The 72089-nt window shown below is 37.8% G+C and overlaps 1 protein-coding gene across 1 annotated transcript; it reads left to right on the forward strand.

The window, feature by feature from the left end:
- The first annotated feature begins 3164 nt into the window (after positions 1-3164).
- lrrc4cb (leucine rich repeat containing 4C, genome duplicate b) lies at positions 3165-38113 on the forward strand. The gene is made up of 2 exons (XM_067495638.1): positions 3165-4200; positions 33272-38113. The coding sequence occupies exon 2, from the start codon at positions 33299-33301 to the stop codon at positions 35192-35194; it is 1896 nt and encodes a 631-aa protein (XP_067351739.1). The 5' UTR covers positions 3165-4200; positions 33272-33298; the 3' UTR covers positions 35195-38113.
- Positions 38114-72089: the final 33976 nt, after the last annotated feature.

Here is a 72089-nt window from a genome sequence, read left to right on the forward strand (position 1 = left end):
TGGGCTGGAAATATTTGTCATTGATGCTGAGAATTTCTGTTCAAACAAGTTTTAAGATATCCAGTGTATTTATATTGTACTTGTATGAAAAATATTACATTGTTGAAGCAGCGTGTGGTTGACATTGATTTGATTGTGCAGATCTGCTGAGGCTTTCATTTACAGAAACACTGCAGGCCCATCCCTCCCCTTGTTCCCTGCACTTTTATTTTTAATTTTTCTGCTCAGATCTCGAGGAATTAAAATTCATATTTTATCAAAGCACAAATAAAATGCTGACAGCAGAAAATATATCAAATGTATCTCTAGTGTTTGAAGGGGAAAATGTGAAAGCATTACAGTTATGCAACAGTTACTACATTACTATTAGAGCAAAGTGTGCAAATTTATATGAAAGTAAAGCTCAACTGTGCTTTGGTATGTGAAAACCACAAAGGTCCAGTTTTATACATCTGGACTTGACTTTATATGAGGTAATCAAAAACATCTCTCGGGTGAGATTTCTGAGGTTTGAGCTCAAGACTCAATTGCACCACTTAGAGACAATGAGGAAGAGTCAAAAAACTCCTCTTTATTAAGGGCTAATCTGTGCCATAGCAGCTGTCAGGTTGCAGGTGGAAGCTACCTATATAAACTACTATACATATGGTGAGCGGAGAAAAGATGTACGGGTAAGCATTGAGGAACAACTTGACATGAAAGGAGGGGAAGGTGACAGGGTGGGTCTGAAGTGATGACAGACTTAGTGAATCATCACAAAACATAAACGAGAAATAATGAATACGAGAATGAACAGTGACAGTGTTAGATTTTACATTGTACAGCAAGTTAAGACCTTATTACTCATTTTGCCATGTCAAGGCAAATCAAGAGGCGCATTTTCCACTGTATGTTGATGTCTGTCTACTTAAAAGCATGTTTTGTAGGAGAGTTTTAATAGTGATTAACACAAGTACAAGGGCCGACTGTAGTTAGGCTTTAGTTATAAGTTTGAGTCCCCAACTGTGGCTCAGTCAGGAATAATCTTTGGAGTTTATTCATTATGAGGATCTTCCCACACACGCTTTTTCATCTCAGCAGTGTAAAGGAATCTGTGAAATACAATGGTCGTCATTATACTGAGGATAAATACATTTCATGACTGCACCAGCTTAAAAAAGAAATATTTGGCTGCATTGTGGTTTTTTTGCACATCATTTGTTGTGATTAACTTTATCTAACCTTCTAGAAATTGTTTTTCAACTAAACTGCAACATTAGTGGGAGTGCTTTTGTTGCTTAAGTCTGCCATCGTACAGGGCTGTTGGTCTCTGGTGTGACAGTCATGTGCTTTGTACACCCACCATCATCCCCAGCCACCTCCTGGCATCTGCCACCATTAGCAAATGTAGCACTTCATTCATTCTAAAAAACATCCCCTCTGAAAATCATCTAGCCGGTCATTGTGTTTCCTACAAAATGCATTTCCTTTTGCTGTTTAGTGGTGTGCTGTTTATTTCTAGAACACAGGGTTGATGTAACCGAACGAAAAAGATATGTTTATGGATGACTAATTAAAGAAAGGTTGAGTGGGTCAACATAAAGTGGCCACACTAGTTCACTATTTGTCCACCATTTGGATCCACAATAAATTGTTTCAACAACTATTAGAGGAATAGTCTGCATTCAGGTTATTACAAACATCAGGGTTCCACAGATGATGAGTCCTTTACTGATTTTGATGATCCCCGTTTTATCCTTCAGGTCAAATGTATTTATTTATTTGAAATGTAACATTTTGTGCTCTTTGGTTTATCTAAGGTTTATCTTTCACTACAAAGGCCCTTGCAGCCTGGCAGAGCCTCTATAGTGAAGCTCTACACTCTTCTGTCTTGTTCATGCAGCTAAAAAAATCCTCCCATTTTTTTCTTAACATCTGTTTAGTTTTTTTTTTTAGCTCTGTGGCACAAAAACAAGAACTTTAGAAGTAACCTTTGTTTCACTGCTTTCTGGCATTCTGCATACAAAAAAAAAGATAATAAATGCCAAGTTAATTAAAGTTAAGTCTAATCATTAATTGCAACCCAACTTCCCTGAGTTGCTATTTGCTAACTGTTGGACATGTTGAGCTAAAATCCCTCACTGGTGTTTATCTTTTGATGCAGTGATAGTGAAACGACCATAGTGTACTGTATGATCCAGACCTTCTTTGTTTGGAAGCATCTGCAAATGTTTCACTAACATTATTTTTTTTTCTGCAACTGGTCTATAGATAATGTTTAATTACATACAGCATTTCATTTGGCTCTTACTCAGCTCATGTTGGATTTTTGTGTGAGATCAACACCACATATAATCATTTCCATTGTCCTGCCTCATTTACATTCATCCTGATTCTCCCTCTCTCTGTCTTGCTCAGTCTCACAGAGCAGTGTGGCCTCATGGTGACCAGAAGGCTGAGTTGATGTCCATTATACCGTCTAATGAGACAGGCTGTTCATCTCAGATCAAATGAATGAACACTTGCGTGTCTGTCAGATTCTAATCCCAAAGTACTAACCTTTCTGCCATACTGGTCTTTATGGTGGATGTAGTTTTCATTCTGCATGTTTCAGCCATGCAGAGGTTGACAGCATTTTTCAAATAATAAATTAGTGGCACTTAAGCAGGCTCATTGAAAATAGTAGGCAGGAAAAATATGTTCCACTGAGCCGATTGGACTAATTATGATTTAATGAACCGTTTTTAGGTAGTGGACATTTATTTTATCTGTGCTTTTACTGTGGAGGAGAACTGATAAGACCTTTACATGTTGAATGTGAATGTATTTGTTGGTGCAGACGGTGGAAATGGTCCGTTTCGGATGACTGGATAGAGACTAACGCCTGTAGGTGGCAACCATACCTCATCAACAACTGAATCACACGTGTACGCGCACCCACGCACACACAAACACACACACAGTCGGAGACACCAGATCTGGGCTTTTTGCGTTAATGTTATTGATTGCTGATAATTAACGACCACTGGGTGATTTAAGTGGGCAGCTGGACTCGGAGGCAAAGTGGTCTAAGTTAAAGTGGTCCCTGGGCAGTACAGGAACACGCTTACGCCAACACACGCGCTCACCTACCTACACACACACACACACACACACACACACACACACACACGTGACTCACACACACGCGCGCACCGGATCCGTGCCTGGAGACCGTGATTTCAACGTGCTCGCTATTCAAGTCTTGGACTGCAGCGAGCGGGGGGACCATAAGAGCCGGTGGCAAAAACCTGCTTTATTTGCAGCACACGGATGATGCTGCTGCCACCAAACCAGCGGGATCGGACACACTCTCCCTGACAAGCGGAATTATTGGGCGACTAATAGCTGCGGTTATGTAACGAATCCACCGGGCTGCTCTGGGGGAAATATACCACCTCGTGGATTCTTCCCATTTTACTTAACAGAAAATATTGTGTGGCATATGCTCTACGATTTTTAGATCAGCCTATGGCAACCCATTTGTCCTGATGCGACGCGTGTGATGGTTGCAGTGGGACGGGTATCCTTAATTTTATCCAATAGGCGTTATCAGGGGGTTTTTGGAGGACGCTTCGGAACCCCTTTCTGGGCTGACCTTATCATCAGTGCTGTAAATAGGTAACTGTTACTGGTCATGCATCTGCTGGTTTTGTTCATTTGTTTTGAAAAAATGATCTGCGCCAAAACACAGCCAGAGTGCCAGATCCCAACGAATCAATCCACTTTGGTTTGTTTTATGGATCGAATTTGATTTGGTGATTTTTTTAAGAGAAAACCCCCACTGGGAATTAATTTCGGACTGTGACTGGTTTGGGGGGAAAGGGCCTATATACAGATTTGACTCCCCATCAAAAACTCTGCAGGATTTCTTCCTCCTCAGTCCAGAGGAATATCTTCAAGTCCAGCGGACCACTGCTGGTCCACTGAGGGTTTTCTTCCCGCATATTACATCCGAGGGAATGGATGGCCACACCGCAGATCCACGCAACTCTTTCTGAATGTTTGGCATTTGTCGAAGACGAGCATCTTGACTTGTGATCGAGAGAGACGCGGACTGCAGCAGCCTCCAATCCCTTTCACATGGAGATCTGTGCCTCGGCCGTACTGCAAATCTTGGAAACGGGGACCGGGGCCCTGCTGTTTTTCCTCAACCTCCTTTTCATTAATTCGAGAAAATGCGTAAGTATTCTGTTGAATTCAGCTCAATTGAGCCCATTCAGCGTGATATGCTGTTGTATGTTCCCGTGTAGATCGAGAATGAATCCCATTTTAACCAGTGAACTATGGCTGCTTTATGTCATAAATGCGACGAAAGATACTTTTCTTAATGTTTTTCTATGTTTTTTTCATCTTTAGAATCTCTAGGTAGATAGTGATAGCTGTCGCATCATCTTCGTGTGTGAGCCATTATGTGCGTCTCTGAATGTGTGGGTGAGATTTATTTATATATTTATGTATAAAAAGATAGAGAGGGAGATAAATTAAGACAGGTGGGGACAGAAAGGGGGTTGAGGAGGGTATGTGTGTGTGTATGTGTGTGTGTGTGTGTGTGTGTGTGTGGGGGGGGGGGGGGGGGGTAGCTGGTGCAACAAATTGTGTGTTTGAGCGCTTGCTAGAGACTGTATGGATCTGTGGTAGTCCCTGTTGCCAGCAGGACATTACTGCTTGAAAAAGGCCTACGTCATATGGTAATTCATATTCAGTTCAGGTATTCTCAGCATTCACGTTTGCAGCAAAAAGAGCGTCTTATTGGCCAGGTGGACAGGCTGGCCCCCAAGAAGGACACTTCGAGCCAGAATGTGGCAAAGGAAAAGCTTTGAGGTCAAGTTATATTTTACAGAATCTGCTCTTGCACACATCTCCTGCACATTTCATCTCTCTATCTCTATGTGCCTCTGCATGTTGACCTAGTATGTCTGCAAAACCCCAGCAAAGCCAACCGGGGGTGATACATCTCAAACAGAAAAAAGGCTGTCATCTTTCCCTACCACATCCTGAGCAGGTTAACCAGAGGTAAAGTGTGCATCTTAAGACATCAGTTGTTAGGTCCTGGTAATGTTGCTTTGCCAATCCAGGCCTTTCAAAATGTGAATAGGAGCTGTCCATCAGTGGGAGGTGCTGAAAATGCCCTGATGCCGAAAATACTTGTATGTTAGTTAAAATGGGTAGAGGGAGCTGCATTCAGAGCAGACATCACTTCTGAAATTGCTATTACCGCTGCAGCCAAAAACATTCCAGTTTGTCCTCAAGTGTGCACTTTCATATTCACATCTGGTGATTTAACAACATGCTATAAAATCAAGGACACAGTCTGAGCATTTAAGAATGGCTGTGTCATTTATAGTTGGGTACCACAATGTTTGCACACACATACAAGCACAGTTCACCCATTGGTGATTAAATGGGTGAGTTGAATCACTAGAAAGGGTTCAGCCAATTGTGAGGAAATTAGCTCTTGCACATGAGACAATTGTTTTCCTCAGTATCAGTGCACTCTGCCAATTCATAAAAACAACTTGAGGTACAAAATGCCTTAAATCAAGTACTTATAAAAACCACTACAATTCATGTGCACTTGTTCTTTTACAAGTGATATTGGATTTAGCATTAGCATTCCATTCAGTTCCAGGTCTGAATCTGCTGATTTTTCTGTGCCCAGAAATTCACTGCTAACTACTAAAATTAGGGCCACACACTAACAAGTGTTTCAACATGGCATTAAGGCACCGTGTGCCACCTGAAGCTGCACTAAGCTTTAAAATTCAAAAAAAAAAAAAAAAGAAACAGTGTGGTAGTATAGTGGAGAAATGTGACTATAGTTTCAGCAGCCGATTCACTATTTGAACTTTAGGAAGAATCGTTTTTCGACAGTAATTGCTTTGCTGTGCTTGGTTAAGTGATGACCATCACTGCAAACAAACATGGTAACAAACATGAAGAATTTAGGGGCCTGTGGATTTTGGTTTTGTCACCTTGTAATATTCTTTCTCCACCAAGACCGAAACACCAAAGCATGAGAAATGTGATCACCTTGACAGGCGGTGTAGCTTTTGGCATTTACCTGTCCGCTAAGGGACCAAATGGATGTAAAACTGTGCCAGGACCACTCATGAGAATAGCTCTGACAGACGCATCCACTGTGGGAAATAAGCACTTGGGCGAATAGATTTCCTTTTCATGTGTGACACCAACACATATAGTCAGCCACTGGTCGAGCACTGGGTGAACGGTGACTCATCTAAACATCCGAGGCTTTTTCCTCCACAGTAAACCCCTGCTTTTGTTCTGGCTCAACCTGCTGCGTGAAAGAGGTAATTTATGCATAATAAGGGTTTTATGCGATGCAGTTCCATCATAATATTGCTACCTAAATTTCTTCCGACAAGCTGCCTTCTAACACCACTGACAGACATTTGTAATATGTTGATTTGTGGTGCCTTATCTATTTTTTCTTTCATCTGGAAACAATGAACACACATCACAGTCAAGGAACATATGCATGTCTTCATCCCTGGTGATTTTTTTGGTTTTGTTTCGACATATTTTTATGCCATTATTAAGTCAAACAACACACATCACAGAACTTTCAGCAAAATGTACTTTTTACACACAACACTGAGCATGGTGGGTTTTAATCACAGTGTAGTTTTAAAAACTACACCTGTTTGGAATAAACTGCTTTTTCTCTTATTTTCTATGTCAAATTAGGTGTCAATCAAAGTATGATAAGATTTACAATAAATTCCCACGGTTTATGAGTGAAAAAACACAGTTCATGGTGTTGTAGCCATATTTCAAGTTGATTTCACTGTGAGATTTCCAACAGAAAATCTTGGTTTCTGCACTTCAAGTTCCAGTATGTTCAGTGCCTGGCTACAGTGCCTCTAAATTTAGCTGTAAGCATGTAGGACTCATTTAGTGCTGAAACAATTAGTCAATAAATGAGTAATGAAGAGAAATAACATTCACGTCATTTACCAAGCAAAATACCAAATGTTACGTGGTTGCAATGTCTCAGATGTGAAGATTTTCTGCTTTTCTCCATTAAATATCTTTAAACCAATAGGTATATTTAATGTTGTGGCTGATTGGTGCTTATTCACTAACCCTGAGTGTTGAAGTTGCAATATAAAGATGTCACTTTGTGTGACGCTGTGATGAGTGTTTTTGATTATTTCCTGGTATTTCCTTGACAAAAGTATTGGTTGATGAATCAAAACCATAGCAATTTCAATTAATCTTTAATGAAAATAATAGATTGCCGCAGCCCTAGACTTCTTCTTTTTATTTAATAAATGAGCGTGTAATCTGACTAGCATTAACACTTTATTGTAACAGTTCTTTGTGAGCTGAAAGTAGATTAATACCTATTTTTGAAAGCCTCCGGTTTAAAGCTGTTAACAGCAAAGCAGCAGATTCATTTTCAAATAACTATCTTCTCCATCACACTTATGCTTTTGGCGATTGATGTGGGCGGTCAGTGTTTTTGAGGGATATGCTTTACTACAGGGGCAATATTTTGGTGTTTCATCAATTTATATTGTCATCTTGGCCTTCTGCATACTTCTCTGTGTGATATGAGGATTGGTGCTGGGAGTGGTGATAATTTATAGCGGAGGTTCTGTCTGGATAAAATGAAAAACAGCACAGTCCAGCCAGGCCCTGTTTTTTTTTTTTTTGTTGTTGTTGTTGTTGTTTTTAATCTTAACTAATACAGAGAGGTTGTGTACATTTTGAAACAATTACGTGTAGTTTGTGTCTGTGTGACATAAATAAGCAAACAGAATGCAGCTTGAGATTAAACTGACTTCCAGCCAGCTCCATTTTGATAGATAGTGCTCCGTATCTTTCTAGTAGTACATCCACAAAACATGTGTTTGTGTCGAGTCAAGAGACAGGCCAATCTGAATGAGTTGGACTCCCCTTCTGTGAAAGAGTCCAATGCATGCCGGGCTGAAGAGACTTAGTAATCACTGTAGCAGCTTAAGTTATGCCTTTGTGCACCAGAAAGGGGATTATTCAGCGAATCCTGTTCCGTGTCATTCACGAGCCTGCATTTCTACATCAACAAATATTAATGTGGTGATGTATGAAGAGCCTGTATCTGTGCGTGCCACTAATCCACTACTGTTTATTAACACTAAGGGTGTCTTATGTAGAGTGACAGCGATGATATGTGCAAAAAATCATAACTTATGGCACAAATGTCATAAGTCATTATTCAGTGTTTTGACTGCAGCTGCTGGTGCCTTATTTTACCATCTGTGTCATGTGCCATGCGTCTGCTGTGGCCTGAAGCAACATCAACTCCAGTGAGAGCCTCTGATTGAAAGAGTATGTTCAGGCTACGGGTACCATGTTTCTGCCACTTCAGCAACCAGCTACTTTATTTTTTTCCAAATGCCATAATACCCTTTATAGATCCCTCTACAGATTACCAACAACCTACACGTATACAGTTTAGCAATAATGCTTGAGTCAACATTATTTTCTGTGATTATAGGTTCAGCAGTGCTGTGATGTGAGGCACAGCTGAGTACCGCCCACTGCTCTGAAGAATGCATAATCACAGCAAACAATGTCCAAAAGGCAATTATGGCTTTTATACAACACTTTCACTGCTTTTCTGTAACATTTCAAAAGTTTTCTCGAGAGCATAGAACTATGAATATAATTACAACAAATCACACTACAGTAGTTGATCAAGCTCACAGGGAAGCACAGAAAGTAGTGCGTCATGGGAATTATTCCTGGGAATGTGTTTTGATACCTATTTTCATTTTGGATTTTATCCCAACACTTTATCTGGTGAATTTCAGAATAAAACAAATCTATTGAATCTTTCGATCTCTTTTCTCCATTTTTATACTAAAAACAATTCAAACAAGTAGCTAATCATCAATTCAGCTAAATTGAATGTCTGGACATCCATGTATAGTGTAGGCTAAATGTATCGTTTTTAAATTGGCTTTGATTGTATCTTTGATTGCTTTAATTTCAATAATATTTTACTGTAAAGCCGGCATGACTGCAAGTGCAATTGTGCTCCCTAAAATACTGTGGAAATAATGGCTGTAAGTAACAAAAACAAATTTGGCCCACTTTCCACTTACAGGTATTTTTCAACCTATTTTTCAAGTCACCAAATCAACATTGACTGATCCATCTGCAGAAACTTTTGCCTTCACCCTATTGGTTTTTTCTTTTACTGTTCTTCACTTTTGTACTTGTGTCAAATTACACTACAGTGACATAGAGACATCATAATACTCATAATACCTGATACATCAGAAATAAAAGTGACACAGCCATCATATCACAAAGTTAAGTTAACATAACTACAGAATAATAGAGGGTATAAAGGACCTCTGCCTGTTAAAAGCAACAGTAACCTATGCTGTCATGGTCAGGAAGGGGATATGAAACATCTCTGAGTGATTTTTTTTTATTTAAATTATTTAAAATGTATTAAATTGCTGACAAGCCCAACATGATTTCATATGCAATTTAACAGGATTCTTAACAATAGACATTCAATACTTGATTCAGAGTGAGAAACACAAGCCCGCGCCCTATATATGTACAAATTATATGAATGGCATGGCCACAGACAGTGTTATAGGCTATAATGTCAAATGCAGACCACTGAGTGATGAAATATCATTTTAGATTACGCCACTGAGTGCTACTGTAGCTATTGTGCATTAGGTAATCTATAGCCAAATGAACCTGTGAACCACTAAACCCCCTCAGCTCTTGTTTCTCCATGGAAGACAGCAGCTTGGATGTGCAGCTGTCGCAATGAATTTGAAAACCCAGAGTTGCAGAGGGAAGAAAAAAATATAATGTTATAATGTTCTTAAAAACTTCTAAACTCCTTCTGTAAATGTCCTCCTCTGTCCATCTGTATGGCCAGTATGTTCATATTAAATTGTTGCCAAAATATGGTGTGAAGTGAGTTTAGAACAAACTGAGAATAGAAATGGACAGTGGACGAGTAGACACTACAGTAGAAGCTTTGTGAAAGATTGTGTGGTCAATTTGATACTTTGTTTTTCATTGGTCTAGTGCTCCTCACTTTTTTACTTCACCTTTGCTCTTAGTGAACACAAACAGAAGCTTTTTTATACTCAACATAATGATATGAGAAGATAATATGCACAGATGTAGAGGAAGTGTCTAATTAGGAAGTAAAGCTCTCTAACACCTTCAGAATGAGTCATGTTCATTTAGCATTCTGACAGGTGGTTGAGCATGAAGTGAGAAATAATCAGCAACTCACCAGTTTTCACTGCTATTGTGGTCTTTTTGGCTAACAAGAGTTTATACTACAGCAGCTCTGTGAGGCTTTAGCGCTCCTCCACTGGAGACCATGAATGTCTGTACAAAATGTCAGTAGTTTCTTCTATTCTAGGCAACTGTGGCTCAATCCCAGTTGGTTGGGTTTCCCGCTCCTCTAAGACGTAGACAGCTGCATTACAGCTCCCTATCGATGTATGTGTGTGTGTGACTGTGAGTGCAATGAAGAGCAGTGTGAAGCACTGATAAGGTAGAGAAGTGTTATATGAGTGGCGAGCATTTACCTTATGGAAAGGAACAAACTGAACTTTACACCACAAGGAGTTTCCTGGAGGTTCTGATGTGAGACAGTTTCCCTTTAACTTTATATGGTTTGTTAATTAGAGCTTCACAGAAAGGAGAGAACCAGTTAGTTACACTGCAAAGCCTATGCAAGGAGTGTATATATATGTTTGCACCTGTTTGTGTTGATTTAAAACTAAACTTTACAACAAAGTCAGAACCAAGGGGAGTCATATGAGTATTCTGTTGTTTGATGTGTCAAGTTCAAACCCAGTGTAGGTGAAAGCAAGCCCTTGGAAGGGCTTTGCCTCAAAGCCTGGGCAAATCTCATTGTCTGCTTATCAGCCTCAAATTTACTCCGCCTTACTGAGATATTCCCTTAGAGAATTAGGGATAATAGCTGAAGTGATGACTGTCATGATGAGTCTCTATCTCTCTCATGTTCAGTCCCCCCCATCCTCTTTCCGTCTCCCTCTCTAACTTTTCCCTGTTTATCTAATTCCCCACATATTAATATACATTTTATCTCCTGCCAGTTCATTTAGCTCAGATATCTTTGATGAGAATATCTTAACATTACTTAGAGCCATGCATGCATGAACTTTTCATGTCGCAACTCACTAGGAAAAGACAGTGATTCATGATACATGAAGAGAGTACTGATTCACAGTAAGAATGAAATTATATATTATCTAGTTCATTAATGCTTTGGCAAACAGCACAGATTCTGGTTGCTGGAATGCTCTAGATTGGCTTAATTGGCAAAGATGAAACCCCAGTAACTGGCGCCAAGTCAAACACTACTAAACCGAAAAGAGAATCTTGTAAGGCTGACAAGATTGCCTCTTTAGTGTGTGGCTTGGAGTCGCCCCTGCTGCATTTTCCCCTTTTATGACAGTGCTTTCTTCAACCACAGTGTTTTCTGGGCTTGAACCAGCCTGTTAGAACATCTTGTTCTCTTTTAGCCATACACTAATACATTATTGGTGAACCTTATTGTTTGCCACAAGAGAATTTTGTCCTTCAAAATCAAAGGCAGGAAACAGAAGTGCTTGTATGATGTCTTTGTTTGTGTCTTGTGTCCTTAATAATAAAACAAAGTCCCTGTCATTGGAATACATTAAACCATGGCTAAGCAAATGTAGCTGGAGTATTTAAACAATAGTTGCAACAAAAGTCACTCTTTTAGGTGTTTCCCACATCCTGTGTCTTACGTTAATGGAGAGAGATGTCCCAGTGCTCTTGAAATAGGGCATTCAGTCTGACAGCATGTCAGAGTTGTAGCTTACCTACATGACCTGCTGAGATGGATGTAAAACATTATGGAAATTGCAGACTAGAAATATTTCATAAATTAGACAGTCAGAAAAAACTTCCAAGACTTCCAAGACAGAAGACAAACCGCAGACAGAAATATGATGCATGTCTTCTGTTGGTAATTCAAACCAAATATAGAAAGCCCTTTACAAAATGTTGTTTTTTTCCACCATTTTTAAATCAAAAACTACAAAAGTGAAATAAAAAAATAAAAAAATAAAATGTTTGGTTGTTTCAAATTTGCCTTTCGTTATTATTTGTCATTGAACAGAGAGCATTATTATTAATTATTGATTGTTATTAGTAATTATTATTGTTATTTAGTAATGCAAATAATCATTAGGTGGTGTGTTATGTAATTATTTGTTCCACTTAAACTTCAGTTGTACCTTTTCTCATTGTCTTTTAATGCATGTCTGAGAATTGAAGATAAACCTTCTTATTATTCTAGGATGGTCAAGTCTTATGTACTTTCACTCACAGCTTGGTAATAAAAATTACTAAGAATATGGGTTAGTTAATGGGGTTAGAGACTATAACACTGCTTGACTAACCCACCTACCAGTTGTGATCCAGTTAGCAGGTCTTGCCACCTGATCAGATAAGATTGCTGAGTGGATTCAAAAAACACATATAGTATCTGTTGTAGCCTAGTTAAGGCAGTTGTAAAGGCAGTCGTCCACGGACCACAGGGTCAGTGGTTCGATCCCCAGCCCTGGCTATATGTCGAAGTGTCTCTGGGCAAGACACTGAACCCCTAACACCCCATTCCCCTCCCCAGCTGTGCAGTGCCGTTAGAAATTAGGGAGGGTCAGGAAGGGCATCCGGTGTAAAGACTGTGCCAAATCACCTTTCCTGAACTTATGGGATAAGCCAAAAGGACAAAATAAATAAATAAATAAATAAAAGTATCTGTTCTCAATCAATAAATGAATAAACATTATTTAAGATGTTCAAAAAGCTATTGCCGGCCATTAGTTTCAGCAATAATCAAATCTTATAGTAAAGGTACCAAGCATTCCTTACTTTGACCTTCATAATTATCTTTTTTTTTGTCCTTTCAGCTTCTTCCTAAAACTCAGGGTTGCCAGAGTGGATCATTAGTCCGCATGTTGGTTTGGCACAGTTTTTACACCGCATGCCCTTCCTGAGTCAACCCTCCCCAATTTTTACTGAGCTTGGTACCGGCACTGTGCGGCTGGGAATGGGGATGGGCTGTTAGGGGTTCAGTGTCTTTCACGGAGACACTTCGATAGGTGGTCGGGAAGAACGCAGCACAACTCTATCAACTGACCCACTGCCACCCGCAATACTTTGAGCTTCTTACCTGTGCTTTTATTTATCCTTCATCAAATGTGATTCAATCTTTGTGTTTTAAAATGTTAGAAATCACCTCTTTTTTCACAGTTTTCAAAATAAAAATAGATTAATTGTAACAGTAATGCAGCCCTGACAATAACTGGAATATTTCACTGAAACTATGAGTTGTGGCAGGCAACCATGTATATCTCTAGTCTTCCAGTACGCCCCAGTTTGGTTTTCTCATTCTTGGGTAGTGATGATATGCAAACTATGTATCATGAGTCATTTAAACAGCGTGGAGCAGCTAGGCTAAGGGGCATATGGCCATGTTGGAGCAGAGCCATGCAGCTTAAGGCGGGGTAAAAGGATGGGCAGAGAATGTTGGTGCATTAGCTCCTTGGAATCGCATCATATTTCAGTGCTTCTCCAGTGATCACACTGTTTATCCAACAAGGAGTAAATAAACCATTACAATTGCATCTTTACTCCATGTTAGAGAAAGTTGGTATCTCAGGGAACTGGGACAGCGACACTGTAAATGCAGTTTGTCTGTGCATAAAGATGAGACAGACAGAATGAAAAAGACAGAAGGAGAGGAAGATGACTTGTGATCCATTAAAATATCCTTGGCGATGAAAGACATTGTGCTCGAGTGTTAGTCATGGACAGTTTCTACCAACACTAAAATTCTGCTATGGCTGTGATCAGCTGCGATTGGCTAAACACACCAGAGAAAATGCGGCTGCAGAGCTAGAGAGCTCACGATGAACTGTGTGTGCCGACTGTTGATTATGGGGAGAGCCTGTGGTTCCATCTATTTCATATTCATGAGCCAAATGTTGCACGTTGTAATATTCATGAACAAATTAGACGTTCAAAACACCAGTGTGAGTGAGGCACAATACATAGGGGCTCTAGATGCAACTTTCATATAAAACTCTTTGGCCTTTTTTGTGTCCCAGCATATAATGTTTCATTTTGTTTTACTCCACCACTGATCCTGCCTCTGTGTTCACTATTGAAATGAGTGGCTGAGGCTGCATATATCCACCAGATTTTTCTTTTTTGGTGCAGAATTCTGCATTTCTGTCCTCACAGCAGTTTCCACCATCTACAAGCAATTTGTTTTTTTTTTTATAAATATCCTGTTTACTGTACGAGAGGTCGAGAGCCTACCAGCTTGTAAGAGACCAGCTTTGTTCTGCCTCTATGATCAGCTGGCTTGCTAGCATGTCAGGACGGAGCAACAGAAGTGTGTCCAATCAAGCTGAGCCCTGTTTTAAAAGGCCCTGCAGTCCTTGGGCAGAGGCCGTGTTTATGACCCAAAATCGAGGAGACGAGCCTGGCCCTCTTCCAAGCCCTCAAGCTCGTATATTCTCTTTGAGCATATCCAGAGGAAAAGTGCACCGCTGCAAGGAAGCCCCATGAGACACCTGTACATGTGTAACCGATTGTGTGTGTAAGAGAGAGGAGATAGAGTGTGTGCATGCATGTGTGTGTAAACAGTATGTCAGATGAAAGAAAACCTTGTTAACCTTCAAGCCTGCTATTTTTATTTTTATTTTTTTAGTGTTGGCATGGGTGAAGACATAACAGTGAACTCGTATCAAATGTACAAAGACAAGGTTCACAGTGTAAAGAGAACAAGAGATAAGGTCAAGAAAAAAACATGTACATCCTCCCCGCAAAACAAATCCTGCAACCAATCGAAAGTATTATAGCCACACAGCTATAATGAACAAAATTATTATTAAAGATTCAAGATTCAGAAAAAACATCTAATTGACCTGAGTCAAAAGGAAATCTTTTATAATATTTGTGATTAAAATGCAGTTGATCATTTACTATATTGGTGTGGACTTACATCATATTTTGCCCATTAGATGATTAAACTGTTTTTCACCTCAATTTTGCAGAGTTGATCCCTGAACTGAAGGCCACATTTACAATTCGTTTCAACTTTGTATGCGTCAGATCTATCTGATCAGTCCTTTGTCTGAAAAGGAGTTTAAATTGATCATGTGCTGTTGATGTTCAAAATATGAAATTCATGATAATAATGTTTGGTAATAGCGTTTGTATTAAATTCTTCTGCATTGTAAAATATGTCATCTCAGACAAAATTGTAAGAATGACTGCGTGTCAGCTGGATGCAGACTCTGGCTCAGCCACCTCCTTTGCTTTTGTGTTGTATGCTAATGGTTTATTTTTCCTCAGAGTGAATCTATGACAGTGTGGCCCACAATGTTGCCTTGTTCATGATGATCAATAGGCATTAACTTGTGTTAACAAGTGTTTTGTCAAGTAGGTTGTTCAGTGAATGATTGGCAGCTTCCTGCTTCACTAAAATATCAACACGAACCTTTGCTATACCTCACTGAGAGAACTCACTTCTCCACCTGAATTAATGAACACCGCACTCACTGAGCTGTCACTGCCCTCTGCTTATGATTTTCAAATTTAAAAATCATTGCCGCTTGAGCACTGAAATTATCCAAAATAATAACTATTTGCATCAATCTGAGTTGGGGACTAAGGCCCCATTATCACCTCAAATGTTAGCTTTGGCCCAAACTGTTTTTAATTTCTTCCCTCCAAAATACATCATACGACACCCCTGCTGTGGGCCATAAGCATGGTACTAAAACCCTAAGCTTTGAGGTGAGTTTGTATTTCGAATAGCCATTGGTCTTTAATAGTAAGTTTCTGACATTGAACAATAGGGTCAAGTTTTGATCTGTTAACACAATCTTACACACAATCTCACTGTTTGTTAACCCAATCTAAAAATGAGATTAACAGCAGAAAATATGTAATATACCCTGATAAAATACCTGTTGAAAAACTCAGCAGGGGTCTTGTAGTTACTCAACTACAAAAGTACAAGTATGCCCATAAGTAAATATTATTATTAATAATACTAAATTTGTTGCTGTTATTAACATGAATGTTAATTTAAATGCTGCAGTTTTGAGCATTTAGACCAAAAAATGAGTTTAACACTGTCTGCCCTTTGGTTCTAATGTGTGTAACGGTTTGTTAGACTCCAAAAGAGTAATCTCAGCAAACACCTGCCTCCTTGCTATTTCATCAATGGTTCATTGGGTCATACAATACGAGAGGGTAGAGACTAATAACCTCTCGAAGGACTTGTTGGTCTTTTAGTTGTTTTTACTAAATGAAAGTGTTTAGTAGTAAAATGCAAAGTGAAACTGTCTATGGAATAACTGCTCAATTACAAGTTACATGTGCATATATACAAATTTATAAAACTTGCTGATCATCATTATGTGTATCCTGTTGAACTGCACTGCACCTAATCTGGGTGAATAACATATTTGTTTGCTCATTGTCTTTATTGTTTGCTATTAAAGGTAATTAAAGCAAATCAGTCAGCATGCTACAGTCTGGATTAATTTTATTTCACACCTTTAGTGTAGTTTCAATTCCACTTTGACACCACGTCAAATAAGTCTCAAATTAATTTGCACCTGATTTTACAAATGTGCTTATGTATCATAGAAATACATGCATTGCCTGTGTAGATGCTTTTGCTGGATTTCACTCTACAAAAATGGTAACACCAGAATGTAGCAGTGGAGTTTCAGTTGTGAAACAGCAGAGATCATTTCATTCTTAAAAATTTTGGGGACTCCTTACTCTGCTTCTCCCCAGTCTGCTACTAAGGAACAAGGATGTTCATCAGAGCAGGTACAATCTTTTTTTGTTTATTTGGACACTTTGCATTGATGCATCGATGCATTGATACATTTACATTAGACACTGATTCTTCTGTGCAGACTGGTTGCTCCAATTTTTTACATACATAACTGTATGTGGCCCCTTAGCAAATGTGAAAGCCAATGCAACACATTTACTGGAGAAGTCAGTTCAAGTAAAAGGTTTGAAATGTCTCCTGGACTATATCCTGAACTAGGGCTCTTGGCTCTGAGATGTAAAAAGGTGTTTGACTCTGCACTGGAGATAGATGTAGGCCATTCCAGACACCAGCATGTTAGAGTGTCTCAGCCATTTAGAGGATTGCTTGTGTAATGCCATCTGTATGCAGGGGATCAACACCCACTTTTACACCAGGGCAGAGAGAGAGGAGCAACAGTGACTTCAGCCAACATCTGTCGGTTTCCCTCAATCTTCCACTTACTCATCCCCTAGTTACTTTCATCCACCTAATATTGTGACTGGATATGTTAATTAATGAAAGAATTATCTCTCCATAATGACTGTGAAGGGTAAAAGCATCTGTGAACATGTAACATGAACTTAAAATCGGCACAGTGCTTAGCTCTTAAAATAAATTCCTCAAAAAATACATTGTTCCTTCTCATTTAGGGAGTCAAAGATCACCACAGCGGAACGTTTTGGCATGAGTTTTTATGCTGGATGCCCTTCCTGCCACAACCCTCTCATTTTATTCGGGCTCGGGACCAGCACCAAGGTGCGCCCTTTATGGCTGGGCGGGGCCACACCTGGTGGGGTGGGATTCGATCATGCTGCCTCCTGCACCCCAACCCAATGAAGTGGCTAATAGTTACCAATTACAACAACAACAAGTTGTAATTAACAAAATATAGTAGAAGGAGATTAAATGATTTATTGGATAGGTGATGAGCAAAAGAATAATCTTTAATCCTCATTTGATAAGCAAAAAATTTACTATTTACTAACTACTAACTATAATTATTTACTAAAATCAATGTTGAATATTTCCTTATTTCAGCAACTAAAGATAAAGTTGCCATTGTAAAAATTGTTTGTTGACAAAACAAGAACACTTCTGATGGGTGTTTTTACTTCTTTTTATAGATCAAACAATTAAACAGTTCATCAAAAATGATTTTTCATTTTTGAACCTTCAAACTGCCGGTTACATTTTTAATGCTGCTTCAAAACCACTCAAGACTGCATTCCAGTTATTTGCATTTATCTGGTGTTAAGCCCAGTTTCAAACATCACGTACAGATGTTTCAAATTCTCAAAAATCAAAAGCTTTAAAAAAACAAGACATGATTCAAGAATTTGTCTACTATCCAGCAATTTCCACAAATCATCTCTTCATTTAACAAACTAGGTCCATGATTGCCAACACAAATATGTTGTAGACATAGTAAAAAAGGCTGTGTTAATAAGTCACCAAACAACGATGCTTTGTCAGTCAGATCTTTCCACCATAATAATTAGTAAAGAACAGAGTTGCCTGTTTTAGAAAGGTGTACGTGCACGCACCCAGACCAACAAAAAGCACATCAAACTCTTCTGGGCTTCAGGTAGTGTGATGATGGCAATGCCATGTGACAGCGATGACAATTGTCATCCTTGTAATAAAAAACAGTCAGTGATGCAAATCATTTATGTGCTACTGTGACAACCTTCCGCCTGTTCCTTTATAAAGAAGTTGTTTGTACAGTATGCCTGTTATTAATACTAAATGGGCAAAAAAAAAGCAGATGTACTGCAATGCTGTAAATTACAGCTTTTGTTGACAAAGCCACCACTCACTTCTTTTTAGACATTGTGTGTGTTTACATGTGATGATATTTTTTTTCTCCAATTTGGCAGCAGCTGAGAAGTGGTCATTGCTTTGTTCAAAAAAAATGAAGCTAGTCTAGTCTTTGTACATCATTGTCCCCATTCATCATTCAATGCTTTATATCTTTGGAATGCAACGCACAGTCATTTCTATGTTTAGCGGTGCATGTATGTTTTCTTTACGTTGTCTGAAGCTGTCCCCATGTTTTGCGTTTTCTTTCAGTCACTTTTCAGTCACAAGTTTATTCGAAAACAAGTTGCTGTTGCTGCTCCAAAAAGCAGAAGCAAGACCTATGTTACAATGAGAACTTCTGAAAACTGATGTCAAAGTTTTCATAACCCACGTGCTTCACAGTTGCATAGTATAAAACATCACTAGAAACAAATGACAAATAACTTTTGCTTTAGGTGCTTTATAAATTACCAATCAGAAGCAGTTTCTGACTTTTTGTGGACTACTTTTCTCTTTAAAGTGATATGAAAGTTATAGATTCACATGTGTGCACACGGTTCAAATATTTTTATTGTCTTATGAGGATTATTGCTCATCTGTATTGTTGTAGAATTGTGGATTGATTCTCCGACGCAATCAGTCTCCTTTCATAATCAATGAGCCTGAATAATATGTAATACACACACACACACACACACACACACACACACACACACACACAAGCTACCTAAAAGAATATTTGCAACTCTAGTCAACAAATAATAAATACACCTGGAGGTTATAGCCATTGATCTGAATCATCTGTCAGAGAGACAAGTAGTCTACTGGTTAGAATAAACAGGCACATCACAGACACACAAACTGTAGGATTATTTTGACTCTAACGTTTACCACTGCTGTCAGAACAAGGCCAAGACAAGCAACTTTGTTGTTCAAATATAGCTCAAACAAACCTGACAGACTGAAGAGTGGATGATCTGCACGCCCTATTTTAGTTTGCAATTAATTGACATAACATTATTTTGGTCTCACAGAATTTTCAGAATAGAATAAACATGCTTCTTTAGGGGGACATGCTATACATTTGTATATTTTTTTTCTGAGATTTTTTTTCATGAACACGCTTTGCCTAAAAATCCCATGCAATTCAAGAGTTGACATAATTCATCAAACATGTGTAAGTATCGTAACCCAGTAATGTACAATGTTGATTTTAGTTCTTAATTAGCTATTTCCTCACCTACAAACATGCACCAGTTTGGTATTTATGGGTCATTTTGCACATTTGCATATTTCTATTTTAGATTCATTGTCATGTCAGAAAAATGTCACACTGTGTAATTACTGCACGGGAGAGGTCATGACAGCATGTAGCATCCTTTAAACACATAAACATGATTTATAAAACCCTGAAGCAAGTGTACTAAAAAACAGACCTCTTAAATATTGTACACAGAAAACCAGTCTATTATAGCTCTTTCCATTTTGGAGCAGGCCCTGATTTTAATTACTATACATGGTGAATTAGCTAATGAATAATGAATGGATTCCTCACACTAAGTGCTCTGACTGCTAATGCACTTGCAATCCTCTCTCTACAACCCCCTCACTCACTGCCAATGTTGCTTTCTGATTCTATCTTTTTTTTACTCCTCTCTCCAAGTTGGATTCACACACACAATTTCTTCCCATCTCTGCTTTTCTCACTCTCACTCAGATTTGATTAGATTTTCTTCTGTACGAAATTATTTAGTGATGAGGGTCGAAAATGAGACGGAGACAGAGAAAGGCTTCTGGATTGAAGGAGTCAGATAGTGGTTCTCAGGGGAGTGAGGGGAAGAGATAGGTGTTTCGAGGAAAGACAGGGAAAAAGCTGCAGGATTAAGGTGCAGAGGAGCTGCAGACATGCAGACAGAGGCAGGGAAAACAATGTACTCAGTGTGCTGTGTGCTCAGTGCACATAACTTCCGTGGAGCTGAGATAAAAATAAAATCTAGAAAAACACATCTAAACAGTTTGGAAAATATTAGCAGGTTGTTGTGTGTTTTATTCTGATAGGTCTTAATTGAATTTACACATCTGCTGTATTTTGTTAACAATACAGATGATTTAACAGAGAGTTGCAATGTATGACATCAGCTTTCAGATTTTACTCTTCTCGTCATAGAGCCGGGCCAATCTTATTTAAAAGAGCATAAAATATATTTCTTTTTGTTTCTTTATTTTTCCAAACATGTTATCGTATATACATGTGAAATTTATGAAGTAAATATATATATACATTGCAACGTATGAACTTATACTGATGTATATCCTTTTTTAACTAAAAAATATTAGATATATTTTATATGTCTTTCTAAAAATATTAAATAATAAATGCTGATGTATCGTTGTAGGTTGACCACCTGTCAGCACAATTAGCTCCACCTTTCCCTACAGTGATCTGTGACCCTCAATTTTTTTCTTAAATTACTTTACATATTTTGACACAATTACCATAATCAGTATTTGTTAAAATACACAGTTTTCTTATTGAAGTACTTGTACCTTTGTACTTTCAGTAAAATGTAATTCATCCGCTTAGTACTGTATTTCATTGAAATATTGGAAGTGGTACTTGTAGTGGATAATTTGTAGGCTTATTCGTGTTCTTTTCCTTGAGTATTGAATTTGTGTACTTCCACCACCCCTGCACACACTGTACCACACTGTCTATGGGGCTGTACATGAATTAGAACACCAGTATTAATGACCTGGCCGATCAAAGTGTGTTTGTACTGTAAGTAACTTACATGCTTGACTACAACAAGTATGCATGGAAGAAGATAACTCCGGTGAACAGTAAGCAGCTGAACCCTTCTCCCTCATCTATAAACAGAGTCAAATGTGTAAGGTCAGCCCACAGTCGTGTTGCAGTAGGTCATGATTACAGGCTGAGGTTCACAGATTCAAGAGTAAAATGACACCTGTTCTGTAACATGTTGTTTGGATTGTACTGTATAGCACTTGTAAATGAAGAGACAAACATCAAAGTTGTGTCTTAGTTTCGTTTGGAATGATTCACACTTCACACTATTGTTATGTTCATCACTGTGCTGAGCATGTCCCTATATGACAAATCACAAAGCAAAATTATTGCGAAGGAATTCCATTTTTTAAAAGCCACAAGAAATGTCACTGCATTTTAGACACTTTAAGAGGTTTGTTCCCCCATAAAATGCTTCCTTTGTGTTTCAATAATTACCTCAGAAATTAAATTTTCATCCTCTTAGATTAAATTGACATCACTGTGTAGTTTGTGATTTACACTAGTATTTAATACATTCTTTTAGTTGATTTTTTAATCGTGATAATTTGCTTGTGAACTGCCAAATACACAAGCACACACACAAAGCAGACACAACAAACAGCAAGGACAAACAAGGACAAACCAACTGGGAAACACATTTTGGCACAACACCAATCCTTAACAGCTTATTAGCATGCCAGCTGAGACTTCTCACCATGAACAAATAATGAAAGAAAAACAAGATGGACTACCTACTGTATGCTGTCAACATTGGCTACACACAATCAATCAGCCATCAGCAGTGAGAACACAATCTCATACCTAGCACAACCACTAGTCTGTTCAGCAGCTGGCTTAGTAAATAATTAAAACACTTCATCCATATACTGTCAAAACACAGTTGAGCTTGCCAATGCTTGTGTGAACATTCATATAGAGGTCCCATGGTAAACTATCACTTGCTCTATCATGGGGTACGATGGTGGCATCTCCTGGCCCCCGTGACAGGCCACGTGATTTACAGAGCAGCGTGCTGCACGCACCAGCTCATGCACATAATACGGATATTGTACTAGGTCACAACTAGGTCTTGTTGCGTTTAGACATGCACCCCCTTCAGACATAGTCGGGAAAATGTCAGAATTACAGTGCATGTGTGAGAGGAGCTTATTTTTGCAATGTATTTACTGTGGTTGACCAAATACAATGCTGACCCAACTTGCTTGTTAGTTTATATGAGAGCCAAACCCTCCTCAGTCCAGCCACCATCAGCCTGTAATTCCACTAATGCCACCAGTAATCACTAGCAACTATTCTAAATGAAATATGGCTCTTGACCTGTAAAGTAACATATCTGTGAGTGTGAGACCGCAGGAGAGTTTACAGGTTCAACAGGTGGGCACTCATTCAAAAACTGAAGGCTTTCAGTGTTTTTCACTTCAAAGCATTTCCCCTCCTTCTCAGCACTCGCATCCTCAACACAATCTAGTTCACTTCTAAATCAACATGCCAGCTAAACCCAGCTAACTCCATGTCCAGCTACGCATCATGTTGGTATCACCAGCAGCATGTAACCACAAAGGAACCACCAACTAGTCTCCCTCAGTTACCTCATTTTAAAGTAACAAAGCATCCGATCCAATTTCCCCAACAATCCTGCAAGCTGGTAATTTGCATGCTAATTAGAGTTAATTTGTTAGATAATAAAACATAATAACATCATTCTAAGAAGAGGTACAGATGATCATACAATACAAAGTTTAAAAGGTATGTGTTGGTTGTGTTTCAGCACAACACAACGCCTGCCAAATTATGTAGCAAAAGCCAAACAATGATATTGCTCATGGTGATGATTTGTGATGCTCTTTACTAGAGACTGTACGTCTATCTTTCACAAAATTGTTGACCGCCTCTTGAATAATTGCATTTCCTCTGCTTTGATTTCTGACTGACTTTAAAATGGTCTCCCTCTAAGCATCATGCATTTGCTGCTGAACCGTCAAAGCACATTAACAGAGAGAAAAGAGGATGGAGAAGAGAAAAAAAAAAATCAAATCAAAATCACACCACTGAGAAAGTGTCTGCTCTTCAGCTTCCATTTATTGAGTCCAAATATATTTGATGGTAGTTATTATTAAACAGACCTTAATCCCCAGCTCACTCTACATCGTGAGGAAGATAATTATAGTAATCTGGTCAAACGGAATTTAATTTTCAAACTATAATTCGCTGCAGTGGGATGGACTACTTGTTTTATGGAATGAGTTTCTAGTGTCTTACAGCTGTGATGGCTCAGTGACAACATATAGAACATTGTTCAGAATCCACTTTAGGTTCGAGACACTAATTAGCACTATGGCACCAACTTGGCACATGCAATATTCTTTAAAAGAATAGTTGAGAAGTATCCATTGTTCTTTTTGTTCTATATAGTGGAGTAGGTGAATACAGTATATTGCCTTTGAAGTAGGACAACCTAATGTAGCCCTCCTAATATTCACTACAGATAGAAATATACCCTCTACTTCTAGAAGCTTTGTGTCTTGTGTTGGAAATTTCCTTTGAAGATATTCCTCCATTTTTCCACTGTAGCCACACAGGAATGGGCTTGTGATGTACACGCTGTTGTTGTCCTGCCCTTGAGCAAATCACTGATTCCCCACTGACTTGCCACCAACTCTAGGGGCATTCTCTGTGAAGATGACCCGACACTCTGACCTCCCTGGAGAGAGCAAAGTGAAAAGAGAGTTTAACTGTGGGGATCAATTGAAGTATCCCGGTTTTATTGCTTTATTTGAGTCTGTTGGGTAATTTGGGGAAAAGGATTTAGCTTGCATTTAATCATTGCCCAAAACATGCAGCTACTGTACATTATGCTTTGTCTCTGTAACAAAGCACACTGGTATATTCATTTTTCTCACTGTATTTTAGTTTTCACTGCAATAATTATTGCTTATTGTGGACACCTGGGTAAGGCAAATGTGTGCAAGCTGGCTATTTATAGTCTTACAGGTGCACGCTGCGTGCTGTTTATGGAAACATAAGTAGATGATTAGATACCGTGTGCTTTGTTGATCAATTCATATGCCGAAGCTCATATAGAAGTGGCAGTGCATTACTTTATAGCTTTTATCTTGGATTTTCTTATGACTCCACACATGAATATGAGAGCTGGAGCCTGGCCTCAGAGCGGATACAGAACTCAAAACAACGCCTCAGCCTTAGTAATCCATCACAGTTGCATCAGAAGAGTATCAGCCACTTTTACATTTTTAAAATAAGAACTGCTCACCATTAAATAATAATGCATACAGTCAGAAATAATGTGGCAGCAAAGACAAGTCAGGAGAAGCATCCTTTTTCTGTTTGCTTTGAGGATTTCTAGATTTTCTCTCTAGCACAAGCTTGGTGTCATGTTTGCAGTGATATTTGGTCAAGTTGAGTCAAAAACCAAAACCCAGATAAACCTAAACAGGCTGTTTCCACCAGCTAAAGTGTAGTTTCTGAAACTGGCATTTATAGAAAAAATATATCCAACATTTTAATAATACATCTTTTGTTATATTTGCTTGGATGGTTTCATGTAATGACAAATTTGAGGATAAACCTTTTTGTATTCACTCTTGCATGGTGCATAAGCTACTTATACATCATGGGTAAAACTTACATACATTAATAATCAAAATATTATTTATTTTACACATGTAATCAGGGATTAAAAAATTAGACTCACTATAAAAAAATCTACATAGTTAGTATTTGTACAAGAATGTGTGAGTAATACTGTATGTAGTCATAACACTGCACTTTCTAGATTAGTGTGGATGACTTGTAAAATTCTGATAGTGTATAGCAAAATCCAGAAAATGGATTTTCATTGAAAGGCAGTTGCAAGCTGGTGTGCACCTGTCTTAAACTAAAGCACAAAAGACTGCACCACACATGGTGCCATGTAGTATATTTTCAGTATTCTGTCACCGCTAACGTTAGAACAAACGCTCCAGAGAGAACTACCTTCAACTTCTCCTATTGAGTCAATTTGCAAACTAGAATGGCTGGAATTCATTGGCAAATGGCTGTGACTGAACATAGGACACTCTAGTGAACTAATCCCTTCGAGCACTCTGTATTTTGTAGGGAGCGGCAACCTGCCAAGACTGGCCATTGGCGCTTCATTGCTATTGTATCATTTTTAATAGAACACTGTTGTCTTTTTCAATACTAACAATGAATGATGGTATTTTGGCCTTTTGGAGGTAGAATACCTCTACACCTGTGATATGCCACAGCAAGGTAAAAATCTCAATAGATCCTGCAAATTAAGTTTTTATTCCCAGCCATAAAAATTTGAAATATACTTGTTATATCATTAAAACACAACTCCTGGCCCACTTGCAACAGCTTCTGAACCTGAAAGAAATCACATTTAATTCGTTATTAACACATTTGGAAAGAGCCAAGTTCCACTGATGAAGCATAAAATGTAACAAGAGCATTGTTGTGATGTGAAACAAATTTATTAAAACAATTCATCCTTCAAATACAAAGAGTGTCATGAGTTCATTCAGAATTCTTTTGTTGGCAGACCGGTTTTAGCCTTCAGCTGCATGTTCACCTGTTTCTCCAATCCCGATTCTTCTGCTTAAGTGGTGATCGGTTTAACTACTGTGAGAAGGCAGCGTCTGTGCAGCTCATTGTTCTGCCACTGCTGCTGGCTGTGTGTGCACTCCCACCTAACCTCAGGCTGCCACCTGCTTTTTGTGCACTGCATGTGGTGGGAATATGTTTCCACACTTCCCTAATTTCTAAAACCCAAATGTTTTTGCAGTGAGCATGATAGTCCATATTTGTTTTAACCAATTACCAAGTTAGCCCTCACTGTCTGAGTCATGTTAAGATACTTTAGGGCCATGTTTTCTTCCAGTCAGCCTTGAATCATGCCTCTATGCCCTTCCACCTACAGTTGGCCCATCCTACAAATCCCTTTTAGGAACACAGTCATGGCAGCAGATTGGTGAGCTAGACAAGTGACACGAATACTAAGAGCGCCCTCGCATTCAGTCAGTCTGCCACCCAGGGCATCCTGTCTTAATCCCTTTGCAAAGACCAGGCAAAGCCTTGGCAGAGAGCATTTGAACATGGAGGTCCCTACAGATTATTTAGCCCATGCAATTATCATAATGGAGGCAACATAAGGTAATAAATGAATTGTAACTGAATTATCACTTGAAAGGTGCCACTTTACCCTCTTGCCCCAATTCTTTTTTTGGATTGGCACAGGATAGGAACCGCCCTCTACTTACGTTAAATGAAGGCCCATGATGTGGCATACTGGAACTCTGTATGTTTACTATTATGACGATATTTAACACTGTAACACATATAGAAGTGATGGCGGATCAATTATTTTTAATTAAACATCCAGCATATAAGCTATATTATGTCACAAAATGAACATTTGAAATGTCACTTGCTCTTCTTGTTGTGAATTAAAGCAAATAAGCAATTTTAACTTGGCTTCATGCTTTCTTCAAACGGGCTCAAATGAATAACCAAAAGTTATTAGACATCACTATTAAAACGTTGCTTGTCCTCTCACTTAGTTGCTTTTCTCCTCTCCAAAGTACGAAATACGTGTCATGGCAGTTTCAAAGCCATTCAATTAGAAAAAGCAAACAAAACAGGGCCATCAATAGCCAAGATTGCAATCAGCGGTCTGTTGGGCAAAGTGGCTAAATGGCTGATAAAATTATTACATTTCCCATCAGACACAAGGAATTGATTAAAAATAATGTCTTTGGTACTGTTTTCAGACATTATACCATAGCATATTAGCCGATGGCAAGATAAAATATGTCTTTAGGTTTTTGTCCTCACAGTTATTGTCTGTATGACCGTGATTCCAGATGGCAGCTTGATTGCTCTCAATTTTTCCTTTCTTTTAATTTAATCCCATTCCATCACAGTCTGGACCCTGGTCATCTAAAATCGTGGTGCTTTTTAACAATATGATTGTGCCATATGGGAGCGATGCTGCCCTGAGGGGACGGCAGAGGTTAATCTCAGGTCAGAGGGTCAACTGTCCCACTTCATAGCTCATGGCTCATAATGTGATGGCCTAGAGTCTCTTTTGTTGGTGGGAGCTAACAAAGACCTCATATTCAGCAGAACAACAGATGTGAAGAAGTCTGCAGGAACCTGCACAAGATAAGTGAATGTGTAAAGTGGATTAGTTTTCTGTTTCTGATTCACAGATACTGAGCTTTGGACTTTCAGATCATAAACTTTAATGACCATAAAGCCTAATCAATATTTTTATATTAACATTACATCAAATGAAAAGAGTTTCTCAAAACACAGAGATCACTGAGCCAGTCAACTCTGCAGTTGTACACAGTCTGTTAGCCTCTTTTACCTTATGGTTTAGAATCTTATGTTCTAGATATTTGTCATATGGTTAAGTCAATGTTTCAGTCAGCTTGTGTTCATGTTTCCGTGCCCCCTAGTGCCCAGTCAATCAATCAAATCAATTATCAGAGCTTTAAAATTAAAGGAATGAATAAAGCTTTTATGTGAGCGCATTCAGAAAATCCATTTACACTGTGTATCACAATGTACTATTGAACGGTCCAAAATGACACAACTTAAGCACACTTGTCATTGTGTGTTTTAGTCGGCATGTAATACAGTAAATCTGCATTGTCGCTACATTCATAGCATCCTTTTTCCTATAAAAGAAAGAACTTGATTCTTATGATTCTTACACGGATAAAAGAAATTTTAAGATTTGTTGACACTTTTTTTTTTTCTATTACATGTGTGAATCTGTGACACTAAATAAAATGGTCATTAAACAAGTTGTTAAAGAATGTGTCACAAAATTGTACCTTCTTTGTGCTCAGGATCACGTTACTTTGAATCCGCTGAAAATGAAATAATTTGGTTTCAGACAGTTGTACTTGCCGATGTTGCTAGGATGCCTCTGTTACTTTCATTACCTTGAAAATGAAATACTGCAGCTGCCGTCAGTTGTGTGATCAGATTGAAGGCATAGATATGATTTAAATAACATTTTATTCAGAGCTGAAATAATGATTCCTCTATTCCTATTTGGGCACCTCACAGTAATTTTTCACACATGATGTAGCTAAAGAAATAAAATATGGTATGCAGTATTCCCTGTATTGTTACCATCATAGACTTATATGTGGTGCAGCACTGGCTCATAATTCTTTTCAGAGCCTAAACTGCCAGCACAATTTGTTTAAAACACTAAACGTGACATTTGCAAACACTGCTACAACTGGATCAACCAAACATGATTACAAAATGCTAACGATGTGACAATGTGAGTGCACTGTACACATTGCAACATACTAGCAGAAAGGCCTGAACTCTTAACTAACATGAACAGCAGTCCCATAGACACAGTTTAAGACTGGCTGCAGTATGGAAGCCAGTGAGAGTACTAAAACAATATTTGCTGGACACTATCCCAAGAGAATGAAAATGTTCAGGAAAATTTACTTAGTTTTTGCTGTTCTGAGACTCCTATGGTCAACGAAAGGGCCATCATTTCTGTTCATGTTAAAAGAACAGGGTTTGGCTGATAAATCTGCAGCACCCAACAGCCTCCTAGATTTATTTCCCTAACACCAGCATTCCAAGTACTGAAGCCAAGATGGGGGGAGGGGAATTGCCTTTCAGGTGGAGCATGGCTGAGTGAAGCACTCTTAGTCAGTATGACAGGAAGAGACAGCAGCCGTGGTGGCCACTAGTTATCATGGTGCAAGATTTTAAGAGTACTGTCCTGCCTCACACAAGCCAAACATATACACGCACAGCAGAAATAAAGAGACATTTTTGTTGGAAGCTTCTTCACACTTTTCAACATGATCAAAATGTTTTATTTCACATTTGCAATTTATTCAATTTATTGTTACGATATAATGTGTCACTTTTTTCTTGATCAAATCAGTTTATCTATATGGGCTCTAAAGGCAATGAAAATGTATTTTCAACATTTTCCAGAGCCAAATGTATTATAGCCAAATATCAATTTTAAAGAATTGAGCAGCCAATATTTTCCTATTTTTGTGTATATATTTTGTGAGCAAATTCTGTCATAACATCAATTTAAATAACATACAAATGTGGACTTTATTGCATAAAAAGTATTATTTTCTGTGCTACATCAGCAAATTCAAATTGCCATTTGGTTTATGTGGTATGTGGTTTTATATGGTTTCATGTTTTCTCCAACAATGTAGTAATTTGATTGAGAAATACTTTTACTGACTGTTCAGTAAGTTACTTAGCTTTCTTTAAAAAAGAAGAGAAAAGAAGCAATTTCTCTATGAAACATGTAGCTGAAGCAGGAACAAATGGGCTTTGTGTTAAGTGCAAAACATACAGTAGAACTGCATCTGTTAGAGAGTAATCATCATTTAACACACTAGCATATGCTGGTTCCTATGTTTTTATGTAGAGCCTATATAGTAATATTTGCATTAGCACTTGAAATGCATATCATATTTTCAAACACTGACACAACAAGCCTGTCATCCACCTGTATCTCTTAGGTACATTGTCTGTACACAGGTCTTGTAAGATGCAGATGCTCTGTGGAGTTACAACATCACAAAACAAGGTTAAAACAAGGCATGCACATGTTTCAGTGACGTGATGAATGAATTAGCAAGATTATATGCAGCCTTTTTAGTGGCCACAGGCTTCTTCTCCATCATGATGTGAGACTTGCCAGATTTCATATCACTTCATATTTTACCCTCTCTATCAATTTCACACTCACTGTATCAACTGCAAATGGCTTTGATTAGTAAATCCGTAATAAACAATCTGACTCAATTTATTTGGCCTTTGTTTAGATGTTTTCCTCCACCCAATTTTTACATTAAATTATAGTATTAATGAACAAATTTGGCATGTTATTTGTAGTGACATAACCAGCAAAATATTAACTGTAATGATATCAATATTAAAAGCCAGATTATTATATTAAATGCTGAACATGTGACTTTTTTGTCTAAAAGTGCAAAATGAGAAGTTTGTTTTTTGTCACTTAGCTGTAATAATGCTAATGTACACAAACAAATTTGTCAAGCAAGTTGTTTAATGATGCAACATTTCCTGTCACATTTCATTCTGACACTGTAGATTCGACACAGAGAGGAGTACAAGCACATTTATTTCTGCATTCATGTAATGAGACTATGAAACCATATTATTATTATTTTACCTGAGGTGTTGGTAGACACTCAGTTACTTTGTGGCATTGTAGGCTGCCAAGCTCGCTTCCCTCGTGTGTGGGAACGTCGGGGCTAACACATTTCGCTGGAGAAGGATGCCATCGCTTGCAGTGCACAACACTGCCACATTCTAAATACTGACACTGTAATTTAAGAACTGTCTCCTTGTGATGTGTACTCTGATTTAGACGTGTAACCTTGGCACTTTTTGACAAACTCAAATGTAACATATGAATTAGGCAAATCACTGTGGTGTCGGACATGATGCCAGTGGCTACTGGTGCAGAAGCACAAAAGTAAGGCTGGGTGTGTTTTATGTTGCTGGCAGGATTTTAGATGTAAGCAGCTACTGTTTTCAGTGGCTCTGAATACATGTTGAGCGTGCCGAGATCAAATTAAACCACGCAGTGTTGCACCAATAAAAGAAGAAAGTGATTTTTTTTTCCTTCGGCATTGTTTTATATAATAGGCGATTCTGTGCCGATAAAATGTTTTCAGAAAAATGTTTTATGAAAAAGATATGTGGCTAAAGCTATACTGTACATACAAATGGTAAATCAATATACTCATTGTAGAATTTGTTACTTTAAGCGTTCCAGGGGGAATGCAGATTGAACTGTTCTATTGACAGCTGATAATTTCTATGAGTATGTCTGTCATGTCTGACATTTTCTTCTCTTTGGTGGCAGCACAGGGTTGTTGTAATTCCAGCCATACGAAATGAGCTCCTGCCAGGGGGAGGCCTCGTTCGATTGGATTCCCCAGCAGAAGCTCGTCTCAGTCTCTCTGCCACGGCTGGTGTGGCGGCCTGGCTGGTGCAAAACCAAGCCACATGTTGACTCATTTCTACTGATTAAGTTGGCCACTCATCCTCACTAGAGTACATGTCCACATCAGTTAACAATTTTTACAGCTTAGAAAACAGCTGTCTCTATATACTCTACTTTTTGCTGGTGGGTTAACAGATAGAGGTGATTAACAGACAACTTTAGTAGAAAGGAGACAAGAAGAATATTTAAATCTGAGGACCAAGTCCCATGGTTAATGTTTCTTGCAATAGGCAAGAGTGCTTTGCTCTTGGCAAAGGCATTACCAGCACTGACAAACGATGTCTGCATAACTTAAAGGCACAGCTTAACACACTACAGTCCCATTTTGTAATATCACAGCATATGTGGTATCTTCAATATAGTGTGTATTGATTTGTGTGTAGGTGAATATCTTTGTGGGCAGAAGATAGTACAGGATAGCAACATACCAGCACTGCTGTTTGCAAGTGGGAGGTACAGGCTGTACTCGGTATATGAATAAGTTGGTCTATTTTTATCTTAAGCACACTCAGGCATATTCCTCAACACTTTGGGCTGAATGGACTAATCTAATCTAATTTAATATAATCTAATGGAGTAACGAGTTTCTTGTCACTAGAATTGGGAAATTAATTTCACCATACTGTAGTTATGCAAGGACAATGTCAAGACTCAGATGGGAAGATAAACTGAACCTTAATGAAAAGTAAACAACATTGAAATACTGCTGTGAATAAAAACAAAGGCCACTGACTTGACACAAATAGATTGAAATATTACTTTAAAAAGGTTCATTATTGAAATAAAATTATTAAATAAAACAATTCGAATAACAAAATGTTATTATGTTCCAGAGATGCTAAATGCTGACAGTTAACTGAAGCCGTTTGTTTATCTTGTGCTTGTTCTTTTGTGGTTCTGTGCACATTTTGCTATCTAAATACGCTGAGGCCTACGTGCTGTAACTACATGTACTGTATGTCTCCTTAGGATGACACCCTCATGTGACCTGCGCTGATCTGGGGCTTCCGTTCTACTTGTCAGAAATTAACACTGCACTAGATGGAATCCTGTATTTTGCCAGGAGAAACTTTAAATGACAAATATAATAATGGAAGGTTTTGATAAAATAATTACTGATTTTGTCCTTCATCTACATACCTATGTGCTCATTGCCATTTTCTCTGTCATTATCTCAGGTTCTTCCACAGTTGCAGTATCTCTTTGTTTTTTAAATTAAAAAAACGGAAGTTCACGAGAAAGAAATGCTGTTGTGAGTCAGAGATGATTAGGCCTGAGTCTGCCCCCTTTTGGCTAAACTTTTGTAAACAGCAACTACACCTGGGCCATTTGGCTGCAGTACTGTTTTCAATATTAATTAATCCACGGATGATTTCTTGATGAATCCTATAATACGTCAATAAATATGACAACTGCCTGCTATAATTTCCTGGAGCTTAAAGTTACATCTCCAAAAATTGTTTTTTATCAGACCAACACTGCAAATCCCAGATATATTTAACTTACAATAATATAAAGCATGCAAATGCAGCCAACTGAGAAGCTGAAAAAAGCAGGCACTAACAAGATCTAATACTGAGCCAATAACAATTAAGCACATGAACAATACCGATGTATCTCTTCTATCTCAAGTGATCACTATTTTTTTTTCTTTTTGTTGCAGAGAACACAAACAGCAGATGAACTATGAATGCTGAACACAATGATCTTCTCCCTCCAGCGCCAGACAATGAGAGGTCGTAGGCTGAAGGGGGCGCTATCCAACCCCCTCTTTGTGCTGCTTCTGGCCCTTCAGATCCTGGTGGTGGCTGGGCTGGTCCGTGCACAGACCTGTCCTTCTCTGTGCTCATGCAGTAACCAGTTCAGCAAAGTCATATGCACTCGCCGCAGTCTACGGGATGTCCCAGATGGCATTTCTACCAACACTCGCTACCTGAACCTCCAGGATAACCTAATCCAAGTCATCAAGGTGGACAGTTTTAAACATCTGCGCCATTTGGAGATCCTGCAGCTGAGCAAGAACCACATACGCAGCATTGAAATCGGCGCCTTCAATGGGCTGGCCAGTCTCAACACACTGGAGCTCTTTGATAATCGGCTTACGACAATCCCCAATGGAGCATTTGAGTACCTGTCCAAATTGAAGGAATTGTGGTTACGTAACAACCCAATTGAAAGTATACCATCTTATGCCTTCAACCGGGTTCCCTCGCTTCGAAGGCTGGATCTAGGTGAGCTCAAACGTCTCTCTTACATTTCTGACGGAGCCTTCAAAGACTTGAGCAACCTACGCTACCTGAACCTGGGAATGTGTAACCTCAAGGAGATCCCCAACATCTTACCTTTGGTAAGGCTCGAAGAGCTAGAAATGTCAGGAAACCAACTCTCTGTTATCAAGCCCAGTTCATTTACAGGACTCGTCAACCTGCAGAAACTGTGGATGATGCATGCCCAGATCCAGACTATAGAGAGGAATTCCTTTGATGACCTTCAGTCACTCGTGGAGCTCAACCTGGCTCACAACAATCTTACCTTTCTACCACATGACCTCTTCACACCACTGCATCGCCTGGAAAGGGTCCACCTTCACCACAATCCTTGGAACTGCAACTGTGATATCTTGTGGCTTAGTTGGTGGCTGAAGGAGACAGTGCCTGCCAATACTAGCTGCTGTGCCCGTTGCCACACTCCTGCAGTCTTTAAAGGTCGCTACATTGGAGAATTAGACCACAGTTACTTCCAGTGTGATGTTCCTGTCATTGTGGAGCCACCCACTGACTTGAACGTGACTGAAGGCATGGGTGCAGAGCTTAAATGTCGTACGAGCTCGCTGACATCCATTAGCTGGCTTACACCAAATGGCTCATTGGTGACACACGGGGCTTATAAGGTGCGTTTGTCTGTACTAAATGATGGGACTCTGAACTTTACTAGTGTCACAATGCAGGACACGGGGACTTACACCTGTATGGTTAGCAACACAGCAGGCAACATTTCTGCCTCTGCTGTGCTCAATGTCACTTCTGTGGAAAACAGTGGGGTGACCTATTTTACCACTGTCACCGTGGAGACCATTGAGACCACAGGGGATGATAGCCAAACGCCACTTCCTCCATTTGGGTGGGTGTCATCCTCAACAACAAAAGGTACTCCTGTTTCAACTAGGACCACAGAGCGGACTTACACTATTCCAGTTCTTGATCTAGATGGAGAGGGGGCGCTCAATGGCCTGGATGAGGTGATGAAAACCACCAAGATTATCATTGGCTGCTTCGTGGCTATTACACTTATGGCCGCTGTTCTGCTGGTTATCTTTTACAAGATGAGAAAGCAGCATAACCAGCAGGATCCTGATGGTCCTGCCTCCTCCATGGAGGTCATTACCGTTGAAGAAGAGCTTGCAGGTGTTGCTGCCATGGAGAGACACCTATCTCTGCCCCCTCTGGAGCACTACAACCACTACAACACCTACAAGAGCACTTACCACCACCCTCCTATGCTCAGTACCATACACAGCTCAGCCACACAGGAACCTTTATTGATTCAAGCCTGCTCAAAAGACAATGTACAAGAGACCCAAATCTGATCTTGGATTTGACTTAATATCAGTATCACCATTTTCATATTTGGAGTACAATGGACCAAAACATGAAGACAAAAGAAATCAAAATGACATTGACTTGGTTGAGTTGATGTCAAAAATGATGATAAATCGACATTTGGCAAAGGGACGACATATGATACTTTAACAAGTGTCGTTACAAAAACAAAGATTATTTATTAAAAGTATGTCTAGTGGCTAAATGAAGAAAAACAATTTTGTGATAGCTTTTTAGCTCATTTTATTTCTATCTCTGTGTGTGTAATACTGCACAAGGGAAAGAATGGTTTACTAAAAGTGAATATGGGATGCATCAAATGCAGCTTAGCATAGTTTTATGCTAAATGTATTGTAATGTATTGATTTTCCTGATAATAATATATTTTGTAGAACAATATTGCTTTAGTATTTACAAGCATTTATTTGCTAGTAGCTCATCATACTTATTCCAATTTGGCGAGGTTTATGAGACACAAAACATAACACGGGGCTATTTTCATCGCCATCATATTCTAGCTGTCACTCAACACAAAATGAGATCTTTTAATGACCCAGCTCTGGATGATATCACAGTGAAGCCAGCATGCCTGAGGAGCAAAGCAGTCAAATGAGTAAATGTGCATTTCCCCTGTGGCTCCTAAACAACAACCATACGTCCTTCACTTTAATTAAGATTAAGTTCTCGCTCTGCTCCTCCTGCACTTCTATGCTCACTACTTCTTTCCTTTGTCTCCTGCTTGCTCATCTCTCTAAATTTTCCATCTTCCCTGTCTGGCCGCTGTCTGCTTTCCTCCTAGTCTCTTTTCCTCTGTGTCCTCTTCCTTCTTTGATTGTCTCTCTGTCACTTAGCTCAGGCACGTTCCTCACCCCTTGCCACGTGTCATTTGTCTTGCTTTATCCTCCGGCATGTGCCGCACGATGGCAGAATATTGGTTGGGAAAATGAAGGGGACCATAAGGCTGTGGTCTGTAGCCTCTCTGTTAACCCAGTAATGATCTACGTCCACTCAGTGTGGCATTACCTTACCGTCATCTCAGGGTCACAGGAGCTCGGGCGTTGATAGTCCATCTGTTAGTACAGATAAAGAGGCAAATGAGGCTGCTTTGTAATGTAGTGTGACCCTGTCAGACTAAGGCAGACGAGGCTAACATAGTCAGTGAAGCAGCTAGGAACCTGCAACAAAATAAGAGGAGATGGGTTATAGCTCATTAATCTGTATCAGCAGTTCATTTGCAGCCTAACAGAGGAAAGCTGTAACAAAACAGCATGAGACTTTTCCACTCTCCCTGTGCCCAACATCTAACAGGGGGTAGAGGCCTTTGATATTGGAGCAACCCTTGCTCAGTCTCATTTTTGTCAGAGAAAAACAAACACACATACTTTGATGTTGTATCATTTATAGAGCATCAAAACAATGTTGTTCCTGTAGTCTGTTTAGACTTTGCTTTTTCGTTTAGTCTTTCAACGAGAACGGCTTGCGGAAAGGTAAGGTATGAATAAAAGTGAAGAAGAGTGGGTGGGGAGGCAGAGAGCCAGACCCACAATGGTCATGAGAGGTCTTCAAACAGAGATATTGCAAATATGACGGGAGAGGAGTGAAATAGTAGACAAGGAATAAGGAGGCAAAACTAGCCATCAGACTGTCGTCATGGAAACAGTGACCTTGTGCAGAAAGTAAGAAGAGGTAGATATGCCTTTCGCTTTGGTCTCTGTGCAACAAGCATATTTTAATTTCTCACCGGAAATTTTACAAAAGTGACTGGTTCTCGATAAAAACGGCATAATCGCATGTATATTTACAGATGGGTTTGGTGGGATTTGACCCGCACATGATATCACCTTTACACGTTTTTAGCTATGTAAGAATAGAAAATCACTGCACTATGAGAACATTTTAACAATTTACCTTTCCAGCAGTTCTGCACACCTTATCAGTTTGCATCTCTCCGAAATATAAGCTTAATCAAACACTCACATGATTCAGATCAGTCATTTACTGCATTTATTCTTGCATTTTTCACAATTAAGATGGCATGGTAAACAAAGATGACGGAAGCTAAATGTATATTGAAAGACTGAACACATCTGTTGAGGTAGCAACAGATGAAACTGTAAATGGAGCAGGAACAAGTGAAACAGAAACTCATTCCTTTTCAACCTTTCACTGAGTATTATGGATGACTATGAATGACAATAGTGCCGTCGGCATTAATGTCAAACAGTGAGCCATTCTTTCCCTTTCTACTGTTTTCTTTTTCTCAATGCTCAATTCCTTTTCAATGCTTTTGGTGGCTTAATGATTCAATGTTGATGCTGGCTACAGTGAAAAAAAAAAGGTTGAGATTTTTTGCATATATTCAATTTAGGGATGAGGGTTAGTAAGTAACTCAGAATGAATGGAATATCTCTGTGCTGGTATTTACTTCAGCGGGATGGGTTCAAGTGAGGAGATAGTTGAATGCCAGAATGAAATTAAGACTGACATGCAGAATGTTGGACTTGAAATACCAGCAGAGTGAGCTTGATTTTTGTGCAAAACCCTAAGCCAAGGTGATCAAATTCTTGTGTGTTATTCTGCCAACTGTCTATGTATGGGGAGGGTTACTGTACATGGGAATATTCTCTCTCATTTTTGGAGAGAATAATCATCAAATGGTTAAATTTCTACAAAACAAATATTTTCAAAAACATAATGCAAAAAAATGTTCAGATCATAATTTTACATGTGCTTCAATTGTTAAAAAAAAGTCAAAAAAGCAAAACAAAAACATGAAAAAAAAAAAACAAGAGACTGTGCTTGTAAGCAGTCCAACTAATTTCTCTGAGGATGATGTTCAATTATTGATACCTGAGATTGTAGTTCATACTGTACATGAATACAAATAAAAATTGCAATTCCTTTTTTCCCAGTAGATTTCATGGAATCCATTCACATTGACATTCATGTGTCTATCATTGCTTCATCTGTGTCCCATCTGAAACATGAACACATGTACTGTATAAAAATGTTTAAACAAGAAGCATTACTAAGCAGTTCTCAGAATGCTGAACCAAGAATATTCTGTGAAGAAATGCGCTGTAGCTTATCCTGCAAGGTCAGAGGAGGGAAGTGGATCTCTCCGACAGGAAAAGGAAGTGATCTTTCAATCTCATAAATGGGAAGTCAGATTCCTTTATGTAATCCAAATCAATCTATCTGTCTGACAGAATCCTTTGATTCATGCGGGCAAATCTGAGAATTTCATAACCAATAGCACAATAGGCTTTTCCATCTCCCTCTGCTGACTCAATATGATGAACAAAGGACCTCACAGAAACTTAAAGAACATTGTCATAGCAAGAGAAAAATACAAGTTTAACACCCCACACTGCCCACACTGGCATTTTTAAATGTATTTAATATGAATCAATTAGGCTGAATCTCAGAGGGAAACAATCGGGATTTAAGTAAAAAAATTACAGCAATTCAGTAAAGAGACTTTTCACTATGACATCCCCACTATCCAAACAGCACAAAATGGCTCACAGTCAAATTGCCTTTGGGATTGTTCCATTTCATTCACAAAGTAGTTGATGGCTCTTTGGCAAAATGCTGTGAGGCACTGCAGGGTTTGTTCAGACTCGTAGTGTATTGGTATGTATGGTCATTCTCAAATTCTAAAATGTCTAATCCCAACAAAGGGATCATTAATTAATGTGCTGATCAGTTTAGTCAAGATGTGAAACACTTAGCCTAGGTGAAATGGTGTTGGATCCAATACAAAGACTAACTAATATAATCTCATTAATTTCCAGGCTGTTATAATGTTACACTGTATGTGGGAAATGGAAGGAGAAAGAAGTGATTTCACCACAAGTGAATCACATTATTTCTTTTCTGTGGGACCAGTGTAGGTCTAGAATTGGTTTTGAAGAAGTGATTTCTCATGTCTTTATTTTTTAGTACACTTGACTTAACATCATCTGACAAGAAGGGAGACAAAAATAAAAAATAAAATAAAAATAAAACAGGCTGCTTTGCTGTGTCTGTGAGGTTGTGGCACATGTGTGTGCTGGTGTGAGGCATTGTTCATCTAAGACTTAAGGTTCAGCTGCAGAACTGCACTGCATTTACACTACACTGTCGACCAACCGTGACACATAAATGCCCAACAAGTCTCAGCAATGCACACAGCAGCCTGCAGTGGACATTTCAGCAGCTTTCAGACAAAGAATAGGACAGTAAGACCACACAAAAGGCTCTGATAGGGTGACCATGTTGCTAACGAGAAGGAGTGAACAAAAAATAAAAAATAAAAATCTGAAATATGAGACAGCAAGTCTACACAATGCTCATTAAATACCAAGACACAGCACGGAGGTTTACACACAGTCTGACATCTCACCCGGACAAACCATGGTTCCACTAGGCTTTGCAACTTTATTCAATCTCAAACAGTGCTTATATAAAATCTGTCTTTCTGAAAAAGTGGAATGCGTTCCGGGCATTTACTGTATTTCTAATAAATTATAAATAAAAAATTACTAGAACTGAAAAGCTCCGCATTGATACTTACACAGTGCTTATCTTCCCAACTTCCCAAGGGTTTCAGCCCTCCCTTGCTTCACCACTTAACCAGTCTTTTCTGTTGACTTGGTGTTTTTTAAGCTGTGAAGCTTTTAAAATTTATGGAAAATGGGGCACACTAAAGGCTGATTAAAAAAACATTAAATAGGCAACAATACTATTTAGTTTAAACAGTTTAGTTTAAACAATTGCCTCTTATGTTGAAATAAAGGTAGCAGCCTACATAAAATACGCTGCCAAGCAAGGCAGGATTTGCAGGGATGAGGTTTTCTTTTGTTTAGGATTTCTTTTGTTTAGCGTCTCTAAACAATTAATCAATATTTTTACTCCTGTGCTACCTGGGAACTTGCTGTATTCGACTGGCCGACAAATTGGATGTCAGCAACATTATCAGCTGTTACAAAGTAGTAGTCTCACTGAGGGGGAGACTCAGTAGGCTCCATTGTGTTGTGGGCACATTGTTGCCCATTGATATAGTAAGACTGAAGTCATGTATGTGTAGAAGAAGAAGAAATATGCAACTTTTAAACTGAAATGTCACATTTTTTATTAATGAATGAGTACAATTATACATTTATTTTGCTGCACAGACTGTAACACTGGTTAACACTGATTATGAGAGAATTATCTGGGATTTTCGTTATTACAAAGGCCTCTTCATACACTACGTCCGAAATGTTTGACTTGGTTGGCTCAAAAAACTGTTGTTTAATGTTGGCTAAACTAGGCCCCAAATGTTTTTTCGTAGAAGGATACAACTTTAGAAAACAGGCTATAGTAAGGTATGAAACCCCTAAAAGAAGCAAACACACTGATTTTGCTTGAATTCTGTTCAAGTGCTCTAGATGTCTCACTCTAGTAAAAATCTATTTTACATTGTTTAAAACACACATAATACCCGAATCAGTTTCACAAGTGCAAGCGTCCCCTTTAAGGAACACACTGTTCAGGGAGTCTACTTCTATCAGAAGACAACCAGGTTAAACGGACCACCGGCAGGCTGCGAAACAGATGGTTTCCCACTTGACTGTCTATAACCAAGCATCTAATAACACCTGTTGTATTCACAAAAGGTGGACTGAGAAAACAAAGGAGAGGTTGTCAGACTGAAGGGTGTGGGGTAGACAAATCCTCTAAAAGGGCAACTTCTGGACTGTCTTAGTGGCTTGGTTGCTAAAAGCACAAACCGTTGACTGAATCATCTTGGTTGTAATCAGATTTGGAAGCTTTTTCGTATGCTTGGATTCCTTCTCTCTTGTAGGAATAAATTATCCAATGGAGTCCAAGTGTTGACCAAATATTGAAATACTGTATAAATACTCAGAGGACTCCTCTAAGTGTGCTTAATTGTTTTGTTTGTCCTATTTGATGGAATATTTGCAACACACCAGCCTTTCTCTGGAATTAATAGATAGTCCACCCAAAGGTATAACAGAAATGCAATGATAAATTGACTAACTACCAAAATTTAGTGTTTAGTGGATGTTTTAACTTTTATTATTTACATTTATCTGGATATTTTTATCAGAATATTCACAAAACATCTAGAGGTTGTATTCAAGCTGAAATTACAGCCATTTCAAGAATCAATAGCATGCAAATATAGGCCTGGACCTAAGCTGTATTTCCAGGTGGTGGCATCTCCCAAAGATTTGGCAGCTTTTACGCCCAAAGTAGCTACAGACATGTATCTCTACCGGCTGGATTAAACAATGAAAAAGTGTGATTGTTAGAAGAAGGAGAGAAAGCGGCTAAAAACAGCCTTAAAAACAGCAATTTTACACTGTATGTCTTTTCCCTAGTTTATGTGTGGTTCCAGGTGCCTTTTTAATTGGTTTGGTTACTGGATAAGTTCATTAACATATCCCACAAAAGCAAACACCTTAAAAAAATCCCTTTGCAAAAAAAGAAAAAAAAACTGTTTAAATTATTTTAATACCTTATGTCATAGCAGAGATTTTAGGTTGTACTGTTTAATTCTGCATATAATAGCTGTGTTTGTTCTCAGCTAAACAGGAGATATCAAAAAAACACTGCTGAATGAACTAAAAACAACTTAGAGACCCCTGTACTACAATAAGTATAACACTTGTCACTATGGAACGTTGAATTGTACGGCCCAAGAAATAGCTGCATGTCGAGTGGACAGCAGCCAATGAAGTGCCAAGTTCCACCTACTAAAAGTCAACCAGTGCTGCAACAAATGATCCAAAAGTAGATCTGTGCAAACTGGCAGCAGCAGCAGCAGAGGCATGTGTCTGTGGCCTGTAAGTGATACTCGTTCAACATGCCTGTACAACTCATGCAGGCTGAAAACCTAAAATATGTGTTGCAGCTCCAGAAATGAGCTCTCCTAGAGAGAGACAGCTTAAAAACAACATGTTGATGTCAGCCAATGTTGCCCTTTGGAGTGGAAGAAGACATCTGCTTTCCTTAATCTGAAGGGCTGTGCAGAGTATTGCAGAAAGTAAAGGGCAAAGCAGAGCTGTATCACAGCAGGGAGAGGGAGGGCTGGGCAAAGCAGAGAGGATTGATTCCAAGTCTCAAGCTAGCACTAGTTTAAGTTGTATGTTGTCTGCTAGTATATGTGGATTATACTGATAAGTATATAGAAAGGTTTAAGTACTTGTACTTATGTTACTTAAGTTTACTTGGCCTAAACTGAGTGTACACATTATTCACTTTACTTCAATCCTTTGATTGAAATATATATAATTTGTAATTAAGTACTGTTGCCTTAAGAAATACAACACAATATTATACATTGAATTTATATATTTAAAACAATTTTATTGAGGAAAAAAAATATGTTTACAAATCTTACAAAGTGCAGACAGAGCTCCTCTCCTGAGCTCAAGTTTGTCTGTTCCTTCTCTCATCTCTCTTGCCTTTATTTTACCATGGTAACAGAACTATGACAAGCCATTTAGGATATTATTTCTGAGAAAACTGAGTTGGAGAAGTCAGAATATGGAATAAAACTTTGAATACATGGAATCTGCATTTGAGAATCTTAACTGAAATTGTAATTTTTTATAAAAGTCTAAATATTATGAAATGAAAGTCTGAATATATTGAATAAAATGCTGAATATTCAGAATGAAAGTCTGATTATATTGAACAAAAGTCTGATTATATGGATGTAAGCTGACGTCCTCAGCTCGCAAGTACCATATTGTGTTTTCAATGTGTAATGTCTGCCATAAGCATCTCGTCACTACAGGCAATGACAGAATAAATGAGTCAGTGAGGAAACTAATGGCGGTGATCCTGAGTAATAGTCCTAATAGTATAGAAAAAGGTACAAGATCAATATAGGCCTGGTCTACTATACCAAACAGTACTCCAAGGGCCAAACTGTGCAAAGATGCCCCCAAGATGCTTGCGGGCTGGCCATACATGGAACGCCATAACCAAGTTACAGAAACATCTCTGCCGAGTATGGGGTAAAAATCCAAAGTCAAAATGGTATACACCACAAAGTTGATAATGACCAAGCTAAGATCCTGTGGGACCTCCAGATACAGCCCGACAAACTGGCAATGGCCCACCAACTAGACATAGTTGTGATGTACAAACAGAAGAAGGCCATAGTGGTAGATGTAGCAATCCCAAGTGATAGCAACATCAGGAAGAAGGAGCATGAAAGGCTTGGGAAATACCAAGGGCTGAAAGCAGAGTTAGAAAAGATGGGGAAGGTGAAGGTACAAGTGGTCCTTGTGGTAATAGGAACACTCGGGGCCTTGTCCCCCAAACTGGGGGATTCCAGGAACAACATCTGAGAAGATGTTGCAGACCTAGGAACAGTAAAGACACTGCGCAGGACCTTCATGCTCCCAATGGAACATAGCTTGAAGAAAGGAATAAGACTACCCCAAATGGGGGGTTATATTTTTTAACAGTAGACAAAAGATAAAAGATCCCCATCATATCAATAACAGATAGACAGATAGCCCATTTACTTGAAATTTCAGTATCCAGATGCATATATTAAGAACCTTAAAAAAATAGTTTGGGACTAAAATATAGCAATCTACTGCTAACAACACTGGCAGTAGACAATGTGCAGTTAAAGACCTTTTTTACTGTTCAATATGCCTGAACAACATCACCTTCCTTCTTCTCTTGATTCCATTAAAACTACTAAAACACGTCACTTGAAGATAAACATGTCTTTCTGGACTATTTGCTGAGAATATTCTTCTGCAAAATGTTTATAATAACAAAACAGAAAGCCGCTTGTGTTGTTTCTGTTTTAAATCAATGTGAACATAATTTTGAGTTTTGGGTTAGTCAATCAACATCAACATTAATTTGCCTCTACTGAATTGAAACATTCATGCATAAGTCTTATATTGAGGGAAACTTTAATACACTCATTGAAAAAATAGATAATAAAAAAAGGATATAGGTGTTTGATTGTGTGTGTTATGGTTTTAAGAGTAAAGAAATGTCACTGCTGCTGCAGTGGTGAGTGCTGTGAGCTCAGATGCACCTGCATTGTCTTGTGTTAAAAAGGTGGTTAACTTTGTTAGCAAATGGTGGCAGTGGCAGACACATTCACTGCCCTTTTTCTTTGCTTTGATGAGCTGGCAGCACACTACCTGATTGTTCAGCGGTTCAAATGACAGGCTGCCCGCTTCACTCTGGTGCCTCAAATATGAGCACTAATCTGGCAGCAGCTACCACCAGATCCTTTCGATTGTTTATGTCATTATGGTGGCAAAGTCAAAATGAATTATCGATCAGCACTTCTGCACTCACATACCTGATAAATTCTAGACTACAGGTTCAGTAAACTGTATTCCAATAGGTCATATGCAAGGTTAGCAACAAAATGGTAGACACACATATAGGCCTCCCTGACTATAAGATCTATAGTAGATGTTTATGGCCTAAGTGCAGCCTGTTACTTTATATTTTCTCTAAGTCTCTAATATGAATTTAAAGGATGGCATTTTAACATGAACGAATCACAGAAAGAAATACAAAATTGTGTCAAAACTAACTGCTAAAAGTGATGAAATGAAAATTAAAAATGCAGAATTACTACATGTAAAACAAAGAAAAGATACATTTGGTTCAGATGGCAAAAGATAAATCACCCACACTGTAAATGGACTTGAGAATCTCTGAACACACTTTGTCTTTTAAAGAAATTGAAACATTTGGAAAAATGTATCTGCATGGATGAAGAATCTGTAAAATCTCAAAAAAAAAATCTAATTAAAACCTAACAGACAGTGTTCAGATGTGGGATATGACAATTTCCTGTTGTGATGTGCATGCTGCACAACCTACAGCTATACAGCAGGTACAACGTACTGCAGAGGATTACAGAAGTAAAGGCAAGATTATATAAAGTTACACTGGTTGGAAATCATTGTCAAGATAACAATGATCTTTTCATTGTTCTGGGGGTATAAAAGACACATGGCTGAAACAGGTTTTAAAGTTTATCAAACATATTAAACTTTAAAGATGCAGTATATTAAAGCTAAATGACCAATGCCAAACTGTCAAATACACATTCTAAATGCTGTATTGCTGTGCCTTGGACATCTGGACACTGCAATTTCTTAATTTTTAAACTGCTCAAGCTCTGTCATGTGGTGGGCTCTAACTATGCCACTCCAGGACATTAACCTTGTTCAACCAGTTTTGTTTCGTGTTGGCTATATGCTTGGGCTTTTCTTGCTGGAAAACTAATATTCTCCAACAGCACAGTTCCTTCCTTCCTTTTAATCTCTACCTCACAAACCATCCAGGCCTGCTGCAGAGAAGCATGAAGCTTCCACTAGCATGCTTTATGGTGGTTATGGTGTGTTTCTGATGATATGAAGTGTCTAGGTTACGCCAAAGAAATGTATATTCTGATGACTAAAAGCGTTATTTTACACTGATAACAAATAACCTCTTTTCTACCACTCCAATCAAAAATTTATTTGACCTTTTTTCTCCCTCAGTAGTAAATGGTCTGCACTTATATACCTATTGTTACTCAAAGTGCTTTGCACTGCTTCTCATTCTTTCATTCCTACACACACACACACACTCACAATGGGGGAGCTGCTATGCAGCTGGCCAACAGTCACCAGGAGCAACTGAGTTGGGTTTCAGTTTCTTGTTCAAGGACACTTTGAGCCGGGATTGAACCAGCAACTGCAGGACTGGTGGACGACTGCTCTATGTCCTGCACCACAGTCGCAGAAGTGGCCTTGCATGGTCATTAGTATTTGAGAATGGCCTGCTCTAGGAAAATGTACACCCCTGCCAGGTTCCTTCCATTTCTTAATGATGAATTTAAGAATATTTGAGAAATATTTGAAATTTGAGTGAGTTGAAAATTTTCTTGCATCTATCCCCTAACTTCTGCTTTTCAATAAGCTTTTTACAGATTTGCTTTCAGTGTAACAAATATCTATTATTTAATTTATTTATTAACCTTTATTTAACCAGGAAAAAACCCACTAAGATTAAAAACCTGTTTTACAAGGCCAAGATAGGCAGCAGCAAGTACAAAGCACAGCTACAAAATTACACGGTTAACAAACAAACAAAAACAATAAAATAAAATAAAGATAAAGAATACTTTATAAGCAAATTATGGAAAACAGATGCATGTTATGGAGTTGGCCTCAAGAAGTCTTAGTTAGGATTTGAAAGTGCTCAGTAAAATTAACTCAGTTAGTTTCCATTCTTTATGCATCTTATTCTGTGCAAAAGGTGAAGACTGGACAAAAGCCTTTTTTACCCAGTTCAGTACGGGCATATGGAAAAGGAAGTAACAAATCTAATTGTAATCACACTACATTCACCAGTAAAAAGCAGTATAACAGATTATGCTTTAGATTTTAGCAATCGAATTGCAGTTATTCAACAGGATCAATACACATCATACACATGCCAAATAATTTCATGATTCAGATTATTTCTAGTAGCATTATTCACCAACTTTTAAATATTCCGTTACATACATATTAATATTCTAATGTAGCCATGAGCTGTTGCCTGGCAACTGCTATAAGAGGAAGAAGTCAAGTGGTTGGAGGACAAATGTTGGACAGAATTTTTTAAAAATTGTGGAGAGAACGTCAAATAGCAAATAAAGAGGGATGTACAGAGGGATACTGTGCAAAGCAAGATGCCAAACTATTGTTAAGTGGATGAAAAAAAGAGCTAAACTGACATTATTTAATAGCAAGTGATATAAAAACAGCATGTGAAAATGACACGGGAAATGCACATGGCCCATTTTGACCTTCTTTACAAATATGTGTAGTGTGATAAAAACTAAACATTTCTTAAAAGCGAGATAGTACTTTGGAATGTAATATGTTTATTTTTCATGTATACAGTTGAAAACATAACTGTATGCAGTATCAGATAATGATGTTTCCCAGCTTCACATCTTTTAAAAGCCACAGGTAGCCTTTTGCATCACTATGGTGGCTCCATGTGCGTCACCATTTCATACCAGGAGAAGAACTTAAGGTACACACGCACACAACTGTATTAGGGTTAAAGAAAACAACTTCAGGGTAATGTTACGTTAAATGTAATATGGGTTAGGGTTAAGCACAGAAACTTTAGACGTTACATACATTGATTTGTGATTTGTGATTTCTTAGTCTCATTTCTACTTTTTAGAAAAAGACTGAAAAAATTCGATCATCTTCATGTGGTAACACTGAGAGGGCTTGACATTACCAAACCACCAAATGCAGGTGGATCTCAGCAGGGGTGAGTAACACAGTTGCTATCATGTGCATAGTAAGAAAAATTTTTACAGGCATTTTTTGCACTTTTACATTTATTTCTTCCTGACATGTTTTACTGACAAGTTTTCTGTCTTTACTAGATGATTTAAAGAGGGTCGCCCCTCAGCACTCTGTGGGCCAGCTGCCACTAACTCCGGAGCTGTCCAACACTCTCCTCTCTGGGAGACGACTTTGTCAATAATAAGATCGTGATATTACATAAAATTATGAGGACCCGTAAGAGAAGAGCAAATGACTGTCATTCCATTTGTATATCAAATATTTTAAAATATAAAAGCAAAAGAGTACTGATTTCACTGTGACATCGTTGTAAGACTGTAAATACAGATCTCCAGTGACTGACAGACAAGCACTCACCACTACAAATAAATTGTATGTTGTTCCCAGATGAAAACCTTTGGGCAAAAGGAGAACATGCAAACTTCAAAGGTAAAAGACAAATCCACGGTGAATTGGATGTAAATCAATGGTGCCTAATAATTTCATGTATAACACATATCACTGTGCAAGGTTGTTGTATATTATAGTTTAATTTTGTATAAAGCAAACTTAAGATGATATAAAATGATTAAGATTTTTTGGGTTACAGTTGTTTTTTTATAAGTAATTGACTGTAGCCATGTGTTATTGTGTTAGTGAATGCATGATGTCACTTGACATCACAATAAAAGCGTGTAACATTACTGTGATGTCACTGTAGCTTAAGGCAGATATTGTAAATAAAACACATTTTGTCTTTATAGGTTTTACTATCTCCCACGAAGGAGAGTAGAACTACTCTGGGACTTGGAGCTGAAGCCTCTGCACCTCAGCATATGTAGCAGGTAGAGTCCTCAGTGGCTGCATCCAGCAGAGTCCTCAGAGCAGAGACCCCAGGAGCAGAACTGGGCAGATTACTTAGCGGCTGCATCGGGCAGAATCCTCGGCCGGAGGATCGGCAGACATCTCAGCAGCTGCGATGGTCTCTGCTCAAGCTGCTGTCCTTCAGGAGCTTGGAGCACACACTCCAGCCAACTCAGAGGCTCTAGCCCAAAAGAGGTCTTATCTCGTGTGGCAAGCGGCTTTAACGTTAACAATTTGTCCTAATCAAAAAGAACATTTCAAATATCACAACACAATGTCACAACACCATTTATGTGTTTGAGTTTTCCATTTTCAATATCAACATGATATCCACATGATATCCACTAGATATTAGATATTAGAAATCCACAACGAACATTGTTGATATCCACATTAGAATTCTTATTAGAAAAAAAACTCCTATTTCAGAGGTATTGTGAAATACAATTTCTACTAATAAGGATTTGACTGTGTATATTTTCATAACCATTCTGACTAGTAATACATTAGTTGAGTAGCAAAAAACCTATAATTTTTTTTTTGTCCTTTCGGACAAAGAAGGCTAATGACGTCACTGTTACCAGCTGTTTTATCACTGATGCAGTGGGGATGCAATGGGGAATAATGAAGAGTTAAAAACTCCCAACCTCAGTTACTACTTCTAAGAGTTAAGCTGTAATTTGTATTTGTAATGTATTTCCTAGGCTTTGATAGATTTTACTAAGTTTTCAGTTTTAAGTTTTCAAAATGAATGGCACACAATAGAAACATAGTCCTAGATGGCACTTAACTAACCTGGTATCTATCCTAATGGTGTGTCTCTTTGTAATATATTTTTAAATATTTGAATGACGCAGCTCTTGTTGGGGAGAAAATGCTTCCTTGGAGATATGGCGTGAGGATTTGTGGTGATATGACTTCAAATAAATGGTTTAATATATTAATAATACTTTATAATAACATGTTTCTGCATACACCACACCAGTCCCCAACCTTGGAAAATATGCTTTAAAAGTATGCTGGCATTAAATAAAATGGAACATGCCACTCAGGATGTACCAAACACAACTACTGAAAATCCATACGTACTGATACCAAAATAATCCCTTCAAAGCCAGAGAGAAAGAAGGACTGTGAGAGCACAGGAGAGTGAGAGTGAGAGATGAGGAAAGTGGGATCAGAACTCTGCACTCACCTCCAGAACTCACAGTAAGCACTTTTCTTATGTTAGAGTCTGGAGTAACGCCAAGTCCTAACCAAAGACCCCATCACCTCCTGAAAGGATTACATGCCTTCACATTTTGGCATTTGTATACATATAAATTACATAACCCTTTCTTTATTAATGGTTTTGGTTCCTGCCAAGTGCACATATGCAAAACTGAGCCTCACTGTGATCACCTTGAGACAAATTCGATTAGATTGTATTCACGGTCCATTTATTTAGAAGTTAGGAAACAAAACATTATCTAAACTTTATTTTAAAGTTACACACTGTGAGAGATGTTTTGGGTTTGAACATCACCACTTTAGGATTTGTAATAATGCCCTTTAGATTATGGTTTATACTATAACTCCTGTTTTTTGTTTAACAACATGCTGTATTTTATGTGTTTGCACTGTAAAAAGAGCACTGGGTAACAGACATACAGACATGTGGTGCAGCATAAAAATAAGAGGAAATGTTCAATAACACTCAAAAAGCTTTAGTGTGATTTTAGAGTTCTGCCTAACTGCAGCTGATCTTTGTAAAAAAAAAACTATTTTCATCATTTATGGGATGTGCATAGGGAAGAAATATGTCCCGTGACAAGTCTGTATTGGTAACATACAGGTTTTTTCAGGATCACTTAAGTCCTTAATAAATTTAAAACATAATTGTTGTTGCTACTCTGGAACAAGATCTTATTCACATCTGTCTCAACATAGACACAAATTAGTCTTATGTCCTGGGGTTTTATTTCCCAAAGTAATTTGTCTATTTTCCAAATTATGCTTAAAAGACGATCTAAATCATAGGGTTGAAAGTCATTGTTGGAGAGATAATTATCTTTTACCAGTTGTTGACTCTTTGTCATAGCACAGTGTGTACTTATCAGGGGGTACACATTTAGTGTAACTAAAAAAAACCTGACATCTGTATCTGCAGATATGAAATTGTATATATATACATGAAAATTAGTAGGCAATCATTTCATGTGATATGTTTACCATTTAATATTTGTTTAATTGAATTGTGTGTTTAATAATGACAGCTCTTACAGTTTACAGTATGTAACTGATCTTTGTTCATATGCATATGTATACGTAAAAGTTATAGGCTTCAAGTGCAGGATTTGAAAGAGCTCCACAGAATTCATTAAACATCATTTTGCCATTGAAGAGCTCATATGCAAATAGTACAACCAGTTTGAACCAGTTAATAAGCAATTCATTTGACTTGACTCACATCTGAATGTGCAGCCTGCTCAGTAACAGGTGCAACATCTGTCAATTTGCCACAAATCACCTTAAAGGGCTTTATCAACCCTCATCACCTCCAGTCTGTTAGGCCACAGGTCACATCAATAATGCATGCCTGAAGCGAGAAGATAATAGGAACAACAATAATAAACACACCATGTGTGATAAAGGGTTAACACCCCAGTTTTATGCAAAACACATGTACACACATGTATTTTTTAAATTACAACACTTAGAATATAAGATCATTTCAGTTTATACAGTGGGTGCTACCTAACTGGAAAATGCACATGACTAAAAAGTACTAGCATATCTGAAACACTCGTAAGTGCAAGCATTACTACATGCAGCCTTGGAGATGTACAGTAAACATAAAAGATAAAAGCTTCCACATTGAGTAGTGAAGGGACAATAGTTTATCCTTTCCAGTGGCTGTGAAATATTAGGGTTAATACTTAGGTGTTGAATTTCACAAAGGTCAAATTTGATTGCGCAAAGTCTCCGTTTATACGACATCAATAGGTATCTGCCACTGTTTACTGTGTATTATAAAAAGCTGAAACGTCCTTTCTGCCTGCTGCAGGTAAAGTCATGAATTCTTAAGTTTAAAAATTATTACATCCACATGAAAAGTTACTGATTTACCTTTGAGGCACAGATCTGGATAAACATACGGAATGTTCTATGTCATATTAGCAATTTAAAATCAAATTGTAAACAGGAGCTGGGTGCCACCTTGGTATCTAGATATGGCCATAAGGCTACAAAACAAATGAAATCCTAATTAATACTCCCCATCACTTATTTTAAAGTGTCCTCTAATTTTAAATCAATGTCTTCCTTTACTAAGTAAATACATGAGTATTAAGTAAATATGTCAATTACCATAGTTGTCCATTCTATGTGTACATATTTTGGAAGGAGATTAAAAAAATACAATTCTTAAAATGCAAAAAAACCTCTCTTCTCACTTTACCATAGATTTACTGGATACTGGTTTTGTAATTTAGAGTCCTAACACTTTTATGATGCAACGTTCAGAAATGCAGCTCCATAAAACCACGGCTTAATCAACATCATTAAATACCCCAATTTTACACCCAAAATATAAATCCTCAAGGGAGAGAAACAGGCACTGTGGTCCCCCAGCATGGCTGTATAACTCACCTTAATCTACAATTATATCATCCTTCCCTCACACGGTTTCATTACATCCTTTGCTGATGATACAATTTACTGTAGATTAGGTGTAATTCAAAAAATGAGTAACTCATATGAAGAAGAGGGCCCAATGATGTGCTACACTCATTCATCTATTCATTCTTTCATTCATAATTCTTTATTTCAAGTCTTTATAATTAAACATCATATACATCATTGCATATTTAGATAATGTACAATCAGTGTTGTAATATATGATAATTGATTTCCTCTGACATGAGACTGAAAAGGAAGTAAGCTGAAGCCAAAACATATTTAATAGCCTTGCCGAAATTGGAATTGCATACACATATGATGCCATTATGTTTGCATTTGTTTCCAAATAAATAAGCCAGAAATCTAAAACTTCTATATGCAATAGTCTAACAAACCACCAACAAGAAAGCAGCGGTTCACCAAACAATTTATTGCCCTTTGACACAAAATCATGTTATACTAAATTCATGCACTTATTTAACAAGTTTTTAAACATCTTCCTGAGCCCAGTAAGAGTTTTACACATTTTTCATTTATCTTCAAGTTAGTTCCATAAATGTACCCGTCTGTGACTGAAACACATTTGCATTTCAAAACTGTTCTGGCTCCATATTTTTCTAACATAAAATTTCCTAAAAAAAACGTACTTTTGTTTACTCTTTCAATGTCAACACCATCTACTTCTATTTTCACATTTATTGATCATTCTATTACTAATTATTACCAAATTAGTTAAGATTCAATGATAATTTATGGTGTCAAACAACCTTTTTTTTTTTATTTCTCTTTTGATTCCATTCAGCACACTACACAAATATTTTATCTGAAAAGAATAACCGTGTATCATCTGCAGAAAATATACACTTAGACATTTTTAACAAAGTATGAAGATTACTAATAAATAAGTAAGTTTGATCCTAAAGCTGACTCTTGTGGCACTCCACAATTCACTTTTGGCAATTCTGAAGCAGGAGCTGGAAATATTATTCTATTTTTTCAACACCACATATGCAATATCTTCATTATTTCTGTAACAGCAATTTATGATAATTTGTATCAAATGGCTTATTACATCAACAAAAATCCCCACCATATATTCATTTTAATCTATCATGCTACAGCGACATGAACCTGGGCATTGCAATACAATACATATCAAAACATCACCCTGCAGTGCTCACCATTCCTCCACAAACAGAGAGATCCTGCAGTGGATACGCTAGATACATTCTTCCTACAGAAGCTGAGGTCCACCCTCTTCAGAGATATTACAGTAATGTAATTCCACACAGCCAGTACAATACAATCAATCACCACCTCCTTCATAACTGCCTGAATTCTGTGCTGCTCCTGCCAAATCTTAGATGAAACTGCAGCACATCATAAGCAAGTGGAAGACTGAGGCTTCTACTTCAAGTGGAAATATACAGTACTTCATAGCATGTAGGGGAGTTCTTTATAATCATTATAAACTTGTTTTAGAAACTTCAAAAGAAACCAAATTATTAATGTGTTTAAAGTTTATTTCTATCATTAAAGTTATGTGTATATTATTACAGTATGTAATGTTTTATATCTTATAAATCAATAATAGCACATAAGAACGAAAAAAATCGAATGATTAAAACAATTAAAACAAAAAGAAGACATTTGAAGCTGGCAGAGAGATTTTCTTGTTTTGCAACTGTGCTCTGAGCAGAAATGCAGGCTGTGGAAGCTGACATTCACGTAGGAGGATGAGAAACTTGAGTGTGGACGAGAAAAGTTTGTTGGAATTATTAGCAAGTTGTTTCCTGGAAAAAAAAACCCACATGTTTGCACAAAGATTAGGAAAAAATGAGGGGAATTTTAAAGCAGGCTGTTCATTAAAGTTGCAAAGGGGTGCAGTATCTCTATTGTATGTTTAATGGCCAGCTTGAAAAGAGGATGAAAATGAAGGCAGTGGTGATTAGAGGTGAACAAAAACTCAGGCTGAAGGTGAAAACTAAGCTGCTCTAACTGAGAGAGACAAGGTACCTCTATGAAAGGTAGAATTTTACAATATTTTTGATTATGATTCACCATATTACCGAAATAACAAACAAAAAAAAAACTTTAAAGCAGAGTGGCCAGAAGACTGTGTGCTGAACAGGGTGACCTCCTGTCTTTGAAAAAGCCTCCAACAGGGTTTTGATGATTTTCTGTCCTGCACTTAAAAATCATGTGGGCCACAAGGTTGTGCACAAAAATGAATCTGGGTACAAACTTCATGTTTAGTTAGTTTACCATGACACAGACTATATAACAATATAGGATAAATATGTCTAATAATAAATCATGCATCATTCACAAACAATCTGACCTGTTTTAGAAATACTAAATTTCATACAGGTGAGGCATGTTTTGCTTTTAATCAGGAAAAGAAAAGAATATGCAATTGTCTTTATTTATTATTCATACACTTACCACTACCTGTGCTTCCCACAAGGTACCAATATACAGCTTCATTTATAAAGGAAAAGCAGTATTGTATCTAATTGAGCATTTTAGCCAATTGTGGCTAATTTTCCTCAAATGCTAAATATTGCATTTGTTGTCTATTTTTAGCTTTGGATTAACAAACATTTGGTGCACTACTGAATATTTAGAGCAACAGGAAGGCTTACATAGCACTGACTGAAACAACAATTCCCATTTACCTCTTAATGGAGAAAAATTTCATCCAGTGCAGTGGTGTGGATTATTTACTACATGTTTGTAGTAGATTTTGAACAACAGTAGAAGCCTGTGGCACAGAGCAATAGGCTATACAGTATTAGAGTATGGCTTCACAGACATCATTTTTAATAAATATCTACTGTATGTAGTGTGTCTTTGGTCTTTTTGTGATAAGAAAAATACACTGACAGCCATTCATTTTAAAACTACTATTTTCCAGACTAGATGTACAGTAAACACTGGTTAACTCTTAAAGCATCAATGTTATCTTCATTATAATTAGCTTTCTAAAGCATCTATCTGTGTTTTAATGACACAAGCCACCACAATGTGCAGTAAGTGTAGTTAGAAAGCTCTGCAAGTTTAGAAAAAAAGACTTTGGACTTAACAGTCCCCACAAGAAGATGTGACTTAACACTAACTGTACTGCTGAGAGACAGCACTTATGTGATGTAAGACACATTTACATGTAGGCTAAAAGGACAGCTGGGGTTTGAAGAGGCAGACATACCTGCTGTGCTGGTGCTGACTAATTACAGTAATGCTGGCATTACTCCTGTCTGAATGTCTTCAGTACAAATACTGTGTAATTTATGTGCCAAAATTTCCCTGTGTTTCTTTATCAATGGTTTGTCATTAAAATACAGAGGTTTCCAGACAAAAACATCTGTATAGATTCAAAGCATGATTAACAACTTAGCAGTCCCTCCCTGTGGACATTTTTCTGATAGTTGCGTGATTTGAGCTTTTCTACATAAATTCTAGACCACTCTAGATATTGAAAAGGTATTATTTTAAATCGATTGCAAGGTCACACATAATTTGGGAAGGGGTTGATTCAATTCCTGGGGTTACTGACTTATATTTAACATAATGTTAAAGAAATTCTATTACATTTCATATTCTCATGTATCCTTATGGAACTGACTTGTAAAATCTGAAGCTTTGGTTTCAGTTGGGCATCTACCTTATTCTATGCAACATTATAATTAGTTGCAAGCAGCAACAATGGCTGGAACTGTCTGTGGAAATATTGGATTTAAATGTTGTTTTTGCCCCAGACAAGCATCTTATCTTTCTGGGTAGACAAAAGATATGATGTGGGATTACAGAAATACCTGTGAAGATACAATCCACCTCTGGATAACAGTCAATTCCCCTAAGGTTTGAGTAAAGAACAGTATGTGTCTGAATTGCAAAGTAAAACATTTATAACTGAGGTCAACGAGGTCATAATGTTTTGTTAGAAATGTTTGTGTGGCATTTCAGTGTGTTAATCAAGGTGTTACTGCCTGTCCTGCAGTCGCAGCACCATGCACACTAACTTTAGGACTACAACAGAATTGTATATATCATAGTCCTCCAGGTTGTTGCTGAAAGGCTAAAAGGAAAGTTAGGCAAGGGTGGTGTTGTCAATTATTAAAGATATGACGCCTGCAACTTTATAGCATTGAGATTCTTTCCTTGTCCTATTGTGAGACATTTTCCAATTTTCTGATCTTTTTTATTGTTTATCTATTTATTTTGCCTTTCATGCCTTATAGAAACAGCTGCAGGAACAAAAGGCTGGAGGGCCTTTTACACAAAACTGGAGAAAAGTATTTTGTAAATAAAATAGAATGAGTTCAAATTAGGAGTTAGAAGATGATTCAGCTTTGTGATTGGAAAGTTTACAGCTAAATGCAATAAGGTCTCAGTGGCCTTAAACAGTTTTTCCTGGTGGGATCCACTAACTGAGATCAGCGTATAATTTTGAAAGTGGCTGACTTCCAACAGATGAGTAGAGTAAGCTTCAAGCCAGAGTATTTGACAGGTAAGTGTGAAACCCAAAGTGTCACTGCCTCGTACTTTTGTGCTCAGAGGACAACAATGGAAAGAGGGCATAATGCTTTTTGTCACGTGTTGGGACACAGATGCATTGGGACAATTTGCATTGAATCAAAACTCATGGGGGAAAATGGATTTGATTCTGGATGAACAGATGCATGTTGTTGTACTAAGCTTTTCACATATCTTGTTCCATGTCATCTCTTTTTAGTGAGAATCTTTGGATGTACTCAATAACAAATATTTACCTATGAGCATGGAACCAAAACCCATGTTGCAGAAGGATTACAAAGGACTCTGGAGAGACACAGAGGGACACTATTCTCTAGGTTTGTGGGAACATAACCCCAGAACGCAGTAATGTTGTAGTAATGTTAAGTTAGCCCAACGCACTGTGTCCATTTCATGAATATTGTATCTGATGTAAAGAGTGTGCATTAGACTCTTTGTCATCTGCACTATAAAAAACCAGTCTACTATTATTTAGTGTTTCAGTGTTACTCAAATTGGTACTTTATAAGGGTTGCTGAGAGGGCACAGGGTGCTTTTAATGTAGATGGGGAAATGCACAACCAGTTTCTCAATTATTATCTGCTTTATAAATAATGGTTGTTTATTTCTGGGTTATGTTTGTGTTGTTTGCAACCAGTGCGTCAGCCCAGTGCTCACCAAAGACAAAGGGACTTGTCCATCAGGGTTCACAAACATCTCCTGCACTTGATCACAGCATGAAAGACAGAAGGCTTTCCACACTCATCGAGGTAGAGAAACCTGTGCGTGTGGAAAACCTTGTGTTGTCAGCACTAGTGAAAAGTCTGCAGCTTTCTGAGAGTGTGGAGTCAATCATGGTCAGCTGACAGGGTCAACTGATATGTTGTGCAGTATGTGCACTTTTCCAGGCAGAACCACGAGATGTGCCAAGAGCAGCTTGAGAACAGCCCCTTTTTTTGCAGGATTAGCAGTGACCTCCAAATCTCATTTACAGTTCCTATATGACTTTTCATATAATCTAATGGCTCACAAATATATTTTGTTTTTGTCTAAGGTCAGTAGATAAGTGTCTTGTGTTTGGATGACAACAATATTACAGTCTTTTATCAAGAAGTTGATTACTGACGAGGATTTTTTTCTTAAACGTTGACATTTTAGCTTTTTGATCTTAATCATTTAGAATTTATGAAATAGACTGTGGTGGAAATTCTGCCTTGTATCTCAAAGTGCATAGGAAATAGAGCTCATTAGTAAGTATGTGTGGTCAACCTGCTCAGCTTATGCAGCTGGAACTCACGCAGCAGTGAAAACAACCTTGTTTACTGACAGAAAAATTCATTTGAAACATTTTCCCTTCTACTGTACAACCCAGTTTGTAGGTTTACAGTTACATTTAAGTAGGTCAACAAAAAAAGAAAAAAAAGTTTGGGAACTGAAGTTACGAAAGGCTTAAAGCGACACACAGGCAGAGGAGGAAGGCAAACAGCTTACTCCCCTATCTTTCTCCACTCTCTCCCACACTGGATTAAAGGAAGATAGGGAAGTTGGGCATGGAAATGGAATGATTTATTTAAGACAGGTCGCTCCACTGGGAGTAAGCAGTGTCCCTGGGGGATACCCTATTTTCTGTACGCTGCTCTTTCTCTCTCGTTTGTTTCACTTCCCCTAACTTATTACACATGCACACACATTTTGCAAATGCATTTGAAAAGGAAAGAATTAAGTAAAGATGCAATATAGTGTATGATGTGATGTGTCATGTCTAGACATGGCGTTTTTGTAAGTCATGCTCAGTTCCAGTGTCATTTCCTCAAGCTTGTGCAGCTAAGTGTACTTCTGATCTAAATGTTTATGTCCCTTTATTTTTGTAGATAATTAGATGACAGCCTCTAGGTGTGGCATCATAGTGTAGAAACATTTGCACCTTTGCATGTTTGTTTTATTAGTCACAGATGTTTCCTCTGGAACAGAAAAAGCCACAAACCCGACCAGATATGCCAAGTGTACACGATTGTTACAGAGTCAAATTGGCAGTATCATTTGCATACACATTTAGCAAATGGCAATATGACATTTCAGTTTTTGTTTTACTGGAAACATACAAATACAAATTTCAGTAATTTCACTGTCAGACACAGTGTTGTTGCATAACACAATGAATGCTCTTCATAAATCTGCCATTTGGATAATGGCAGTTTTATGAATGTAAAAGCTCTTTAAAGCTGAATGTAAAACCATGAAGACTAAACCTGCTACATAAGCACTTAAAATACAAGGACAAGTTGTACGGTAGCTACACTCTGTACATCTTAAGCATCAAAGGTCCTACTGCTTGATCACAAACGACAACTTAAAACCTTTAATATTCAATTTGATGTGCTTCACAGTGCTTCTGAATACTGTACTTCTGTACACCGAGTTAATTTTCCTCTTTTATTTAGTCACAAATGACCTTTTAGCAGAGGATTCTGGTTAATATCGGTTATAGTCCCACCAGAAGTGCTGCCTTTGGCATTGTTATCACTAATTCTTAATTGTATTAGAGATTTTGTGGAAATTGCAGACACAGCTGTTAATTGGTTTATGTTTCATATCTCAGAGATAACTTGTCCTCTGTTTCCTCAGTCATTCTGTAACATTGCAGTACTGTTTGACTGTAGATGGAGAGGTTTCTTTTTCAATTCAAGATTATTCTCTGAACTCATACTAATATTTGATCTGCAATATGTTTGTTTGTTGTTGTTTTTTTTATAATTTTCTACAATTAAAAATCATGTTTTATGATGAAAATGTTATTAATAAGGTGAATAATTCTCATATAATTTTGTCAAAGGGTAGGATTTAAGGCACACCAGCAGATGATTTGTATATAATCTTGACTTTAGTGAAAACAGTAGTTATGAATTGCTAACTCATATTTAGAAATCATTTCTTTATTATTTCTAATTTCAAATTGAAGAGGCTCAATGATTCATAAATACATATGACTCATCTCTTTTGGCTTCAGTCTGATCGTTCCCATTACAGCAACTGTTAGTGTCCAAAAATGCTCAGTGTTTGCAAAGTAAGGCCATTTGTTAAACCTGCATTTACATTTTTTTCATTTGTTTTGGCCACACTGTGAAGAGAATAGAAAAGCCATAGCCAGAGCAATGACATATTATTGCTTCTTGGCAAATGATTTATTTACACAGAGTAACGTTACCATTCTCTCAAAGTCCTGTTGTTGGCCATCTGATTGATTTAATGTACTCCACTTTTAGCTAAATCTATAGCTCTTTACCTGTTGGATGCTCATAGTTTGCTTTGCCTGCCTGCTGTTTGTGATTGGGGGATTAGAAGAGCAGGTTTGCCAGAGGATTTTTCCGAAAACCAGTGCTTTGCTCTAGCTGGAGGGTACACTGACATGAGCAGAGAGATGTTGTGCAATTACATGATGCTGTGTTAATATTAAACTATCGAAACTAACACACTATTGCTTTAAAGATTTTCAGAACATTTTTAGTTATGAATTTAAATGCATGCGAATATAAAATGCCTGCCTAAATATAAAATACCTGGGAAAACTGATGTTTTATAGCCTGTATATGCTATGCCAACAGACAGAAATACATTTCTTGTCGATTAGGTGCAGTGAATTGCAGAGGTTGTCTGTGGCCACAGTAGCATTACACTGTGAAGATATAAAAAGATCCCCGCTATCACTTGAGTGACAGACGAGGATTTTCTTGAAATTTGAGGTATAGAAACTAGTGAACATGCCACTACCACTGGAGTTGCCCAACTGCAAGACTTAACACGGTAGGATTTAACTGCTGGCAACCTCAGCTCTCTTCCATACACAACATTTCCTTATAATGTTAAGCCCAGAGCTTTGCAATGAGCAATTACCAAAGCACACACAGCATGAAGACTGCTACTGGGGCTTTACATGTAGATAATGTCCTTTTGAAAGATGTCAAGGACAGCCAGGAGGTAAGAAAACCAGCAGACTAATAAATAAATTGACTGTATAAACAGGAGGCATTTTACTGAGTAGGAAATGTTTAAACATGTAAGTAATATTGGGGGGGGGGGACTTGTGTGGTCAAAATGGGCTTTAGAAGTGTCACTGTGCTTTTAATATTGTGTCTCCCCACTGAAATCACCATCAAAGAGTCTAAAAAGTCATCTTTAATCATAAAGTCAAGGCTTGAAAATAAAAATAAAATAAACATGGAGTTGTGGTTATCTGCACCAACAGGTTTAATACTCCAAACACCTCTGGGAGATACAAAAAAAAATTCCCTGTGTCTTTGTACGTGAAACTTGAAACACAGTGCATTAGCAAACTTTTTTTTAAGCTTTATGCAAGGAAGACGTGGTGAGCCTACACCCAGGAGCTCCCCAGCCCATCCACAGCCTTTTCTTCTGAACCAGTGAGTTGCTTCACTGTAACAGTTAGGAAATAAGTGCTATTCTCAAAGCCTTTTGTGGTATTGATTCACTTTTCTAAGGATGATTCAGTCTTTCTACTCTATAAGTCGGATTTTTTTATTTTTTATCCTTCGAGAGCTTTGAATCTTACCCTGATTGCTGCCCGCCCTAACCCGGTGGGTTCGTGCCAGATTATACTCTGACTTTTCCCAGCATTAATCACATTTTATATTGATTGTTACAATTCAGAAACAAAGCTATGTGCACATCTGCCCCCTGCCTTCAGCCTTGCAGCACATTTTGTGACTTGTTGGTGCTTCTCAGCTACTTAGTTATGCATTTCAACATACTGTAGCAAAGTAAAGCTAAAATTAGCACCAGGAGACTGCAGACTGTTTGTCCTTGCAGATGGGAAGATCTGAGTTTTGACACACATTTAACATAATTTGGAAATATTTATTTAAGATATGTATTGCTTATGTTAAAGACTCATAGGGTCAGAGTCAGGTCTGGTTCAAACAAGCATTCATGTGAGACTGAGCCTGATTTTATGAAACCAATCAAAACTCTTTGTATGTCCAATAGGACCTCCTAGGAATATGAGTCAACTGCAGTGCCTAACACACAGCTGCTCTCCTAAAGAGAACTAGCAACCACCTCACTGTATGACTGACTGGCAGCATGTTTGAGCCTGCTGACTCATAGATGCAGAGCAAGTAGAGCTGCAGCAGTGAGGACAAACTGCATGACAAAGCCTGCTTGTACCTGGCAGGTGACAGTTTAAGTCATAATAAGTGATTTGATGATGCTGACTGATTTCTCTGCAAAGTCCTATATTTAACAAGGCAGCCACAAAGAACTTTGTTAAAATGTTACTTATAGCTGTATCAAAGCTTATTTAGAAAGGGTCTTCATCTGGTGGTTTACTTATGGATAAAAGTAATGGAAATGGTGAAGGTGTGTGTAAAAAAAGTTAAAGCTAAAATTAGGAAAAGTGTATTAGTGCAAAACTTGGCATCAAACTGTATGTTTATAATGAATTCATTATCCAGAGGTGGATTGCAAGTGAAAAGTAGTGATGAATGTTAAGCATATAGCTTATTCCAAAAATGGTTATTACAGTTCTTGTCGCACCCAGCAGGTATTAGTTTCCTATTTAAATATAAGAACAATGTATTCCTAATTTTTATTTTTATAATATTCTATTAAATGACACTGGGTAAACGAGACTGTTCTCTTGTACAATACTACTTTGTGTATTGTTAGTAGCAGCTAAAAACAACCATCGGATACGTATTTTAGTAGCAGGAGTGAACATAAGAAAAAGAACAACTTTTATTGTTGCCATTGAGCACATACACATACTACAATGAAATTCTTTCTCTGCATTTAGTATGTCCCCTGGGGGGAGCAGTGGGCAGCCGCAGGGGGGCGCCTGGGGAGCCACCGCTGAGTGTCTCTCTTAGGGACACACCTAGTGAGTGGCATTTGATCTTGCAGACTTCTGCATCCCATCCTGCTGATCTACCCACTGAGCTAACAGGCCTCCTAATGAGAACGTTACTTAGTATTAATACCCTGACAAGTTTGTCTGGAGATAAAGTTGTTGAGGTTGAATGGATCACAAAACACACGACTTTCGAACAGGAGACTGGAGTTCAGGGTGAAATTTAACTAGTGTCTGCACTTAGCTCTAAAGTGTATGTGCTTAACCGTAACACAACTGTCATGTTTGCGCAATTGTAACCCAGCGTTTTTAGTGTGGAATAGTAATGTCAAACTAGCCGCCATTTTGGTGCCTGATGCAAAGGGGGTGCAGTTTCAACCTCTACATCAGGGCACTAATTCAAAAAATGGTTCTGTGGGCTGTATGAGAGGGTGAGGACACACAACCTATGTGGGTGTTAAGGTTGGAAGACTTGTTGGGGCAAACACTGTGACAGTGTGAAAGGAGACGCTCATAATGATGAACCTACTGAGAAGTATGAGCTGAATTTGCACTTCCCCTTGGCTTTACACAGCTCTATAATTCCCAATGATTGTTCACTCTTACCACCCTCATAGTGTCGTTTTCAGCCACAGTGGGAAGCTGTGTTCAGGGAAAAAGCTTCGGAAACTAACTGTACACTACCTGCACCAAACAGCAAGCAGAAACACATCGTACTAGATGCTGAACATAGGGGAGCAGTTAACAGCTAAAGAGGCAGATATCACACTAAGGAGTTAGTAGAGACAAAATATTGGGATAATGAGAGTGACAAAGAATCTTAAATCTGCAGATGACCACACATATACTGTGTCTAAATTATGAATATGGATGATAACTGTTCAATGTGTTTTTTTCTAACATGTCAACCCAAAATATGATTATGTCTCAATGCTGTGTTCATAAAAAGATAGGTATTGCAAAGACCGTACAATCATATTTTTAGTTAGTTAAACCTAACCATACCTTTACCTGTGATTTTTTTTTTACCGTAAGCACAAACTTTCCCATAATTTAACAGTATCATTAAAAGTCACTTAACACAATCAAGACTTTTGCAAAATTGTTCAATATCAATGCTCCCTGGCAATAAAATTGAGTTTCCTTTACCACTATCATCATCAATGTTTACTGAAAGAATGAATATAGGATTTGGTTGTTGATCACATATTATAAGGTTTATACAATTGTTTTTCCATGTCCTTCAGAGACAAAGCTTTCAGCATTATGTCTCGATAATTAGTTGTCTAAGCAGTAAGTCTTGGAACAAAGTTACCTAACGTGTCCTCTTGAGTTTATTTTCTTGTTACTGAACTTCAGAGTTTTTAGTGGACACTCTTGAGTAACAACTTCCTCTGCATAAAATAAGATATGAATTATTAAACTACAATTAAAAGCCGGAATATGTCTAAACAAAGATTGGCCAAGCAGTTTCTAATAACATATAATGTACTTAGAAATGGGTCCAGCAGAACTGGAGAGGTTAAGTGCACCCAACATTATTCAAACACAAACAAAAAAATAACAAATAGGATAAATACTGTGTAGGAACCATCTATCCCTAAATAGAATCTAATTTGAGGCAATCTTTTAATGCCAATAAGTCTTAACAGCAAAGTGCCTGTACAGCGGAGACTGAGTTTTCTGTAAACCTCAAACGCTGTCTTGTTCCATACCACAAGTTTCCTACCACTTGCTGAGTTTCCAATCTTTGCACTCTGCTGCTACGCTAAGTGAGTGCTCTCTCACCAGGAAAAGAAAGCTGTAGGGTGTGTGTTCATGTGTATGTGCATTTGTTTGTGTTGCACATGAGGGAGCATGCTCTCTTTCTCAAAAGACGCCACAGTTTAATGGAATTGTGTGCGGTAAATGTGAAACAAGACCAAAAAATGAGCCATAAGCAACCCCACAGGTATCACTCTTCTTTTGACTGAGCTGTGTGCAGAGATGAGACCAAATACTGCTTCGGTAGAATAGCAGTGAAGCAGAAGCCTGCTCCTTTGCTAAAAGAAAGGAAAAAATCCATAACATTTGTGCACAGTAAATAGGGTGTCACTAGAATAAGGCTCAAAAACAGAGTCTCATGTCTAATGTTACACTTCATGTTTACATAATGCACCAAAGGCACCATTTGTAAATTTTGCATGATGTATAGGTAATGGAAAAATTCATCCTAAAAACTACTATTTTTTCTATGCCTGCGCTTTATTGATGGAAAGACTCATGAAGTGATCACATGTTTAAACAGCCACAAATATAACAGAAATAGTTCCTATCTAACATCATGGTACGTTTTAGTATCAGATGCTAAACAGATTTTTTTCCTACAGCCACTCTTTAGCATTAAAACACTGTATATACAAGTAGCAAATCCATAGTATGAGTATCACAGAGACAAATTTCTTCACTGACAGCTTCGATAGACAATAATGCAATACAGTCACCATGCATAGGGGACTTGCGAACAATCACAGAGTTGCCCAAGTGTTCAAAACTCACCGGTGAAGCATTTATATTCCTATACGCCTACCTTTGATTGAGAGTAATAAGTTCATGTCCCCTTTTCTGCAGGTTGCTCTGCCATTTTGGCTGACAAAGGAAATCGCAAACTGAAGTAGAAGTATATCAGCCAGGTCGAGGGAGAAGTGGGTGTACCACAAAATGTAATTACAGATTTAAATCAAACACTTGATCACAAAATAAGTCCAGAACTGCACTGAATATCTGAAAGTGATGATATCCGTCAGAGTCGATGAGGGCTGATTTCTCCTTTCAGAGCCAAATGACTGCAGGGACAAAGGTAATTGGAGATTTGCTAATAGATTAGTCAACTCTGCTTTTGGAAGTTATTGTGAGGAAGTTATTGTGAGGGAAGTGATGACAATCTTGTTGTGAAATGAATCTGACAAAATTGATTTCATTTCTTAAAACATTAAGAAATTATGAGCTTTGTTAAATATTTTATTTTAGGTAATGAAAGTGAAAAATGATTTAAAGCAATGTAGCATACAGAAAAACTATTATTGCTACCATAATTCTCTCCCCACTATTGTCTTATTGAACACAAATTTTCAAATCTTGTGATGACATTTTAAAACATTTTCAAAATGTAGTCTATGAAACAACTCACCACTATCTATTTATTCTTTGAGGCATTCTTACAATCAGATACTGTATTTGTACAGGGTGGTCTGGTGAATACAACATTCATAAGCGTCAGAGATTGTAAATGCAACCAAGTCAGCCTTAAATTTAGGAGTGAAATTTAGGCATTTAAAAATTAGGAACAATGACTTGCGTGGTTTTGACTTGCAACTCATTTTCATTTAATCCCTCATGTAGATTGGAGTCACATATAACAGAAAAGATTTTTAAAGAAAAAAGACTAATGCAGTGCAAGTGGTTTTCTTTTCTGCCAGGAAGGATGAGTGGAGACTTGGTACTGGGAGAAAAAGACGAAGATGATCTTGCACCCACTCTTTGAGCATTTGAGCTTTTAAACTGACCGATCGAGAGCATCCCGTACCTCTAGGCCAAGAGTGGGGAACATCAGGCCTCTGGGCCATATCCAGCCTGCAAGACCATTACGCCTAAAAGGAATATATCATTAATATATGTATAAACTTGAAATTTACACTGCCTGGCCAGTGACCACCTAAAGTTACCTAAGGAAATAGGTATGAGCCTTCTATTGGCTTATAACTGCAGTGATTAATATCTCTCAGTTACCATCAAGTTATTTAATCCTAACTAAGTAGCTGACTATTTGAGGACGCTGAATAACCAGGTTTTTCCATCAATTAATTTTTTCTTTCCTGATGGCAAGGCCATATTTCAAGATGACAATGCCAGGATTCATCAGGCTCAAATTGTGAAAGACTCAGGGAGCATGAGACACCATTTTCACACATGGATTGGCCACCTTATCTGCTGGGGAGACTTTTTGGTCCGACTCCTCCATCGTCAATATAATCACTCCTGCTGAAAAATTAATGCAACTTTGGCTGGAAATAAATGTTATGATATAAGATCATTGTTAGATGCCATAGTGAATGTGTGATGTAATCCAAGCTAAAGGTGGTTCAGCAAAATATTAGAGTATGACTTTTTTGAACGGGCACTGGACAAAATCAGTGAATATATTAAATCTTATTTGAAAAAAATGAAAAACATAACAAAAAACACATTCCCCATTGTGTCATCATTGTGCACAACCTGTATGTTAAGCCAACACTTTTTTTTAGTTTCACTAATTCACAAATGGCTACTGCAAAGACAAAGAAGGTTGCAAACTAAATTAATGAATTACGAAATATGTGAAATATTTCTAGTCTATGCATCGGATGTAGTTGGCTGTAAAGATGTCTTTGTTTGGCTATTTTTAGCACCTAATTTAATCAAGGTTAGGCAGTAGCTGGACAATATTCATTTCAAATCAGCACACACCTCTCTGTTGGAGTCTTGCTTTTACCAAATGAATAGGTACCTAATTGTTTTAATTAACTGATTTTAACACACACCAAGAACTAGCTTTGCAGTGCTTTATGAATAAACCCACCACATGATAAGGTTGTTCCTTTCTTTTAACTTATATGTGAGCACTGGCCTTTGCACCAAAATCCACAGACATGAAACAATAAAAGCATTCAGCATTTAAAACTTCAGGTGGCTCTTATTGTGAAGCTGCCATGGCAAATGTATTCTTTTCTTAGTGACATTTATGTTGCTATCGATTGGAGAAAAACTCTGGTACATGGCCTGGTAATTTGGGTGATTCTGAGGTGTAGTGGTTTTAAGGATCAAAAGCAGAGATGTTAGGAAAAGAAACAGAAACAATGATGATGTGGTAAAAGTAGTTCTAATTCCGAACCCTTTGTCACCAAATTAGATCATTATGTCTTTAGGTGTTCATTCACCTGAAGTGACTTTGGTTTTATCTGCCAAAATAAGAACTCCTTTTGACCTTCCTTCAGACTAAAGAAAGTGTCTTGAAAGCAGAGTTGGTGGGACAGGGGCACTACAACCAGTTGAGTGAGCAGTTTAAAAGCATCGCTGTGGCAGTGTTAAAATTATTTCTGTTCAAAGCAATGATGATGGACCCACAATATTGTGCGTCCTAGGGTGGCCACCCCTCTAGATGCGCCACTGACACTAACAGACGTGAGAACGAAGCTCAATGCAGCAATGAACAGACTTGAGATATAATTTCAAAAGTTGTGTGTCCTCACTATCACTAATGCAGGCAGCATTAGTGATAGTATGGTTCGATCGTATGCCACTGCATCGTACATAAGAAAAGCCCATATTCACAGTGTGTGAAGCTTAACAGCATGATGTCAAGTGTCAGCCATAAACCATAACAGGAGCAGAGTACTGAACAGTGACTAGTTTAAGGGCTTACTGAAGAGGTTCATAGAAATTGAGAGAATACCCACTGCAGAACTTGACAATAGTAAATGGTAAAATAGGACTTGGCCTATTATGGTGGACATAACCAAGTAGCTGTCAGAACATTAGGCTTCAGGATCACCACCAGTTCACTGGTGTCAAGTGTGAAATCATCCCTCTATCTATTATTTTTAACCACTTACCCTGTTCAGGTTGCAGGGGGGCTGGAGCATATCCCAGCTGTCATTGGGCGAGAGGCAAAGTACACCCTACAGAGGTCACCAGTCTATCTCAGGGCCAACACAGAGACGTACACAGACAGACAACCATTCACACTCACAATCAAAGCTACAGGCAGTTTAGAAAGTGTGAAGTTATTAAGGCCAAATTGAATTTGTGGCAAATGCAGCTTGAGAGGGGCAAAATAGAAGTTTCATGACCTCAGAAAAAGGCAGTTGTTATTAAATATTTTTAGGGTAGTGTTTTCTATGTGTAAAACTTTATCAAAAAAAAGTCAGTGCTATTGATGACAGTGGGCCTTACATTGATGTGCAAGTGCAGTGGCCCAGAAGTTAACCGGGAAAGAACTATTTTAGCTCATTAGTCAAGCAATTGTCCTCAACTGACTGGATGCTATCTTTACATTCACTATCCCGTTCAATATATAATACATATATGGAAGGAAAACAGTTCTTCTGCATTCCAAATTTAGACCCCTCACATTTGTCTCATTTGTACTTGTTTCTTAAGATAAATGTCCCTTCTCCTGTAGTCTTGTATCTGTCTAATCTGTGGAACACAATATCAAGAATGTATGTAAACTGAGTGTAATCAACGAAGTAAATGATATTGGCCAGTGTTTTTACTTTAATTAATAAGCAGAGTCACACAGTGTTGTTGTTTTTTTTTGTTTTTTTTAAATGAAAATATGGCATGTCATGATTGGTAGCAGATTTATTGTTATGTGTTTGAATACATTAGGTTCATCAGCATTACGAATGGTTCCTTAAAAACTGGCCTTCAGTTATTTAAATAATTTAACTCAAGTATTATTTCTGTGGTGAAGTGCTAAAACTACAGGCAACTGATCATTTGTTAAGGGAATGTTTAGAGGCAAAATAGCAGAATCATTACAACTAAAAGCACCTTTACTGTTAAGCATTGATCTTTCTGTGATGAATTCTAAGAAATATGATCAAGTTTTCAAAACCAGTGATGATAAAAAATGAAAATAATTATACACACCATAACAAACAAGAAGAATTATAATAAGTTATGCTTTGTAGTAATTATGATTTACTGTTTCATTTGTTATTTTTCCAATTTGGTGAAATTAAGAAAATTAGGAGTAAATGAGTATTTACAGGAAAATGTTGTGCACTAATTTCTCTCCACCTGAAAAAGTAACAGGTTTGCAATTAGTCCAGGCACGATTTTTCCAAACCAATGCAGAGCTAGACCATATTTTTTCACATCTCTGTACTGACAATGATTGTGGTTTCCTCCTTCAATTTTAAGGTCTTGTATTAAAGCTTTATAGACCTCCAGAAAGTCCACATTGATTTTTATTAATGTGAACTTCACAATATAGACATCTCTTGTCTAATATCTTGGCACATATCTTTAAAAACCAGGATGGTCATGTATGAATGACCACGAGCTGTGTAACAGCATGCAACCATGCTTCTTTGGGTGGAATGGAAATACTCCTTGAGCTTAAAAAAATGTTCCCCTCTAAAGTATCTTGCTTTCTTACACAGGCTCTTACAGTACATGTATAATGCCTTTAATTATTCTTTGTGGGAGCATGTTTGTGAACTAATGGGATACAATACAAACATGATACCATTATTTTCTTCTCCTGACGCAGTTTTCTATTGCTTCAACAGAGGAAATGAAAATATTCAATCTAATAAGGAATCTTCTCAAATGATGAGTCTGCCACCCAGTGCATCTTCCTCATTCTACCACAGTGCTGTCTAGACAGGGACCACTGGCCTAGGAGCACAACTAATTACAGTGTGATATTTTTCCAGAGGGAAAAGCCAAAAATAAAGTTTGCTGTGTTAATGACAGCACTTTTAATTTGTTATGACCTATAGGGCGAGAGCATTTTGCAACTTAGGTTTTATGGTAACTGAACATTAATACAAATACATTTGGTTGATTTTTACTCTTAATGGCTTCAAATACGTAAATGTGAATATTAATGAGAAAAACATATAAATTTAATGAGGATGTGCATAATGATGAACTTTGAAATGTCAACTGTGTTTTTTCTTACATGCAGCATTTAGTAACTGAAGGGACAAGAAAAATGTAACTGAGGTCAAATCTTCTGGCAAATTACAACAATACAATCTACAATTTTTCTGAAATATATCATATTTAATTTTTCACAGTTTTCAAATTGGAAAAAGTATGTGAACTCCTGAATTCAGTAGCATAAGTTAGAGCTAATTTGACCTAAAAAAGAAACACTCAAACATTCAGAGTTTGCAATTAACAGAAAACATCTGCTGTTGTGAACAAGGTCTTGTTATTTAAAAAAAAAAAATACTATGAAGAACTGTTGATTTGCAAAAAAGTGGAATGAGTTGCAAAGTAAGTTTAAAGCATTCAGATATTCTCAGTCCACAGTTTAACAAATTACCTACAAAAGAGAGTTGTTTGTACTGTGGCTCACACTAAAAATGGGTGCCCAGCTATAATGGATCTAAACAGACTTCACAAAAAGCTAAAAATGCTAAGTGAGGTAAACAATTAAAGTAAAATCAGCAAGCCCTGGACCTGATTAGCTGTTGGAGTCTTTGTCTCTCTTTGAGTCTAGGTGCAATTCTTGCCTTTATGTAGTTGTGGTATTTTATTTTACAAGGATAGTTTGTACAATTCAAAATACATAAGTATAAATGCCAGTGAACTACATTGAAGGCCACTAGAGAATTACCACTGGAGAGATGAAATGATTCTATTGACTAAAATCTTGATCATGGTATCAAGTCAATAGCAAAACCATTCCCATAACCCAAAATGTATTAAGAGTCATCAGGTTGAGGCTATACAGACATTAGGAACAGGCTAAATTGTAGAAATAGTTTTTCTGTTTTCATTGTATATGAAACTCATTTTTGAACACCACACACATATCAGAGATGATACAGTTACCAAACAACCACTACCAACAACAACTATGAGGTAGTTTTGTATGATATAGATATTATGATGAATATCTACATTATGATGTAGACATTTCCACAGTAATAAGACTGTTGCTCTACTAGTCTCCCAGGTTGCTCAGAAAGTGGGAAATTTGACCCATAGGCCCAGAACTGACCCCCTTCTCCAACAATGGAGTTTGGGATATGCAAAAATGCTGACTGATTTCTGAGTTTCACAGCCGTTGCTAATTACCTGTTTCCTACGTGTAAATGATTTCTCCACCATGCCCAATACTGCCCTTACTATTAGTGTTTTTGTGTTTTCTATTTTTAGGTAAATATAAAGCATATTTTTACAAAGATAAATTCTCAACATGACTCTCAAAAGTGATACATTCGTGATTGGTTGAGTCTCCAGATAACGTCATCTTAATAGAGCATTACTGTGAGTTTTACTTGATTGTAGAAGGTTTATTGTGACTGCTCTCATGGTTATAGCTTCAAATAGGATAAGCGGTTACAGATAACAAATGGATGACTCATCAGTTTATCATAAATTATTACTATTTATGTTTATGCACTATTTATCACATTACTATAGAAACCATGTTGTGAATTATATTTTCCTTTTTCACATCTAACTAAAGGAAAATAAAGGAACAGGTGGCACATTGGTTAGTTCCTCCTGGCTACTTGTCAAAGGTGTCCTTGGGCAAGACACTGAAGTCCAAGTTGCTCCCAGCAGGTCAGGTGCCACTTTGGCTGGTGTGTGAATGTGAAGCAACATTGTAAAGTGCTTTGGATAAAAGCAGCATATGAGCAAAACATTTACCATCGAATATTTTCTCAAATGTCATGTTTTCAGTCTACTGGCATCACTGAATCAGGCTCTGAAAAAAATGCTAACGTCTCTGTACAACGCGATGGTGCTGTAAAGGGCCAAGTCCCCGTCATCAGTAAAAAAGTTGTCTTAGATTAAGCTAATGTGGCTTCTATATGTAGTATGTGAAGTAAACATGTTTCTAGAAAAAGCCACAGACCAAATTAATTCAGTCAAAGAATTAAG

The sequence above is a fragment of the Channa argus genome, chromosome 2, assembly GCF_033026475.1.
Source record: "Channa argus isolate prfri chromosome 2, Channa argus male v1.0, whole genome shotgun sequence".
In the NCBI taxonomy this organism is placed as follows: Eukaryota; Metazoa; Chordata; class Actinopteri; order Anabantiformes; family Channidae; genus Channa; species Channa argus.

Excerpts from the sequence above, each read along its gene's own strand:
- lrrc4cb (XM_067495638.1), top strand. The coding sequence starts at position 33,299 with ATGCTGAACACAATGATCTTCTCCCTCCAGCGCCAGACAATGAGAGGT.